Raw genomic sequence first — 72,089 nt, 5'->3', positions numbered from 1 at the left:
ACAAACTATTTCTTAAACCTTTTCACGTAAACGATTTTCAAAAACATTAGGTTTTCAACAAATTCGAATTTTTAACAAAATCCTGTACCCAAACAAAATTATTAGACTGCTAAAATGAATGAGTTGAACAAAGAAACTGGAAATACGAATAAAGGGAGAGGTAATAGAGAGTTGAGAGAGCCGATGGCCACATGATCTACAACATCGTACTTGCAATGTGAATTAAAGACGTTCATATCCTGTCTGTGACCTTAGCACTTTTAATCAGTACCATCGACCTTGTACAGTATCGCCTCTCTCCCTTCTTCTGTTCGACAAGATCCTGGCACAGGCCAATGACCCATGAGGGCAGGCTGAATAAAGCTTAAAAAATAATCGGCCTCTCCTTAAAAAAAGTTTACAGGCCTCCCATTTTAGGGCGTTCTACCAGAGAACACTGAATTTTAAAAACATCAAACTAAAAATAACAGCATTGAACGTACCAATACAAATGCCATTAATGTTTACATCAGTAGGACACAGTTCCTAAATATTGCCAGTACTAACATGGTGACAACACCAAAATAACTAATTGTAATGTATCTGTGCAACTTCCACTTGAGGGACTAAATGAAAATGTTTTTAGAGTTGGTTACAATAAACATACTGGTACAAATTAAACTAAAAGCTGAAACGAATAACAGCTGATAAGTGACATAAGTGAAATGGTTTATTTCGGCCGCGCATTTTTATTTCATGCTTTATACTGGCACGTATCATCCGTATTTTAGTTTCTTCATTCACCTCATGGCTGTAGTTATGTGCTTTTATGTGGAATAAATTTACGCAAGACGCAAATCAGTCACTTTATTTTTGCATTCACAATATTGTACGCGAATAAAAAGTTATTGTACATTCAATGAGTTTTATTTTTAACACAAAAATACTTCCCTTTATTAAAAACCACAACTATTATACATTCATGATAATATTCCCTCAAAAACAAGTAGAGATAATACGTTTATCTGCCATTTATAGCCAAAGTTTGGCTATGCGCGTATAATTTGGACTGCTTTAACACTTATTAATTTCAAAATTAGCCTGTAGTACAGGCATATAGCCTAATAAGACTACTACAGTTATTTTGCGGTCTCTTAGGACAAGAAGCTTATAAATTGCACTTAGTCCTGTAAGAACCTTTGCGCTGCTTCCGGAGTGACAGGATATTCAGGATGGGTAAGGGTAGGGAGTAGGGGCCGCCTCCTATCGAGATCCATGAGGAAGAATTAGAGCACTATATCTAAAAGTAATGTTTCCCCGGAAGAAGGGAAGGCCAGTTCTGAACCAGCCTCTCAAGTCAGAGTAGGCAGAGGGTGGCAGACCCTTGTTGAGGCCAGCAAGAACCTCTGAGGTTAGGGAACAAACCCCACCAACTCCAAACAGTAGACAGACCTATCGAATTTCCTCATGAACCCCAAAATCTCGACATTTGCGGTTAGTGATGTGCCGCTCCTAAACATCCATAAGGTTATTATATCCCAGATTTAAGTGACATCAGTTTTTGCTGTGCCCAGTGGTGGGTTCAACTGGAAAGGTATAAACCAGCCAGAAGTGATCCCTGCTGGGTATACTATTACAGTTGCTTTGTATATAAAAAAATTTATGCAATCTTTTTCGCAATGAAGTCTCGTTAGTAGACGTTTACGACGCGCTAAATGGCAGTAAGTATCCGAAAGAATCTTAAGTGAGTAGTGTGTGCCACGGGCAGTGTGTGTGGGGATGTATAGGGCTTACACATCTGACGACATGTGTGTACACCATATTGCCCTCGATCTGCCATTAATGCCAAGGCCTACACGAGCTGTTTGTTTATGACACACTGTTACTTTTGCAACCCTTGACCTTTGTTGTGTTTACATTATGCTAATCGCCTGTACTGATTTACATAAGAAGAATACTGTCTAGACAAAATCAGTCATTTATGTCACATAATGATGTACTTAAGGAATTAATTTTTCTCAACAGTAGTTAAAAAATCAAACCATGATTATTTTGGAAATATTCGAATTTTGTAGTCGATTAAAGGTAGGAGCAAGCCACAAAATGCGTATCTCAACTGTCTTCACTGTAGTTTCATACTTTCGTAGTTTACAACTCAATTTCTTTTTAAAATATGCTATCTTGCGGACACTTAAGTTTCGTTTCCGCTCAGCCAAACCCTATGAAGGACCTATACCATCACCAGAATCTATCTTTTCTATTTATAAATGACGTTTCATACAAATGTTAAACTATATAGCCAAATTCGTCCTCGGGATATCCTACTTCGTCCTGCACATTGTTTTTATCGTCATCGTTTTTTATAATATTAATGTTTTGCTTTTAAATTTGTATAAATGTTTATAACATTATTGGTCTAAGAAGCTTGGATCCAGATGAAAACAGACACAATTTTTACACAAATTTTCCATTTAATAAAATTCCATATTTTTGCATATTTATTTAGAGGATTCGATTTTTTTTTTCGAGAAATTTACATTAAATAAAAACTGGATTATTCGGACAATAACTCTATGAATATGTAATACAACATGTTTATATGTTAATATTTTTTCCGATAGAAAAAAATTAGTTTAAATTAATAATTTTGAATTAATATATAAGGATAACTCTAAAAATATATAAATTTTGAAAAAAGATTCAACACAAAACTACATATACGTAATATATTTATGACGTCTACATGATTCAAAGGGAGAGACAATTACTTAGGTCTAGACATAAGTATAAAAATAGTTTTATCTTTTTTTGTAATAAAATATAAGTGCTTGCCCAATAAATATATATGTGAGGGCTACAGTAGATTATGCTAAGGAGGTTTCAAAATAAAAATAAAATAAAATTACAGAATTATTGAGAACTACTGAACGGCATTCTACAAGGCTCGGCAGGTTTATAAGTACTTCAAACACGAATTACTTACTTCACTTTGAGCCTCATTATATCCTATATTTGCATACGTTCAATTCAAAAACCTCCAACAAGCGACATGAAGCAACAGGTCTAACAAACATGTCCATTTTGGATTTGCATGAAAAAATGGTGCCATTATTTATCACTCATTTGTACTTCGTACCAATTTGGTATGTTACTGGTCCGGTCACTGTGTTTTTGTTGCAAAATTTTTTACTGCGCTGGGTTTACATATTGCAAATTTGTACAAAATAAATATTACATGGTGACATTTTACACGAAATTTCGTCACGGCCGGGGCAGCTACACGGGCATTCACCAAAGTGAGATCTGGTTTGGTCCCTATCAATAAATTACTTCGCTTGAATAATAAACACATTCATGCCGATTTATTCAACACCTGTTGAATACTTGAATCTCTGAAGCAAGACATCTCCACACGATACAATCCACTGTGCTGGTTAAGTGTGAATGTTATATGTCACACATGGCGTGGCAGTTTCTATACCGCGTCACTAAATGTAAATGTCAGTCAATCAATATCCAATATCTGAATTTCCATGTTTAGGTCTTGAAAAATGTCTCATTTTACTTTAAATTTTTAAGAAAAAGCGTTGTTTTATACCTGTTATTTTGCCTATTATGGATCTAAATACAAAACCAATGTTTTGTTTTAATTATTATATTCTTATCTACGAAAGTTGTAGAATTGAATAAGACAATAGAACTTTTATATTCCTGAAGACTTATCAATCAATCCTACCTTTACTCATTTTCATGTATAGAGGATTTAAAACCAAAACATGTTTTACTACTTTATAACAAAAAGAAAATTTTTTTTTAATTGTTTAGAGATAAATTAGTTCAAATTATCTAATTAGAATGACTGCACATAACGGTGGGAAGTGTTGATTCAATGTGAATGTTGAGTTAAGCCCCACCATCCTCTTAGTGCAGCTTATGGGATCTGGTACTGTTACAGACTTGACTCCTCAAATCTGAAGTCATGTAGTTTGAAGAAATCCAAAACAAGCCAGCGACGAAGAAGCTCAAAATGAACCTGTTATATCGTTTCGACATCAAGGACACCTACCATAAAACCTAATCTAGATGAGGAGGCATTCTCATAGCCTCATCATGTGCACAATTGAGTGCACTACGATGTGACAGACACGATCTCTAAGCACAGTAGAGTAACCGAGTTTTCTATGTAGACTGGAACTTTAAACTTAACAAGAGAATTTATTATAAGGATATCCTAGATGTATTTTACAGGCGGTAATTTGAACAGAGCGCGTAGTGATTCGAACTGGCTTATGAATGACATTATTGAATAACCAACTATGAAAAATCCCAGCCAAAATTTTTGAAATTATTCTCCAAAAGCCGTTAAATAATCATTTTAAAAGCTTTCTAAATTCTAGCCAACATGGATTCGTCCCTGGTCGGTCGGTTAATACCAATTTATTATCTTTTACACATTACGTCTCCTCGGGTTTGGATTTGATGACTCAGACGGATGCTGTCTTCCTTGACCTGGCCAAGGCCTTTGATAGAGTAGATCATTTAATTTTGTTAAAGAAAATGCACTATTATGGGGTCTCTGATAGTCTAATACGCTTTTTTGTTTCTTACTTAATTAATAGAAATCAATATGTATTGTATAAAGGTCATGTATCGTCATCTTTTAAGGTTCAGTCAGGGATACCACAAGGGTCAAATTTAGGCCCATGTTTGTTCACTATTATGATTAATGATTTGTGTAATTGTGTGACTTTTTCCAAACCGTTATTGTTTGCTGATGATTTAAAATTACTAAAAACAATATCAAATCAATCTGATGCCAATGAACTACAAGGGGATTTGGATAATGTTTATCAGTGGGGAGTGGATAATAAAATGGAATTTAATATTTCTAAATGCCATGTTATGACATTCAGTAGGTCAAAAAATTATATTAATAAAGATTATTATTTAAATGGGAAATTGATTTCAAGGGTTGATTCAATAAAGGATTTGGGTGTTTACATTGATTGCAATTTGTCTTTTAGCGAACATGTTTTTAGATGTATTTCTTCTGCAAATCGAATGATGGGGTTTATAATTCGGCAAGGAATAAATTTTACTAATATTAGAACACTGATTGCATTGTATAGGGCCTTGGTCAGGTCCAGGTTGGAGGCGGCTTGTATTATATGGAATCCCATTCATGTTATACACAAAGATGCCATAGAAAGGGTTCAAAAAAGATTTTTACGCTACCTCTACTATAAATGTTTTAATATTTATACATATTTGATTTCTTATGAAGAGCTGATGAGTCTGTTTGGGTTTGAGAGTCTGAGCCTGAGGAGGGATGTGATGGAGCAGATGTTTTTGAGGGGCCTGGTTCAGGGACGGGTGGACAGCGCTGAGGGTCTGGGGGTTATAAGTTTTAGGGTCCCTAGCTTTAACAGTAGAGGCAGGCTACTGTTTGAACTGCCACACGTGCGGACGGTGGCGCGCGCGTCCTCGCCTCTGCTCCGGATGGTGAGATCACATAATATGATGCTTTCAGGTGGAGGTGATATAGATATATTTTTCGAAACGGATTCTACTTTTAAAAACAAGTGTCTAATGCTTCTTAAACTGAGATCTTAATAATTATGTATAACATTGTTATTTATTAATTTATTTATAAAATTGTTAAATTTTTAGAATAGATATATTACACAACATATTGTTTTGTTTTTTTTTTTCTGCATGTTGAAATGTACAACTTAAAATATGTTGCTTGTTTGTTGATTATTACTAAAGTACAATTAATTTATTTGTGAATTCCAAATGCATGTTATACACACATATTGTTGTTGTTTATATATTGTTATTGTTATTTTTTTGTTATTCTGGCCATTTATTTATTGTTGTTATTTACTTATTGTTGTTATTTATTTGTTGTTGTATTTATATATTATTTGAGTGAGTTATGTCTATTTACATAAAGGATATATATGCGTGTGTATTCCTTAAAATTAAGGTGTAGGTATAATTATTATTAAGTAATAGTTTCAATTATTATTGCTTTTAAAATTTATTGCTTGTTGCATGTGGTTGGGGACTTTAACCCACAATATATTGTATTGTAATAAGAGAACTGCCCCAATGTAATTGGGTTGTTACCTGTTTTGGAGCATGTAAAATAAAAATAAAATAAAATAAAAATAAAAATAAAATAAAATGAATTTTAATTAATCGACAGTCAATTATGCTTGACAATAAGAGAAGCCCTAGGGGCACACGAGAAAGTTAGTAGTCCAGTCATTGTTTTATCCTGACCCCTGTGATGATTCAACTCATGCTGGTCACTGAATTCAGTACCTCCAATGAATAAACAACGCATTGATCAACTTATTGTATTTACTATGCTTATGTAATCACCTGTTCCTGTTAATTAGATTTCTTCTAGACTCTGACTTCATATTCACACACTACTATGACTTTTTACTATGCGCACAGTGCATTGCGGTGATACAAAATTTGAATTTTTTCACAGTGGAAATATTTATATTTATACGGCCCGAATTCAAGTGTTTTTAGCGAATCCATGTATGATCAAATTTGGAATTCATATGTAATACTATAGTATAGTTTAATCTAAATGTAATCAAATTGAATTTTAGGTAGATTTCATAGAAATGTACCTATTGCAATCGCCTTCATGATGGAATTTCTGGGAAATTTTTAGACTTCCTCCTATCCAAAACAAAAATCCAATCTACAAAATATATCCTACACTTAGAATCCTAAACCACCTTAATCCAAAAATATCAAATATTTTTTTTATGTATGTATTGGATTATGCAATATATCGTTACCTCGAGAACACGATAACTGAAGTTATTTGAAAAATCCAATGACTCAAAAAGGCAGTTTTTGAATATAGTTTGGATGAGTCCTTTAACCATCTGAACCAATAAAACAATTCAAGATGGCGGTAATTCGCATGTGGGAATATTTTTATCTTGATTATGTCAGAAGATAAATTAAAATTGACTTTTCGTATAATTGTCCAGCAATTCCAGTCAAATTTATATATATATATATATATGTTTGTATAAATATATATATATATATATATTTGTTTTTATTTTTTTGAGGTTTCAAGATGGAGTTTGTTAAAATTGTAGAAGTATACAAGTGAACTGTTATAAATCATCTAAAACCATAATTTTGGATTAATTTGAACTAAATCAGTGGTTTTATTTTGAAATGTATATGGCTGTAATAATCTTCGTCTAGTAAGGTTTCAAGTTCATAGACTTACTAAATGTTTCAAAGATTATATTAAGATGCCAACATTATCAGTTATACTGAGACCATCAAAGTTGTGCGAATCAAAAATTTAAACAAATAATGCATCTGCAGTTTGAAATTTCAAAGTGAAAGCTTCATGTGAAATCTATAGGGGATATTTTAATTTGTCTTTCTTGTACGTTGAAGAAACCATAATCTGTTCCTAAATCTCTTTTTCCCATATGGATTTAATAATGTAGTGGAACCAAATAATACTCAACACTTCTCACAAACCTACATGCACTATTGGAATATTTTCTTTCGCCTGCTTATTTTACTATATTTAGCTAATTTCATGATTAGATAGAAAGTGTGTTTTGGCATCCTAATGATCAGGAATTCGATTCAGAACTCAAGGTATACTCCCTATTACAATTTTTGATACTTCAATTACACCAATACACGAAACATGTGCTCGGAACAGTTCTGCAAGTAAGAACTGCAATGAATTACAATCGAATTACTGAGCCAAATAATCATAAAACTAAGTTAAACTCGAGCTACGCATCTGGGTTTTACAGAGTAAAATTATAAGCCACGCTCAACAAAAATGGAAACGTAAATGAGTTTATTATGGGTGTAAGGAAATTGCTGATAATTTATTATTCTTTTTTTCAGTTGTTAAAATGGAGGAAATGATGCTGAGACGCTTTCACGATTACGGTTCTTACGTCAGACACAAACAAAAAACAGATTTTTTGCTTTCTTAGGGCCAAGAAAGCCTCTAGTCCTAAAAGGGTCTTTGCGCTGCTTCCGGAGTGACAGGATATTATAGATTGTTAAGGTTGGGGGTAGGTTTTGCTCCCTGTCGAGATCCATGAGGAAGGATTTTTGGTATTAATCTGCCATGTCTCCTTGGAAGAAGGGAAGGCCAGCTCTGAACAGCCTCTTCATATTTAGGCTAGCAACTGCCTTTAACACTTAGGGAACCCCACAATTTCCATCAGTTATCCACTGCAGTAGACTAGACCTATCGATCTATCCTTACACCTCAATATCTCGACATTTGCGTTTAGTGAAGTGCCGCTCCTGGACATCATTAGGGTTGCCCAGATTTAAATGACAAATATATTTTTCCTGTACCCAGTGTAGGTTCAACTGGAAGGTATGAACCAGCCAGAATTGAACCCTCCAAGAGAACAAGAAAGTACAATATTCTCCCAGTTGGCGTAATCAGTGCATTAGATATTTTTTTGTAAAATAAGTACAAGAATTGTATCAAATATATCAAAAGTATAAAGAAAGTGGTGCACAACCTAAGCAACTATCTAAACTCAGGCCTCAATATGCACGCTCGGCCTTCAACGAACTAAAGAAAATTATTACCCATGTGGGGCGTTCGAACATCGAACTAACAGGTGCAGATTTACAGATAGAGCTGTCACAGATATTTCAAGAAAGGCCATCTAGATAGTGTATGTTTACAGAGTAAGGTCGATCAAGAGGTAGATCAGCACTAGGCCGAACAAGTACACAGTGAGAATTAAGAAGGCATACGTGGCATAAATAAGTCGACAGGAAAAATGTAAGATCAGGTTTACACTAGAAGGAGAGTCAGCATCGATAGAGTTAGATGCCGGAGCGACATTGCGTGCAATTGTTCAAAAACATTATTTTAAAAGGCTAGCTAGTTGTGAAATTAAAAGTAACCAAACTAGAAGTTCTTCGTATGTGCAACTGGATCAGAATGATATAAAATCAGTATCCACTTTCTCCCTCAGAACTCGGTGGTACAGTTACATATTTTTAAATTGGCTTAATTCCAACCGAGTTTGGACATTTCAACTTATTTAAAATCTCAAACCGAGACAAGCCATTACTCTATTAGACAAGTCATATTTCACGGAGCCAAGGCACGTTCATTACTCTATAAATACATATACTGAAATACATACAAGTAGTAAAACCAAGAGTAATGACTTTTGTTAACTAAACGTGTAAGACCAAGGTTCGCTTTAAATACTATTCAAATCTCTAATCACACATGAAGTGGATCCAATATTTTTAGTAAAGACTTAGTTTGTAAGTGTCAAACTGAAGTGGTATAGTGAAACATCAAATCAGTGTCCGCTCTCCCCTCAGAACTTGATTGTATAAAGTATAATGACGACTTTATGAAGATTGTAGGTCTATTTCTACAATATTTGGCATTTAAAATTATCAAAAGAGTCAAATCAATTTTCACCAAGCTAAAAAAAATGTTCATTACTCTATAAATTAATATATTGATTAGGTAACAAAGTTGATAGGAATAACTTTTGTAGAATTTTCATATCAAAACCAGTAGTTCATTACAAAATTGTTGTAGTCCAACAAGAAATGAATGCAATATTTGATGGAGACTTGGGCTTATAGAAGTACAACAGGTGAAACATAAAATCTGAATCTACTTACTTGAATACACTTTCTAACTCAATGGTATGAAGTACAGTGGCACTTTGTTGGACAGATAATGGAGTGTCAAACCAAATTTTACCAAGCCCATTTACTTACTCCATGGAGTAAAAAAAAGAAATTGCTAGTTATTTGAATCCTATTGATACTAAAATTTCAAATTCAGATTTTGCCATACTAATTGTACCAAATGTTAAATCTTACTAAGTGAATAATGTGCAATAAAAATTAATTATTGACAAGGCGAGACTTTAATGAGCGGCCTACACTCGGTATTCGATCGTCATTATCGAACGATTTGGTATATTACCCAACTTCGATATTATATAATAATCGTACAAGAATCATTATACATTAACAACATGAATAAAACATTACAATAAAAAATAATCTAAAAATAACTATTAAAATATCAAAATCAACTTTAACCTGGACCACAAGTTAGAGATACTTTACAATACTTATAGCTTGCCTGGATAGCTGTGAGCAACCACTTTTGTGAAATGGAGGAAAGGATTCTTACCTGACAGGCGCGGGTTCTATATTTCTTCTCTGCGGTACAAATAATGACAAAGATAGTCTGCCAGACAGTCTGCCGGTATTCCACTCCTCAACTTCTATGACCGCTGACCAAGAATTTTCAATCTCATATTTATCGCCATTTTCGAAATCACAAAAAATAGATATTACTTATTGTTTATTGTTTATGTTAGACATTATTATAATTGATCAATACGTTGAAGTAATATGTTAAGTTAAATAAATTGTAATATCGAATTATTAATTTGATAGAAACAATCGATAAATTAGATAAAAACAACTGAATAACGACTGTAGGCCGCTTATAAAGTCTATCCATTGACAGTTCCTAGAATTATGATCTAGCTTCCTAAATAAGTGTAGGTAAATTCTTCACATCACTAAATATAACACATAATTTTATTTAAATTCAATTGTGCAAAGTTCTATGACACAATAGCCTCTACATTCCAGGCGCTAGAGCCAATTTGTACTTTATTAGCAAACAACCTGTTTTTATTGTAACAGGTAGAGAAATATTTCTAAGAATGAAGTCAATCCGATCTTTTACATATTGGCACAGTGATATTCATAATCCTTTGTTTTATTGAATATTGTTGTGTTTTTTGCTTGAGATTATATTTCTCAAGTTTTTAACGTTCACGCTTTTATTTATAGTTTTAATCATATGTCGATCGAAACATAAAATGTATAAAAACACAAATTCGGGACTACTTGGCTGCTATCCTAAATCAACACATTATATCCTTTTCAGATAAATAAGAATGCGGTAAAAGTTTAACTAAAATTTTTTGGAAATATATTTCCTTTGATATTTCTATTGATTCAAATGACCTAAATTGATTTATTGGTTAAAATTCGACCTACTTGGTTACTTCTAGTTTTTTAAATGGTTAATATACTTGCCTGACCAGTCGTACGTAGGTGGTTGCTCGGCAAATGCAGACCTATTGTGACCTGTATTCTGTAGTTCATTTAAGTGCATGTTTTAGAGTTGGTTAAGTTGACAGACAACATGGTGGTTGTGACTCCTGACTTACGCGTGTCACAACACTCTGGTATGATTTGTTTATTTTAACCTAGTTTGTAATTATGTGTTAGATTAGTTATTTACCTGAAGAAGAGATCAGATTGCAGATCTTGAAACGTAGTGTTACTGATTTTTTTGTATTACTGAACGATGGCAAATGTCCGGAAAATCCTGTTTCCTTCACATCAATGTGTACAGTTCACATAAAACATATAAGTTAAATATTAATGTATACAACTATAGCAATAACTTTACTAACCATATCTTGTTGTTTAATTTACTAATACATTATTGAATGTCCTAATAACGGTTTCGGAAATACATAATTAGACCATTCATTCGTTGATCATTGTTTTCAACGCCAACGATTCTTTTATTATTTAAATACATTTTATAGGGTGATTTTGAAACTTCTGAGCTCTGGTTTTTATGTTTGAACAAACTGAAACTCACCATTGGAATTTAATATTTAATGTATAGTTTTTCGAAGGAATATTTCAAAATTAAATAGAAAACAATCCTAAGAAACTAAACTATGTACTTTCTAAATTGTATTGGCGAAACTGGCAACTGTCCGAATTTCCTTGCAGATGATTCACAAATTCGTACCCGGTTTTGACAGCTGGAGGAAAGTTTTCTCAGAAGTGATCGGTAACAAGCGTACGTAACACGCGTGCCAACATGTGTTTAGCGCCAATTTGAGTGTAACTAGCTTATGATTTATTGCCAACATCACAGACCCAAAATTAAACTAGTTTTTCCAACGTCCACTATTATCTGATGTCAATATATTACTTTCTATGTCGGCATGCACCTGTCTGTCGGCATGTTGACATGCGATGATTTGGAAGTTCATATAACTGTAAACGTTGAACTGTTAAATAAAAAAGGAAAAATTATATTTTATTGCTTATTTTCGATTCAGAGAAGTAGTTACACAGGCAAATAGCCGCGGTGTAACTTTGTATTACCCATTATAATGTGTTTAACACACTTCATTGTTAGAAATTGTTACAAACGTTATAAACAAAGCTATGATTGGGAATCATTATTGACTGTTTACATAATCTGATGCCAACAAAAATTTCATTTTGCGTTCTCTTCATAAGTTATTATATTTACCTTCTTATATAATCAATTATTCCGGCACCTTCGATCAAATAATAATCAATAAAAATTATGCTCATTTATAAATAATTTAGTTTTAAACCTTTGCAAAATTAATTTGTTTCTAATTGTTTTAGGAAATTCTGTAGTTACATATTACTATTATCTATTACCTATTTTAATATGACCTTTATTATTCATATAATATGTATTGCTCATACTGTGTGGTAGGGCAGTAAGGCACATATTTCAGCTTCTCACAGACGTGCTGTGAAAGTGACAATGATAGGCCTATCATTAAATATTTATTTATTTATTTAAAATGTTAAAATACATATTCCAAAATCCAACTGCATTGTAAAATATTAATATATTATCCATTTATGATAATATATTATCAGGAAAATCACTTTAAAAATACACTTTTAAATCCCAGTCCATGCTCTTCATGCCTTCTTATATTTAACAAAAAATAATAAATAAATAGACCCTATTATAGTACAAATAAATCATCAATAATAATAAATTACACAATGACATTCAGTAAAATAATAGAAAACTAACACTAACAGTACCGTACATATTTTATTTTATATTTTACATTCCTTACAACTTAACCCAATCGTTTGATAACATTTATACAGCTAGAATTCAAAGCAGTGTCTGAACGATGCGGTGAATGAAATGAAAAATGTCTTTATTGAATACAACGTAAAACATACTCAATTGGCGAGGTTAGGACTATTAAGTCCTCTCTTACACCTAACCATAAATTAATAAACTATACTATTATTGTAAAACAAGAGCCACAATACAGTTTACATTACTATTTTAAATTCAAAAATCATAATCTATATTTATATAAAGTAATAAAATGAAATAAAGGTTCTCTATGAAACTAAAAAAAAATAAATAGAATAAAACTTACAAGGAAATTAACAGACATTCACCCATCACCATTCATACAAAGCCGTCGTCCCATGTTACCCTATGTTACGATATCGTCAACCCGACGAGGCCCAAAACAGATGGTCCCTAAGCACCCCCCAAAACCCTTCCTGACTACGAATACCTTTGATATGATCCGGGAGATTATTCCAGAGTCGACAAGCAGAGACTGTGAATGATTTACTGTAAATAGAGGATCTATGAACAGGAATATATAACAGAGAGGCTCCACGTCGGGTATTCCAATTGCTTGTTTCAGAAATGAATGAAAAGCGTTCAGACAGATAAGAAGGGGAATAATCGTTATACAAAATAGAATGTAACATGCTAAGAATGTGGAACTGACGGAGTAGATTCAACTGTAACAGATGTAACTGATTGATGAAGGGTGTTATATGGTCATATCGTCTAAGGTTGAAGATAAAGCGAACACAATAATTTTGAGCACGTTGTAATCTGTCTCAAAGCTCAACCGTCATGTCATTTATAACTGAGGTTTATGTCAGTGATTATATGAGGTTTAATTTACATACAAATAGGTTTTAAATACTCAATTTAATATAGTATTGCTTTAAAATTCCAAACGTAATTACAACAAAGCAATTTTTAATTATAAATTAATTAACGAAAACTGTTAATAATCTTCAATTTAGTAATTTTCAATTACAGCAAACGTAAAACGTACATTTGTTACAAAAATGCTGACTTTGATAAACGTGAATTAACATAATGATCTCTTGTTTACACCTTTAAATCGACCAATCCCTTTTAACGAAACAGAAGGGCAACAGATGACTTGGAAGGCAGAATGTGAACGGCAGGCGATGCGTAGAAAGATCTCTAGGCAAACTAGAAACTTGAATAACAGTGTACCCTCATAACAGGTGCGATCACGTGTCCCTACTGCAGTAATTGTTCAGGAACTATTACGTAATATCTACATGTGGCTGAGATGCCGTGAAAGGACACATGTCAAGGTCTAGCGGGTAATATTAAGTTGTTCCGACATGCTCCGGCACGAGAATTCATGTCAAAACCATCCGTAAACGGTACGAGTACTAAACACGTCCAATTTGTTAGGCTGCATGTACCGAAATTATCACGATTAAGTTAATGTTAGGCATATTTTACAATTTTAGAGGACAATAAATTATTGGGTTGGGTTGAAGAAGTAGTCTTGGGTTCTTTTCCACCAGAATCTCGATAAATCAGTGTTCATACCGTAAGCATGAAGCATATGCTACCTGCATTCCAACAACGCGACTGCCTTTTTATCTGGACATATACTTATTAGATTTACTTGAACAAATAAGACACTTGTACGTGGAATTCTCGAACCTAGCGTTAGGTAACCATGGTTTTAATGTAATTCCGCTCTGGCGTGTCATTTTATTTTTTATGACCTAGCAATAATTGTGTTTTAAGGACCTAATTAAACAAATTAATACTTAAACATTTTCAGATTTTTACGTAAAAAGAATTTAAAACAACGTTGTTTTATTTTTATATTTTTTATTTGGTATAAAGAATTCACTGGCACAGTTTTAATAGTTTTGTGCCAAGTTAAAGGCATTACAATCCTTTCAATATTGTTTTATTCCCATAATCATAGCTTTAATGTCAGCAATTTAAACATTTATATCTTTATTTCGCTAAACAATGCCGTTTTTTAACAATGGTGCAAAAAGCCAAAGGGAGCAACCGAGTTTTCTACACATAACGTAACTATGGTATAAAGGGTTCATTCAATTGAATTTTTGTTTTGCTTCAGTCCACCTTCCTTTTATTGCAGCGTCTGGTATCTGACGCTGTCTCAGACTTGACTCCTAGAATCTGGAGTGTATAACTGTGTATCTGATGAGACAATGAGACTACCACTTCACCTATCTATAGGTATCTCTGATGTCGAAACGATGTAAATGTTTCGTTTTAAGCTTCTTCGTCCTCGACTTTTTTGGGATCTCTTCAGACGAACATGACTCCAGATTTCAGGAGTCAAGTTTGAGACAGCGTCACATACCATAAAAGAAAGGTGGACTGGAGTTAAACTCAAAATTCAAGCCAAATAGGTTCAAAATACAAAAATAATGAGCTATTAGTGTCCTGATGACCAATAAACTGCCATTAACTTCTTATTTTGCCTCGTTCCTTAAATATATCCCAGTTTTAGCTAACTGGTGATAACATTTTAAGGATGGTTTTGAGGATGGGATGTATTTTGAATCTGGTTTCTCGATGACTGATCTACGATGATATGGAGCTTTTAAACTTGCCTAAATTACCTTTGGTTTGATGGATGCATGATATTTGGCAATCAATCAATGCAACAATTAAGGCCGAATCTTCATGATCTGAAATTTACTTATGGTCCACAAATTTCTGACCCAAAATTGAGCTTTTGCTGGTGAAACATCCCTATTAGACTATAAGGCCGGCTGGATGTATGCTGTGCCGACTACGCTAGCTAACCACGGGCCATTCCACACAGCTGCACAGGTATCATAGCGGCCTCTTGTTTTACGGTCAGCATTCTCAAAAATGTCAGCCTCTAAAGTCACGTGGTGTTCATGTGGATTTTCGATTCGCTTAGAATGATTTTACCCTCAAGAACAGTTTACCACCAATAGAAAAAGAAACAGTTGTGGCCCTTGAGGGTGACATTGAAAGATTCAGTACATACTTTAGGGATAACCATAGACAGTTTAAAGAGGTCTTGTAAACACAAAACACAAACTCAGATGTACAACAGAGAACAGTGCTGGGTATTAATAGCTGTGGTAAGTAGCATATGGTCGGCTGGCTCGATCTGCGCATGCGCAATCTGAAACATCCGCCACGTTTCCTTAAGGTATTATCGAACAAATGGTAGCCTCGTGTGACCAATTTAGCAGTTTTTGCAAGTGCTCCGGTTTGAAAAGCAGGGTCCCTGTATTTGAAACATACCCAGCGTACATCAAGCCATGTTTAGTGTGAAATGGTCTTAAAGTACGAATATTTGGGTAAACCGGTATCTAAAGCTGATCATACCTCTTCAAAGAGTGTATAAACTTCGGGGATTACTGCAAACTCTAAATACTTCTGCAATTTTGAATTGACTGGAAGACAATTGCTATTGTTTTTAGAAGACTCTTACGTCCAGAATAAGAGTTTTGACATTTTTACTCTTTAATTTACCATACTTTCGTCATTGCATCACAGTTGTCAGCATACAAAGGCAAATAAACAAGGCTGTACCAGTTGCCTGCACCATTCGATATTCTACCGTAATGACGGTAGCAGCTGGCAGCAGCAGGTCTGCTACCGGCAAAGACTACTCCGATTACCCGAGAGCTATTTTGATTGCACCGCAACTACGTTCACGTTTGTCCATTTATGCTTGGACGCATTTTGTACATCTAGACCAAGGCTAACCTGGACAGCATGAATATAAAGTGTTGCAACTCGTCTGCTGTGCAATGTGGTGGATTGATGATCGAGATTGTTCCTCACTCTGCAAGAATATTCCTGTTGGCTCGTGTGCGATTGGTATCGGGCTGAATTCGACGGCACACTAACATTCTATGAATCTAATGTCCTATAAATGCAAATCATACAGTAAATTTTCTGCTTTCCACATAATATTGTCCAAAAATGTAACCTTGCTTACTTTACTCCTTTGAGAGCCAAGAACCGATAAGATCGGCCCGCCGCACCGGTATTTTCGAAAGGTGCCGAGGGCCGATGTTGACATATGGCATTGGACTTGGTTTCATTTTATACATAATAAATCAAATAAAAACAAATCATGTATCATTATTTGATCTAATACAGCTGGTAAAAGCTAGTTGCCAAATATTGGAGACAACTGTTATGCGAGTGCAGATTTTCAACATTTTGCTCTAAATTTATATGAAAAGTCAAAAATCTGTATACCGACATTTACTTTTTTGAAACTTTTTACATTTTATTTGTTCCTATTTACATAAATAACAACAAAAATGTTTTATTAAGATCAAAACATTACAATTTTTCTATATTAAAATTTAAAATAAATTAAAAACCTATTATTTTTTAGTTAAAAATGTTTGATGGTTTATACTTCAAATAAATATTTATAGGTTGCACCCTACTTTTTCACCTATATAATAAATCAAAAGCCATCTAAATATGTTTATTTTTTTATAAACTATTTAGCGGAACACCATAAAAACGCCAACAGAGTGCTTGGCACTGGAAGAGGTGACCTGTCGTAAATGTGCTGAGCACTCAAATGTTTAACAATCACATATGTATACATACTTTGATTTAGCTTCTCCATTTGTAAAAACGCCTTAATCAAGGCTTTACTATCTAATAAAAAAACTTCAAAGTCTCTAAAAGCCATTAAAATATTAGACTATTAATATCCCTAAGATTTTTGTGTTTAAAATTCCGAGTTAAAATCTAAAAAATGCCAAGAAAATTACAAAAGATTTGGACAGTTTTCCTGAAATATATTTGGATTTAAAAGCAAAATTTTCCAACGTGATTTTTCTATCTCCAAGGTCTACCATTATTTGGCTTTATTGGACTATTCTAGAACTTTTCAGACTTCCATGTAGACAGAGGATGAAACATATTGAGCAATACTTATTCACTCATATCTTCAGTGCCAGGATATGACCTAAAAAACCTCCTTTGAAACTATTAGATGTTTAAATTATCTGTGTATTTTCTGTGCTATATTGAAGTTCAACTAATTAATGACCAAATTTTAATTAGTTTTTATAACGAACCATCTGGCATGACAAAATTATCAATCTTTGGACTACTAATTATAATTTCACTATGAATTGGATTCTTCTATTTTTGTTCATACTGACCCAAATAAATCGATAAATTTATTAGGGTTTAAGTTAATTAATTACCTAATGTTCTCTACGTTATAAACTAACTATGGTCGTGCAGATTGCCGCAGTTGATAGATTGGGTAATAAGCTGTGTAAATTAGACTATGTAACAAGTCTAATCGGAACCAAGTCTTCAAGGCCAAGTCTCTGTATACGTTAATGATCACTATCGCAAGAGCGGAAATGTAGAGTAGAATGGCACAGTGGTAAACAAGATATAATGGCTAAGGTAGTAAACAATTCCACTATGCGGAGTCAAGTCTTTATAAACAAACTCTTTCGATCTTGATGATCACTACCGTAACAACGGACGGTAGTGTAGAGAGCTACAGGTATTGGCTAAGATAGTAAACAATTCTACTATGCGGAATCGTCTTTATAAACAAACTCTTTAGATCTTGATGATCACTACCGTAACAACGGACGGTAGTGTAGAGAGCTACAGGTATTGGCTAAGATAGTAAACAATTCTACTATGCGGAATCGTCCTTTATAAACAAACTCTTTAGATCTTGATGATCACTACTGTAACAACGGACGGTAGTGTAGAGAGCTACAGGTATTGGCTAAGATAGTAAACAATTCTACTATGCGGAATCGTCCTTTATAAACAAACTCTTTAGATCTTGATGATCACTACCGTAACAACGGACGGTAGTGTAGAGAGCTACAGGTATTGGCTAAGATAGTAAACAATTCTACTATGCGGAATCGTCTTTATAAACAAACTCTTTAGATCTTGATGATCACTACTGTAACAACGGACGGTAGTGTAGAGAGCTACAGGTATTGGCTAAGATAGTAAACAATTCTACTATGCGGAATCGTCTTTATAAACAAACTCTTTAGATCTTGATGATCACTACCGTAACAACGGACGGTAGTGTAGAGAGCTACAGGTATTGGCTAAGATAGTAAACAATTCTACTATGCGGAATCGTCTTTATAAACAAACTCTTTAGCTCTTGATGATCACTACTGTAACAACGGACGGTAGTGTAGAGAGCTACAGGTATTGGCTAAGATAGTAAACAATTCTACTATGCGGAATCGTCTTTATAAACAAACTCTTTAGCTCTTGATGATCACTACCGTAACAACGGACGGTAGTGTAGAGAGCTACAGGTATTGGCTAAGATAGTAAACAATTCTACTATGCGGAATCGTCTTTATAAACAAACTCTTTAGCTCTTGATGATCACTACCGTAACAACGGACGGTAGTGTAGAGAGCTACAGGTATTGGCTAAGATAGTAAACAATTCCACTATGCGGAGTCGTGTTTATAAACAAACTCTTTAGCTCTTGATGATCACTACTGTAACAACGGACGGTAGTGTAGAATTCCACAGGTATTGGCTAAGATAGTAAACAATTCTACTAAGCGGAATCAAGTCTTTATAATCGAACTCTTTAGATATTAAATATCACTACCGTAAGAACGGACGGTAGTGTAGAGAGCCACAGGTATTGGCTAAGATAGTAAACAATTCCACTATGCGGAATCAAGTGTTTATAAACAAACTCTTTAGATCTTGATGATCACTACCGTAAGAACGGACGGTAGTGTAGAATTCCACAGGATATTGGCTGATAGTAAAAGTTTCCACTAAGCGGAATCAAGTCCTTATAACTAAACTATTTAGATATTGATGATCACTACCGTAAGAAAGGACGGTAGTGTAGAATTCCACAGGATATCGGCTAAGATAGTAAAAAGTTAAACTAAGCGGAATCGAGTCTTCAGAACCAAACTCTTTAGATCTTGATGATCATTACCGTACGAACGGACGGTAGTGTGGAATGCCATTGTATATCGGCTAAGATAGTAAAAAGTTAAGCTAAGCAGAATCAAGTCTTCAGAACCAAACTTTTTAGACCCTGAAGATAACTACCGTAAGAACGGACGGTAGTGTGGAATGCCACAGGGTATCAGCTCAGATTGTAGCAAATCCCACTAAGTGGAATGGAAACAAGTCTTCAAGGCCGGACTCACTAGAACTTGATGATGACTCTCGCAAGAACGGTACTGTAAAGTCTCGCGGATGAGGTCTAAGCAGCCTCGACACCTGCATACCGACGGTGCCTTCTACGGTACTACCATTAGCTCTGTATGCGCCAACTGCCATCCAATTACGCGTGGTGCTTTATTACTACTACTGGCATAGATAGTAGCCATTCATAATTGGCATTTCGTAAACACTCATTCATAGATTTAAATTACTTCTTTGTCGAGAAACTGAAGGATTTGTGATGGTTCCAATAATGACTTAATCCTTAATCGTCATTGCCTATTGCGATTATGCTTATACTTTATATTAATCATGCAAATCAGGTGTTTTCGGGTAAATCATCATATCTGATCTTGTATTATACATTTTTGACATTCAATTTGAATGAGTAATACGGTTCAACCCCTATTGGGTCGATTCATCAAATAAGGTACAGTTGTATCAAACACGAAGTAGGTCATACAACTTCTAATCCCTACTTTACCACGATGGGAAAGTAATCTTATCACTATCGTTCTTACTTGTCTTATACTGTGCGTACTAGAGCTTTGAGACATACACAATGACATTACTCTCGTGAACCTAGCTGCTTGGATGGGTGAGAAAATCACTCGCAAACACGAGAACAGTAGCTTGTACAGGGCGTTTCAAAAAGGACTTTAAAACTTTGAAAATTCATATAAATTTTATTAAACAAGGTACAGAGCTCGTTTTGGTGTTATTTTAAATGAAAAAACTTCAAGTTTTTTTACCTTAAACTAAATATGTTGTATATGGCTTCCGTTGGTTATTCTGCAGACATCCCATCGGTAGTCGATTTCTTCCCAGACTCGCACTAGCATTTCAGGTGTAACTTGCTCAGCAGCAGCGTAAATTCTTGCTCTAAGTTCAGGTAGAGTGGCCGGCAAAGGAGGTACGTACACCATATCTTTTATGAAACCCCAGAAGAAAAAATCTAGCAGTGTCAGGTCTGGGGAACGGGGGGCCATGCAATTGGCGCATCACGGCCAATCCATTGACCTGGGAAGCGGTCATTTAGAAAATCCCGGACGTCAGTCAGATAGTGTGGTGGTGCGCCATCTTGCATAATGAAAACATTTCGTTCATGGTCATCCTCATCGATCTGTGGTATTAAAAATTGTTGCAACATATCAAGGTACACTATCCCATTGATGGTTCTCTCTTGAAAAAAAAGGGGCCGTACACTTTCCTCTTGCTCAACACACAAAAAAACGTTCACTTTAGGGCTATCACGAACATGTTGTAATGTTTCATGTGGATTTTCGCTGCCCCAAATCCTACAGTTATGTGTGTTTACCTTGCCACTTAAGTGAAAAGTGGACTCGTCAGAAAAGATTATGTTGTCCAAGAAATGTTCATCATCATCCACTCGATTTAACATATCCACACAGAAGTTCCTACGGGAAATCTTATCAGTGTCTTTAGTTGCTTGTATTATAAGCGAATATCGGTATGGTTTCAAGTGCAAACGTTTTTTTAACAAACGCCAAACCGTCGTATGTGGTACTTGCAGCTCACGAGATGCACGCCGGGTCGATTTTGTAGGGCTATTTACAAAACATTGCCTCACTTGCTCAACGACTTCGTCAGATGTGCTTGGACGACCTGACGATATTTTATGTTTCACTGGGCACCCTGTTTCTACAAAACAACTATGCCACTCATAAATTGTAGGCCTACTAGGAGGATCTTTAGCGTACTTGGTACGAAAATTACGCTGAACTGTTGTCGCAGACTTCGATTCTTCAAACCAAAACAAACAACTAGCACGCTCCAGTCCAGTGAAGGCAGCCATGCTTAACGTAACTGTCACTAGCCCTTGTGCGGCGCGATTAGGCACTAGCGGACTACGCGAGTCAAAACTTGAACTGTTTCCCTTTAAAACAACACCAAAACCAGCTCTGTACCTTGTTTAATAAATTTTATATGAATTTTCAAAGTTGTAAAGTCCTTTTTGAAACGCCCGGTATATTTACCAGTAAGAAGCCTCTATTCGAAGAGCAGCGCTCCTTAGCACTGACAAACTCCTTTGTATGCAGCCTTCCAGCAGCACCGTACTTATCTATCTGTCGTACCTATCTTGCTCATCACTGGTTCACCAAAATGTTTCACTAAACGGCTTAATGATGTAGTGATTCTCACAACCTAATCTCCATCACCAAAAATGCTCTTCCCAAAAATTGATCTTCGTTAAAAATTTTATGTTAAGATACTTCGCGGTGCACTTTGTCTTAATATAACAACCAGATAACCAGATCAAGCAACGCCGAGCGTGGCTGCTGCTTGGACAGGTGACCGCTGAGCGATCCTGTCCTTGCAAGCGGCCCGCTTGCCCGGCCATTGGTGGTGGTTCGGAAGTCACCTTTAAGCCGTTGGTCCCCAGGTTAAGTGTTAGAGAGGGCTTCTTAGCCCTAACTTCGCCTGGTAAAATAAGACATTCTTTACTTTTTTTTTAATATATATCTTTTATAGTAGAACTTGGATCACGGCGTTCTTCCTTGGTCCAGTGAGAAGAATTACTTATGTCTTCTTCGTCGATAGGTTTTGTCAATTCCCACCATCGCAAATCTGAAAGCTCATAATTACTAGATCGAGCAACCTGTTTGATTCTCCGACAGTCCTCCCTGTAATATCTGCGGCAATGTCCATTGCGTATCTTCCAGGACGTTTCTTTCAGCCATTTCCATTCGAAGGATCCGTCCGTAAGCGGCATTCCACGGATCAGGTCTCTAGATTGAGCCCTGAGCTGCACCTACAGTGATTACATTCCGGTCCGTTTCTTCAGGCGCCACACTCACAGGTACCTATGCCTCAGGTAATCGTGAAGAATCGTCAATATGTAGGTAGGAACGCGGTAGTGGCTCCGTGAGTGGCAGTGAAGGCAAGTCAATGACATTCTACCTGCAAAGATCAGGCTTCTTGCATGACATTTTTTAATATTTTTAAGACTTCTGAATTGGAGACTGATCTAATACAGGCACGGACGAATATGTATGGTTTCGAATAAGACCCTCGAGAAATATCCATAGTCCTCATTCAAACCGTATTTACGATAAGCAGAGATCAATTTTAGAGTGTTCTGAAATACCTGCGTCCAGATTAGCACGGAAGTGGATTTTTATAACCGCAACTAACTGGATAACCGGTTTAAGCAATATACATTTATATCACAGTCAGATTTAAACGTCTAAACCCAATTCAAGCATGTTTGAATCGTTTTAAAGCAGTTTGTTGGGATTAGACAGTCACGATAAGGATGTGAGAGAAAAATTAGTTAATTAACTTTCACAAAACATGTTTAGTTGGTATAAGTTCAGTTCCAAATTGGTTTAATAAGGTTACTCTCGCGAGTTACAGTGTAACTATAAATTAACTCCAACAATAGTCTATATCTGAAAATACTAACTGTTTTATGCCATTCATTTTTACAACTTTTAAATAAATAGCAACCAGGATATTTTGAAAATTAAGATTTTTAGTCCTGAGTTTGGTAAAAAAATAAGGTAAGATCGTTGGGAAATTTTATTTTGTCGCAAGAAATGGCAAAAATACTCCCTGTGTATAAAGAAACTATAATAATTGGTAGACGAAATGCATGGTGAATGCACCGTTCCACTCCATTCACAAGAGATATCCTGCTGCACTTGTTTTATGAAGGCAAAAAATGGAACAAACGAATTCAATCAACAGTTTTGTTTCGAAATCGTTTAATTAACGCCTGTTAATTATGATAATTATCGTGTTAATTCTAGCAGAGAACATGCTGTGTCTTTTATTACTTCAATTACTGGTGCTAATTATTGCAGTTTAGAAAACAATTCATTGGCCTCTACAAATGGTAACGGTGCAGTTTGGAAAACATTATTCTACTGAACGAGTATGTTGCTGACACAAGAAAACAGACCTACGCAGCTGATATAGTGACAGTTGATTTTCAATATACTACTTTCGCAACGACGATATGCTTGCTCTCAATGTTCCTCTGGGAAGTCGATAAGGAGTAGAATGTGTAGTAAGAGAAATGTTTTTTTTTATCTACTATTATAAATGAGATCTCGGTATAGGTCTGAAACAATATGATATAAGTATTTTGGGAGCTTGAACATTTGAGTAATGATTAGTATTTTATGGTATTGCTGATACCCAGCAAGGACCACTTCTGGCTGGTTTATACCTTTCAGTTTGAACCCACCACTGGGCACAGCAAAAACCGATGTGTCACTTAAATCTGGGCAACCTCATGGATGTCCAGGAGCGGCACATCACTAACCGCAAATGTCGAGATTCTGGGGTTCATGGGCAATTCGATAGGTCTAGTCTACTTTGGGAGATGAAGAAGGAAAGTCCCTCTTCCGGGGAGACATGACTTTGAGATGTAGTGCCCTAATTCTTCCTCGTGGATAGGAGGCGGCCAATACTCCCTAACCTTTCCCATCCTGAATATCCTGTCACTCCGGAAGCAGCGCAAAGGTTCTTACAGGACTAAGTGCAATTTATAAGCTTCTTGTCCTAGGGGAACAAAAAAGAATGGTATTGAAGAAAATTTCGCTTTTACCATTTTTATTGGTGTTATTAGTAGTCATCCTAAAAATTAACAGTTTTCATTAAAGGCATTTTTCGGGTGCAATGATCTAGTTCTCAGCGTCTACTACAGAAACCTTATAGCCGACATAACATCAGTTGACTGCTTAAATCAGTCCCATAAGTTTTACTACCCGCATGGCATCAATTGGTTCAACTTGTCTCTTTAATTTTTACTTCACAAAACCTGATTTCCTTGATGATTTTTCTTCAGGAGATTATACACAAGTATTCTTTCCACAACCGCGAGTCAAATGTTTCAAGTGATTAATATGAACTACCGTACAACTTATAATTATTTATTTCCGGTTATATCTATTTTTAAAACTATCAACCATTAATTTTCGGATGTAATTTAAATCGCCTCACGAATACATGCCAGTATTTTATGCGTCTGCTTTGGCACTAACCACCAGTCATTAAAACAAAGGAAATGTCTACAAAGAAGAAATATTTAGTTGTGGTTAATTCCTTGAACGTGAACTTATTTTGTGGCCGCGTGTTACATAACCTTGTATCAGCTGGGTTGTCACGGTTGTGTTGGCGCGAATGTCTTGGACAATGCGATATTGCAAGAGTGGAAGAACTGTGGTTGGTGAAGCGGATATCCGGTGGTCAGCAGAAACCATCCGGTGGTCCTTCATGGTGGTCACTCACTCATAGACCACAGCAATTATCTTCTGCTGAATTCTTTGTTCTTATTTCTTCCAACCAATTTATCTCAGAAGATATACATCCACTGATATTAAACTGTATTGATGGTTCTACAACATATTTCATTGGGAAGCACTAGTGATAGGAGAAACGAATGCTTAACAGATCGAATTCGGTACTTTCAAAACACCCTTGTATTCGAATATGTATTCGAATACTTTATCTGCGTTAAGTATTTCTAAATGTCAAGTCTAGACTTGTCTTACTTCTTTCCCGCAGTCTATTGTTTCCCGGTTATTTGAATTGTCCATGCCAAAAAAAGTTGGGGAAATCCTTTGCCTATTTTTGCTTCCTACAAACATGTCATAAACATGATTTATGAACTTCAAAACATATTGGTGTACCTGCTACTTCAGTCCCGTCTGAAAGATTCTTTTCTACCACAGGCCTTATCACCAATGGTCGTAAAAATACATTGAATCCAAAACTAATTATATTTTGTTTTTACACAAAAATATGAAATAGACAACCAATTTTATCTTTATTGTTTACAAATGTATTTATTAGTTTAGTATGTATACAGTTAGACATGTTGTAAAGTTTAAAATTGTCTAATTATTTACTCCAAATTATGAATCTTCCCTTAATTATTCATTGAATATTCTGATTGATTGGATATCTGATTCCAGACGCTGCATAAGAGAAAGGTGAACTGGAGCTTAACTCAATATTTATATTAAATCAACCTTCCCAAGATGGCTACGTTGTGAGCATGATTCTGCAAGGATTGCTAAGGATTCTGGCAAAATGCGTTTCGGTCTGTCTGTCTGCCTACATGTCTGTTTTTCGCTGGATATTCCAAGAACGAATTGGTGACTTGAGTTTTGCACGTTACGTCATTTCTAGATATGCAACGCCATGTTTGAAGAAGATACATATCTCTCTATGGGATTTGGCTGAGCCTTTACGTAGATTAACCATCCGCACAATATCAGATCTCTAGACGATTTCATCTGTAGATAAACTTTAGCGTACAGCTTCAGTGGAGCCTGTTACGTGACTAATGGTATAGCGTACGTACTCCCTTAATAAAAAAACAATGTTTTATTCAATTGATTTTTTCATTCGACATCTACGTGACGCAAAGCTGCTGAAAAAGTCCCTGAACAGAGACTCCAACTTCCCTTTACAAATTACAAAATAAAAACTCAAAGTATGTCAAACTGCCAAATAAATTGTCATGTGGACGCAGACCGGTACCGCAGTGCTGTCTGATGTTGCCACTAACGAATAATAGACCGGCGACCGACATGATCATTGTCCGGTCAGCTGACGCAATTATGACTTCAGGTTTACCAACCTAATGCAACGAAACTGACCTGCGCAATGTCACTTATTTTCCTGTATGCCTGATGAAAGAACACAGCGCAAAACGTATCATTGCCCGCTAACGTGCCTACTAACCGGACGTTACTGGTTGTACCTAGTTATTTGTGTCTTATGCGGACATTTACGTATAAAATTACAGTTATATCGTTACTTACTCCCCAAAAATGTTTAATGACACTGAGGATACTTGAGGGGTTCTAATTTACTGTGGTAAGGATTACAGTTGGATGAGGTCAAATTCCTCCTTTCTATGCACAGAAATTAAATAAAATGAAAATCTGTTACTTTTTACTTTTCTATTAATTACAACTTATCATTACAGTGTTGTTCATAGCATTCACATACGAATTTTATACTTGCATGTATTTAACTTCATTACATGGGCTGCCATTTTATACACTAAAATAGTGGTGCGCGTATTGGTCTAAAGGGATCTTTTCCATAATTCGAAGATTTATTTTATAGACTTTCGAGTTATATAATAAAATAGTAAACAACACTGCTGCACTAAATATACAATCAGTATTTCATTTCGAAATTGTATTCATAATTTAATTCTGGTGTGTATACATTATATAGTGTTTTAATTTGGAAATTTTTCATTTTTATATTACGAGTCATTAATTAATTATAATTATGTTTTGTAAACTAAATCTAGACTTGCAAGGATTAACTGAAATAGGTATTAGTGCTTAAGAATATACATATACTACATAAGACAATATTTTTTTTTATTTTTAAGGAGAGGCCGATCCCTTTTTAAGCCTTATTCTATCCGTCCTCATGGACCACTGGCCTGTGCGAGGATCTTATCAAACAGAACAAGGGGGAGAGTCGATACAGTACAAGGTCGAAGGTACAGATAAAAAGTGCAAACGGCCACAGACAGGATTTGAACCTGCGCTATCTCTAACTCAGACCCAAAGTCCAACGTTTTAGACCACTTGGACATCGGCACTCCCAAATATTAAGAACATTCCAAATCGTTACGATAGCTTTATTGTTTATTCTGGCATTTTTATGGTCTAATGAAAAATGCTGTGGATCGTGAAGTATGATCACATAATAATTTAATAAGCGCACGCTAATTTTTCTGAGGCCAGTGTATATTAACACTACAACAGAATTAAAGAAACTGTAGGATGTATGCTATCTTTTAGAAAGGACTTCTAGCTACTGTTTTCAATTCGCTGCCTTCAAACTTGATGGAATTGCCGAGGTCAAAAAATAATTTACCAATGCAGGAAGACAATCAGTCCTTTGGGGTTTAATTTCTCGGTGGTCAATCAAAAGCCTTAGCTCAACCTTGACATAGACGGAGAACAGCTTACACAAGCTCAATGGATTATCCACGGTGTAAAGAGCAGAGGTGCCAGTGCAGAGCCCTGCGGCACTCCAGTTAATGTCGCTTGGCAATGACATGTTTACAATGACACAGATTCTAGCATCCCTGCCCTCGGGTACAAATGTGTGTACTGCCCGCGGACCAGACTGGATACAATGTGCCCAGAAAGGTCGCCACGGTTCACAAATGACTCGGTGAAAGGACTATCTGGGTCGGGACGCCCACCCATCCTATCGTGTGTAGTTTTCATTCAATCACCTTTGTCCCAAGTGATTTCACTTGGATTGTTGGTTTTTCGTAATCGGTTTCCTACACGCGATTTATTGATGGGCGGCACCGATACGGTCTTTCCAGACAGACCTTTTATTTACTCACTGGCCGACAAAGAAATCTTAGTTAAAATTGGTTTAAACAAGTACTATCACTCTTTTCTTTGGTGATATCTTGGAGCGCATCTTTGTTTTCAAAGTACAGCTTTAACTATTGTTTCTCCTTGCACTTTTATTCGGTTAAATTCATTATTAGTGCAGTGGACAGATATATATATATATATATATATATATATATATATATATATATATATATATATATATATATATATATAAAGCTAAAAATATCTGTATATATGTAGACGATATCACAAGGAGTTTGATTTAATTTATCTTCTACCTGCTTATGTTAAGTGTATGAATGTGGCGGTAAAGAGGAAGTTTTTATGTATTTTTGTACTTATTTTACAGCAATAAGATGCCAGATTTAAGGCGAATTAACAAATGATTGATTAAATAAAATATATGCAGAATATGTGGCGCTCAGAGCTTTTCCAATCTATCGTCGACTGAATTTTAAAGTAACGACACTAATTAAAACTTAAATGAAAAGATACCCTACGGATTACAGCGGATTCTGAAAGAACTAGATAGATTAACGATTAACCTAATCGTTTCAAAATAGAATGGAGATTTCGTAACATTTTGGGTGGTAATGTTTAAAAATTGTTTTGAATAGTTTTAGGTTTTTAAGTGAAATATTTTAAGTAAAAATAGTAAAAATATCTATCCGGGATCGGGATACATTTTTTTGCAGGGAGTGTTTCAGTAGCTCCGCATCACGTTTAAACTTCGAGCTAAGCAAATTTTCACAAACCTTCACGCAGTATAGTAATAGTATCAGTAATAGATTTTTAATTGCGTGATTTCGTGCAAGTGTGTATTGTATAACCCAACTAAGATACAGGAACACGATCTATAACACTATACCTAAACGTTCCAGAACGCTATTTTGAAAACGATGAAAAAAATCTCTCGAGTGTAAAGGAAGGGCTTTCCAATTTTTTTATACTTCTCACAACCACTTACTTGTCACCACAATATTTCTTCGCCCTCCACCTCTATGTTCACCTTACGGTACTTGAGTTTCCTGTAAGGGAGGCCATCCATATTCCAGAAAAGTAAACAAAGAAGGACAATGCCTTAAAACTGTCGAGACACCCAGTATAGCTAGACCATAAAAACCTCAAAAGGGTGTCAACAAGCTGATAAGATCTTTCTGTCGACTCTTTTGGGAATAAACGTAACGTCAGGCCATATGGCGTTGCCCTGTTGGGTTAACACACAACGCAGCTTTTGACCTATCAAGCGAAAGTTTTACGAATTCGAGATAAACAAACGAGCCAGTCTTAGGAGTAATCTAAATTCGGAGAGCTGCGAGGTTGGCGTATCAGATTATCGAGGGCATGAGTCCAAATTCTAATTGAGGTTAGACATATTCATTTGCAGTGGATTGTGATAACCTCGAGTCAGCATGAAAGGCTTTGCGTTCATCCATAGATTTCCTCTAGTTACTTTTTTCCTCTAGACCTTCAGTACAATTTCCATAACTGCCACCGATTCGTCATTTGACCGTTTTACCTCAAAATTAATAGGCTTTTTCTAGGACTAAATGGAACTTATACACCAAGTTTCAAGTCTATATGACCTTTCTATCAAGAGTTACTGCAAAGACGGGCAGACAGGTGGACGAACCGTCATTGGACCATTTTGCCTCAAAATCAATAGGCTTTTTTCTTGGACTAAGTGGAACTTATACACAAAGTTTCAAGCCTCTATGACCTTTCTATCAAGAGTTACTGCAAAGATGGGTAGACAAGTGGACGAACCGTCATTATACATTTTTACCTCAAAATCAATATTCTTCTTTCTTTTGGATTAAGAGGAACTTATACACCAAGTTTCAAGTCTATATGACCTTTCTATCAAGAGATACTGCAAAGATGGGCAGACAGGTGGACGAACCGTCATTTTACAATTTTACCTCAAAATCAATAGGCTTCTTTCTTGGACTAAGTGGAACTTATACACCAAGTTTCAAGTCTATATGACCTTTCTATCAAGAGATACTGCAAAGATGGGCAGACAGGTGGACGAACCGTCATTTTACAATTTTACCTCAAAATCAATGGGCTTCTTTCTTGGACTAAGTGGAACTTATACACCAAGTGTCAAGTCTATATGGCCTATCGATCAAGAGTTACAGCAAAGACGGGTAGACAAGTGGACGGACAGTGATTATAATTTTTATCTCAAAATCAATATTCTCTTCTTTTGGATTAAGAGGAACTTATACACCAAGTTTCAAGTCTATATGGCCTATCGATCAAGAGTTACTGCAAAGACGGGTAGACAAGTGGAGTATCAAGTACATATCTATCAAGAGGTATCGTTCATACGAGAAGGCGACTGGTAATTGAGTAAAGGATTTTAAGGGATTGCAAATATTTTTAAGATAAATATTTGATATCTTGGAGGTACTAATCAGACAGGGAGTGCTTAGTTCTAGGAAAGCAAGACTGTAAATATTCCCTCCTGTTCACGTAACACCAGATAACTTCTGTCCTCTCAGGTCAAGATACTTGTTGGAATGTCAAGATAATAGTTCGTTACAGGAGACAGCTTGATCTGATAACGTCAATCCAGTACTGCGGGGCACACCCGATGTTGCAGTCACTTACACGCCGCGCTCACTTGCTCGCACGCACACCAAACTCTGCGGGATTTCGTAGAATCGTTTATCTGAGAATGGGACGAATCACTGCGTACAGCAATGTTTTAGAACTATTATTTTCATTCAAAGGTGTGTACTTCCGGAAGAAAATCAACCTTAGTTTTCTCGTTTTGTTCTTGTAGACTTTCACCATTGAATTGCAATGTTCTTACAAAACCGAAGCCTTTCAATTCTGTAACATTTTCTAAAATCTGATCTAAGCATTGTATTGGCTTCGGAGGAAATAATGATGGATGAAAGTAAACTGCTATCCTTGAAGTGCAGTTGACCAACAACGCCCGTTTCAGCAAGTCCCACTTCCCAGGCTTTCCCAATCCTCTATGCACTTTTCCCATCTGAGTGTTTACTGAATAGATAGGCTTTCAACATTTCGGACGCTTAAATCTTTAACCAGCATTGCAATTTATAGGTTTTGGCCACAAAAAATCAATAAATTGGATAAAGTGAAATATTCCGTTAAGTTCACGTGACGCTTGTTCAGTAAGTATATGTCATGTACACGTAGTAATGCTAATTTTATGTTGTGCAGCTCATGAACTATTGTATGTAAAGTTTAAACTCGATTGTTTTAAATTTCTAAGTAATAATTGTTTCTTTTAAAATAAATGAAATTATTATAGAGCATGAATCATGGAACAACCATGGACCCAGTTAACTAAACTTGAAAATTTGGAAACGTTTGATTATATAAGTTTTATATATGCAAGATCTAAATTGTGAATTCAATTGTTTTGGAAGATCAACATAAACTAAAAAATATTATCAGCCTATTTACTCCACACTCACTGTCCTTAAGTTGCATATCATTGTTCTACCTTTTGGCATTTGACGTCACGTATCCTTTTTAGGAGTGAACGGCTTGATTTATTTTCTAATCCTCCAGTAGATTTTAACTTTTTTGTAGTATACGTTCTTCACATAATTTTAGCATAGCAATAACAAAAATGTTTTCATTTTTTCAATCCCAGCTGCTTGATAATCTTGCATTTACTTGAATAACCAAAATATCCCACGCGATAATATATTGTGGGTGAACATCGACCTCTTTTATAACACTGAAATCGCCTGGTTTAATTCAACTAATCAATTACGGTTTTTAAATAAAAAATGACTTTTCTGCCTTTGTAATAACTTCAAACCACTTCGAGATAAATTAACGATACTTTACATATGTAACAGTTATTCTTAGTAATTTTAATCACATTATTCTCAGAAATACTAACTCCCTTAGGGCAATAATGATTTTAGCCGGTGGTCAATAATCAAGAGAGGTGTGCAGGAGTTCGCCGTGTGCCATCAACCCTGACACCTAGTTTCCAATATTCCAATAAATAGAACGCAAACTTTATTTTCAGTTCCTTTCCTCAGGATGTACCTCAAAACTGTGATGTTATACTGTGCTGTGGACTGTACCCAAACTTTTTTTCTACTGAACTACTGCATAGAAACCATTTTACCCTTACTTTATTTAAACGAATTATTGCAATTTAGATATGTCGATATATTTATGAAATTACTGACCAAATTGTTTTTTTTCTCACCGCATGCAATATTTACACAACATGAAAAAACACAGGCTATGAAAAAACTTGAACTGACGAATAACATGTTCTGTCCACCACACCTGTCACTGTTTAAGTAGAAAAGAAGTGAATATGAAAGATGTTATGACAAAACTTTTTCTCTTTGAACATCTGTTGGAAATACAATTTAGGACCACTTTTGAACTCGCAAGAAGTTTGCTGGTGAAACCCCTGTGCCTTTGTCATCGCATCATACAGTTGATAACATGGTTAAACTAAAGGAGGCATTTCAAACTCACTATGATGCATAACAGGCAAAACACAACTAAATTCTGAAAGGTTATATGCTAAGTTTAAATTGAAAGTGTACCTTCAACTTACCCGATTGACCTTGCTGTAAATGAGGACTTGAAAAAGTACTACAAGGAATTCTGTAAGAATACAGATCTTCTTTAATTTGACATATAGATTTGTCATAGCCTTGCATTGATTGGTAATCTATTAATAGTCAATCATCACATTATTACACATCTACGTTTTTGTGTGGCGCAGGTTTTTCAGTGATAACTTCAAGAGAACAAAACAGTTTGGAAATAGTTATTATCAGATTTTGGATAAACATATTATAACTGAGAACCAACTTTTATAACATGACTGATGCGAATGCAATAAATCCATCCCTTTAATGAACACTGAAAATCTATTTGGGTCATAAAGGTGTCAAAGTTAGAGGCAAGATGGAGTGGCATTGTTGGCCAAGAACAGTTGTACAAACCTCTCATATACGCAAGACTCATGGGATGGCTCAATATAAAATGTTGACTATTTTTTAATAACTGTTAAAAATATTAACTTTCGTAAGTAAATGAATGTATTTTAAAAACTCTCCTTAGAACCCTACTACATTGATTTACTTACTGGACCACCTCAATTCGTGGTAGGTAGTTTGCCTGACTAACGAATCGTTTTTCAATAGTATACAAGTGATATTGATTGGCTTCCTAAAATCTTTCAATTTGCCCCTCGAACGAAAAAGTTTGGAGAACCCTGTATTATTGTATACCATTATACCTGTTATATTCTATTATTATATACTATAGTGGAACGAGTTTAATGGCTGAACCACAAAAATCGCTTGGAAATAACAGAGTTGGGAACTACTATGGCTAAAATTGGAATGGAATTATACAAGGAACTATAAACTCGTATATCACGTAAAGAAAACTGACACGGCGCTCATAAACGCAATATAGTACCATCTAGGTATGTTGTTTGCATCAACTAATTGAAGGCGCATAACAGAATTCAAATGTCCAATATTATTATGAATTTAATTATTTTAATTTGTTAACAGTTAACACATCCCTCAATGCACCATTTGAGTGTGTCATCTTCAATATTTTATGAAAAAGATCTGATATTTCAGAACATATAAATATGGTTAAATGAAATTACATTTATAGACTATAAGATCAATCGGTCGTATTTGGCAAGATATAACAAATCAGTTCCATCATTTAAGATTTATGTATAAGTACATTTTGACACGTATTTTATCAAATTTGAGTTTCTCTGCTTAAAACTTTTATGAAACTGACTTCTTAGCTTAATCAATAATATTCTAACGAACTCAATAATATAGGTTATAATCTGTAATTTGGTCTACGATTTGTAAAATACCAATTATTACAATGTGCATGTCACCAATTTACAGAACAAATCAGAGATTCCACTTTAGTGTTCAATATACGTTACAATGTTCAATCGTTACTACAGTTTAAAAATGTTCGTCATTGCTCCATTTATGATAACAACAAATTTAATAAAGAAATGAAATGTTTATTTTTAGCACAATAAATTCAGGGATATGTGATTAATTTTCAATTAACAAAGCTAACCATAGTATGAATCCCAATATTATTCATTTGACTGAAAGTAAGTAATTACACACATAAATGTAAATGACCCATATTAATTTTACAGTATGCTTCTTATTATTTCGCAGTGTCTTGGACGTAGTGTGGTTATCCTTCGTCATTATAAAAAAGTCCAGTTACTGGATTTAAAATTAATGATTCAATATTTATTGTTAATATATTAAATAATGATGGTGTTTATAGTATTATACGTTGTAACATTGTTAACAATTATGGCATTTATAAATCTAAATGCAATATAAAATGCCGAAATGACCAATTAAACGTCTACGTTGTTTGAAATGTAGTAAAAAGGATTAAACTTCTTGTTAGTATATATAAGTATATATATATATGTTCTTTTTTAACACACAGCGCCTCACTCAGTTCTGTTTAAACCTATGACCACCCCCACTTACCCACAACCACAAAAATATATTTTTTTAGCAATTAAAAATGCCATTTCTGTATTTAAAATTCAAGCTTGGTATCCATACAATTCCTTTATTCATCCTCAGTCATATACACTTCAGTTAATTAAAATGTAGCCTATTTTAAGCTGCACGAGTAATTTTCTATCAAACGATATTATGTAATAATTTTGAGAGGGTGAATAACTATGAGCAAATTATTGTTTGAAATCTTCACTGGATATGTATAAAAACACAACAGAATGTACTAAAGGAATCAAGCGTTATGAATAAAAGCTTTCACAATAGTCCATTTTATGACCCTGAGAGTAAAAACGGCTCTTAGGAATGCTAGTAGTTAACTTTTAGCTTGCAACTACAAAAGTAATAGTTTTTTTCACTTCCTATAATTTTTTACTTCGTGTAAGGTGTTCTATGATAACGCAACTTTCAGCGTATGCGTTAGTTATGCCGTTGGTCCGCCGATATAATGTGGTTCCTAGTTCTGACCTTGTCCACCAGAGTGTGTTATTCTCTGCTTAATCTAGTGCATCGTTGTAGTCATTACTTTCTATGATATACGAAGGTGTTGTTTAGTATTTAAAATAATTTTAAAACTTTAATATATAATTTAAGACATGCATGTATTTCTAATTTGTAATTGGAATAGAACGGTTTGCAAACGAATAAATGTAAATAATTATTGAACTATATTGTTGCATTTTTTAATATGCACTCTCGGGGATAGAATAAAATATAGCAGGCTAATCTTAAAAAAAGCATTAAAACACGATTGCGAATTTGAAAGAAGACTTCACATATATGTATGATATAATATTATGTAAGCCACATTCCAGTCATTTTTACCTGAATGTTGATATGTGGATAATCTCATATGGTGTAACATATTGAAATTATATGTAAATTAGATTAATCCGTTTCATTGCGAGAATACAATCAAGATAACTGCCAGTACAGCCAACTCCTTATCGCCACAAATAAGCAACAGAAATGTTTAATTTTATTGAGAAATTGTTAAATTTATCCTAATAGTAGTAATAATACACGTTGACTAAACGCCGGATTATTTTAATAGGAAGAAAGTAGAGTTCAGACTAACTTAAATAACTATATATTTACAAATACTGACACAATTAATTACAAAACCAAAAATATCTTTTTACAGACCAAATTTGAAAACTTAGTTTGTAATTTTATAACAGCTATCGCAATACAAGTGTGTTGCTATCTAAATTGAGGAAACGGCGTAGATCAATCTTTGCATTATGGTTTGGCACTTCATAGCGATCTTATCTCAGGGAAATGTAAAGCTGTAGACCGGGCTATCTTTTGAGAGCCTTCGTTTCTTCAGATACACCTTACTGTCGTCATCTGAAACTGGAGGAAAAGGTTCAAGATGAGTATATCAAACATTTATTCATTACTCATTTACGCTTACCTTCTGCATTTACAAACGGTTGGTGGTTGATCTTAATGTTTTTTTTTTACATTAAATGTTATTTACCACGTCAATTCATCTAGACCATCACTGTAAAAAATATAGAGGATGGCCCCATTTATGGCTCTTGAAGTTAAACAACACAAATAATAACGTTTCCAAGAAATAAAGAGTATGAATGTAAAATATTTTAACACCCATGATCAGCACGGTATTTACTAGAGTAGCCTGCACCAAAAGAGTCCAATGACATCTAAGACGGTGTTGCCATACCCGCTACCAATCACCAGCTGTTTCATTTTCATATTCACTGCCAAACAGATGAATGAAAACAAATGCACATAGTTGGAGTATCCCAATTCTCCTTCCGTACCATATTGGAAGCCTGCCATCTATTCATTTATCTATTCCTCTGGTGCGTAAACCATTCACTTCCCCTAGTGTCCTTAGCGCAGACGATCAGCGGTTCTTCACAGTCTCTTTGCATCAGTTTTTGTCCTTAGCGCACGTTCACTTTAGGGCTATCACGAATCGATTTTGTAGGGCTATTTACAAAACACTGTCTCACTTGCTCAACGACTTCGTCAGATGTGCTTGGACGACCTGAGGATTTTTTTATGTTTCACTGAGCACCCTGTTTCTACAAAACAACTATGCCACTCATAAATTGTAGGCCTACTAGGAGGATCTTTAGCGTACTTGGTACGAAAATTACGCTGAACTGTTCTCGCAGACTTCGATTCTTCAAACCAAAACACACAACTAGCACGCTCTAGTCCAGTGAAGGCAGCCATGCTTAACGCAACTGTCACTAGCCCTTGTGCGGCGCGATTAGGCACTAGCGGACTACGCGAGTCAAAACTTGAACTGTTTCCCTTTAAAACAACACCAAAACCAGCTCTGTACCTTGTTTAATAAATTTTATATGAATTTTCAAAGTTGAAAAGTCCTGTTTGAAACGCCCGGTATATTTACCAGTAAGAAGCCTCTATTCGAAGAGCAGCGCTCCTTAGCACTGACAAACTCCTTTGTATGCAGCCTTCCAGCAGCACCGTACTTATCTATCTGTCGTACCTATCTTGCTCATCACTGGTTCACCAAAATGTTTCACTAAACGGCTTAATGATGTAGTGATTCTCACAACCTAATCTCCATCACCAGAAATGCTCTTCCCAAAAATTGATCTTCGTTAAAAATTTTATGTTAAGATTCTTCGCGGTGCACTTAATATATATCTTTTATAGTAGAACTTGGATCACGGCGTTCTTCCTTGGTCCAGTGAGAAGAATTACTTATGTCTTCTTCGTCGATAGGTTTTGTCAATTCCCACCATCGCAAATCTGAAAGCTCATAATGACTAGATCGAGCAACCTGTTTGATTCTCCAACAGTCCTCCCTGTAATATCTGCGGCAATGTCCATTGCGTATCTTCCAGGACGTTTCTTTCAGCCATTTCCATTCGAAGGATCCGTCCGTAAGCGGCATTCCACGGATCAGGTCTCTAGATTGAGCCCTGAGCTGCACCTACAGTGATTACATTCCGGTCCGTTTCTCCAGGCGCCACACTCACAGGTACCTATGCCTCAGGTAATCGTGAAGAATCGTCAATATGTAGGTAGGAACGCGGTAGTGGCTCCGAGAGTGGCAGTGAAGGCAAGTCAATTACATTCTACCTGCAAAGATCAGGCTTCTTGCATGACATTTTTTTATATTTTTAAGACTTCTGAATTGGAGACTGATCTAATACAGGCACAGACGAATATGTATGGTTTCGAATAAGACCCTCGAGAAATATCCATAGTCCTCATTCAAACCGTATTTACGATAAGCAGAGATCAATTTTAGAGTGTTCTGAAATACCTGCGTCCAGATTAGCACGGAAGTGGATTTTTATAACCGCAACTAACTGGATAACCGGTTTAAGCGATGTACATTTATATCACAGTCAGATTTAAACGTCTAAACCCAATTCAAGCATGTTTGAATCGTTTTAAAGCAGTTTGTTGGGATTAGACAGTCACGATAAAGATGTGAGAGAAAAATTAGTTAATTAACTTTGACAAAACATGTTTAGTTGGTATAAGTTCAGTTCCAAATTGGTTTAATAAGGTTACTCTCGCGAGTTACAGTGTAACTATAAACTAACTCCAACAATAGTCTATATCTGAAAATACTAACCGTTTTATGCCATTCATTTTTAGAACTTTTAAATAAATAGCAACCAGAATATTTAGAAAATTAAGATTTTTAGTCCTGAGTTTGGTAAAAAAAATAAGGTAAGATCGTTGTGAAATTTTATTTTGTCGCAAGAAATGGCAAAAATACTCCCTGTGTATAAAGAAACTATAATAATTGGTAGACGAATGCATGGTGAATGCACCGTTCCACTCCATTCACAAGAGATATCCTGCTGCACTTTTTTTATGAAGGCAAAAAATGGAACAAAACGAATTCAATCAACAGTTTTGTTTCGAAATCGTTTAATTAACGCCTATTAGTTATGATAACTATCGTGTTAATTCTAGCAGAGAACATGCTGTGTCTTTTATTACTTCAATTACTGGTGCTAATTATTGTAGTTTAGAAAACAATTCATTGGCCTCTACAAATGGTAACGGTGCAGTTTGGAAAACATTATTCTACTGAACGAGTATGTTGCTGACACAAGAAAAGAGATCTACGCAGCTGATATAGTGACAGTTGATTATCAATATACTACTTTTGCAGCAACGTTATGCTCTCAATGTTCCTCTGGGAAGTCGATAAGGAGTAGAATTTGTAGTAAGAGAAATGCTTTTTTTATCTACCATTATAAATGAGATCTCGGTATAGGTCTGAAACAATATGATATAAGTATTTTGGGAGCTTGGACATTTGGGTAACGATTAGTATTTTATGATACTGCTGATACCCAGCAAGGACCATTTCTGGCTGGTTTATACCTTTCAGTTTGAACCCACCACTGGGCACAGCAAAAACCGATGTGTCACTTAAATCTGGGCAACCTCATGGATGTCCAGGAGCGGCACATCACTAACCGCAAATGTCGAGATTCTGGGGTTCATGGGCAATTCGATAGGTCTAGTCTACTTTGGGAGATGAAGAAGGAAAGTCCCTCTTCCGGGGAGACATGACTTTGAGATGTAGTGCCCTAATTCTTCCTCGTGGATAGGAGGCGGCCAATACTCCCTAACCTTTCTGTCACTCCGGAAGCAGCGCAAAGGTTCTTACAGGACTAAGTGCAATTTATAAGCTTCTTGTCCTAGGGGAACAAAAAAGAATGGTATTGAAGAAAATTTCGTTTTTTACCATTTTTATTGGTGTTATTAGTAGTCATCCTAAAAATTAACAGTTTTCATTAAAGGCATTTTTCGGGTGCAATGATCTAGTTCTCAGCGTCTACTACAGAAACCTTATAGCCGACATAACATCATTTGACTGCTTAAATCAGTCCCATAAGTTTTACTACCCGCATGGCATCAATTGGTTCAACTTGTCTCTTTAATTTTTACTTCACAAAACCTGATTTCCTTGATGATTTTTCTTCAGGAGATTATACACAAGTATTCTTTCCACAACCGCGAGTCAAATGTTTCAAGTGATTAATATGAACTACCGTACAACTTATAATTATTTATTTCCGGTTATATCTATTTTTAAAACTATCAACCATTAATTTTCGGATGTAATTTAAATCGTCTCACGAATACTTGCCAGTATTTTATACGTCTGCTTTGGCACTAACCACCAGTCATTAAAACAAAGGAAATGTCTACAAACAAGAAATATTTAGTTGTGGTTAATTCCTTGAACGTGAACTTATTTTGTGGCCGCGTGTTACATAACCTTGTATCAGCTGGGTAGTCACGGTTGTGTTGGCGCGAATGTCTTGGACAATGCAATATTGCAAGAGGGGAAGAACTGTGGTTGGTGAAGCGGATATCCGGTGGTCCTTCATGGTGGTCACTCACTCATAGACCACAGCAATTATCTTCTACCTGATCCTTTGTTCTTATTTCGTCCAACCAATTTATCTCGAAAGATATACATCCACTGATATTAAACTGTATTGATAATGAGTAGCACTAGTGATGGACGAATCGAATACTTTAAAAGAATCGAATTCGCTGCATTCAAAAACACCCTTGTAGTCGAATACTTGTATTATAGGATCTCTGATATATTATTAGATAAAAATATTAAATAAGCATTCGATTTGTCTTTATTGTTTACAAATGTATTTATTAATTGAATATTTATACAGCTATACATTTTGTAAAATTTAAAAATTTCTAATTGTTTACTCTAAATTATGAATCTTTTCTCAACTATTATTTTCAGAGTAAATGGACTCTGTTATATATATATATATATATATATATATATATATATATATATAACCCCCCAACGAATACTTGTGTGTAAATACAAATACAGCTCTTGAATATTGTTTTAACACTACGTATTTGTCCGAATTAACGAATACTGCGGGTTTTAATTCAATTCATTCAGATTTCAAAAGTATTCTAATTCATTTTGAGAAATTCGATTACTCTTCGATTCTGTATTCGATCCTCCCATCACCAGGTAGCACAAACACATAAGGGATCTGTATTTTCTTCATTGAGATCTAGATTCCAGAAGTCATATCTAACAGCATCAGATTCCAGATGCTGCATTGAGAGAAAGGTGAACTGGAGCTTAACTCAATATTTATATTAAATCAACCTTCCCAAGATGGCTACGTTGTGAGCATGATTCTGCAAGGATTGCTAAGGATTCTGGCAAAATGCGTTTCGGTCTGTCTGTCTGCCTACATGTCTGTTTTTCGCTGGATATTCCAAGAACGAATTGGTGACTTGAGTTTTGCACGTTACGTCATTTCTAGATATGCAACGCCATGTTTGAAGAAGATGCATATCTCTCTATGGGATTTGGCTGAGCCTTTACGTAGATTAACCATCCGCACAATAACAGATCTCTAGACGATTTCATCTGTGGATAAACTTTAGCGTACAGCTTCAGTGGAGCCTGTTACGTGACTAATGGTATAGCGTACGTACTCCCTTAATAAAATAACAATGTTTTATTCAATTGATTTTTTGTTCGACATCTACGTGACGCGAAGCTACTGAAAGTCCCTGAACAAAGACCCCAACTTCCCTTTAAAATTACAAAATTAAAACTCAAAGTATGTCAAACTGCCAAATAAATTGTCATGTGGACGCAGACCGGTACCGCAGTGCTGTCTGATGTTGCCACTAACGAATAATAGACCGGCGACCGACATGATCATTGTCCGGTCAGCTGACGCAATTATGACTTCAGGTTGACCAACCTAATGCAACGAAACTGACCTGCGCAATGTCACTTATTTTCCTGTATGCCTGATGAAAGAACACAGCGCAAAAACGTATCATTGCCCGCTAACGTGCCTACTAACCGGACGTTACTGGTTGTACCTAGTTATTTGTGTCTTATGCGGACATTTACGTATAAAATTACAGTTATATCGGTACTTACTCCCCAAAAATGTTTAATGACACTGAGGATACTTGAGGGGTTCTAATTTACTGTGGTAAGCTTTACAGTTGGATGAGGTCAAATTCCTCCTTTCTATGCACAGAAATTAAATAAAATGAAAATCTGTTACTTTTTACTTTTTTAAACGCAACTTATCATTACAGTGTTGTTCATAGCATTCACATACGAATTTTATACTTGCATGTATTTAACTTCATTACATTGGCTGTCATTTTACACACTAACATAGTGGTGCACGTATTGGTCTAAAAGGATCTTTTCCATAATTCGCAGATTTATTTTATAGACTTTCGAGTTAGTAAGCAACATTGCTGCACTAACTATACAATCAGTGTTTTATTTCGAAATTGTATTCATAATTTAATTCTGGTGTGTATACATTATATTATAATTTTTTAATTTGAAAATTTTTCATTTTTATATTACGAGTCATTAATTGATTATAATGATGTTTTGTAAACTAAATCTAGACTTGCAAGGATTAACTGAATTAAGTATTAGTGCTTAAGAATATACATATACTACATAAGAAAAAATGTTTTTTCTTTTTTTTTTTAAGGAGAGGCCGATCCCTTTTTAAGCCTTATTCTATCCGTCCTCATGGACCACTGGCCTGTGCGAGGATCTTATCAAACAGAACAAGGGGGAGAGTCGATACAGTACAAGGTCGAAGGTACAGATAAAAAGTGCAACGGCCACAGACAGGATTTGAACCTGCGCTATCTCTAACTCAGACCCAAAGTCCAACGTCTTAGACCACTTGGACATCGGCACTCCCAAATATTAAGAACATTCCAAATCGTTACGATAGCTTTATTGTTTATTCTGGCATTTTTATGGTCTAATGAAAAATGCTGTGGATCGTGAAGTATGATCACATAATAATTTAATAAGCGCACGCTATTTTTTCTGAGGCCAGTGTATATTAAAACTACAACAGAATTAAAGAAACTGTAGGATGTATGCTATCTTTTAGAAAGGACTTCTAGCTACTGTTTTCAATTCGCTGCCTTCAAACTTGATGGAATTGCCGAGGTCAAAAAATAATTTACCAATGCAGGAAGACAATCAGTCCTTTGGGGTTTAATTTCTCGGTGGTCAATCAAAAGCCTTAGCTCAACCTTGACATAGACGGAGAACAGCTTACACAAGCTCAATGGATTATCCACGGTGTAAAGAGCAGAGGTGCCAGTGCAGAGCCCTGCGGCACTCCAGTTAATGTCGCTTGGCAATGACATGTTTACAATGACACAGATTCTAGCATCCCTGCCCTCGGGTACAAATGTGTGTACTGCCCGCGGACCAGACTGGATACAATGTGCCCAGAAAGGTCGCCACGGTTCACAAATGACTCGGTGAAAGGACTATCTGGGTCGGGACGCCCACCCATCCTATCGTGTGTAGTTTTCATTCAATCACCTTTGTCCCAAGTGATTTCACTTGGATTGTTGGTTTTTCGTAATCGGTTTCCTACACGCGATTTATTGATGGGCGGCACCGATACAGTCTTTCCAGACAGTCCTTTTATTTACTCTCTGGCCGACAATGAAATCTTAGTTAAAATTGGTTAAACAAGTACTATCACTCTTATCTTTGGTGATATCTTAGAGCGCATCTTTGTTTTCAAAGTATAGCTTTAACTATTGTTTATCCTTGCACTTTTATTCGGTTAAATTCATTATTAGTGCAGTGAACAGATATTTTTAGCTATATATATATATAGACGATATCACGTGGAGTTTGATTTAATTTACCTTCTACCTGCTTATGTTAAGTGTATGAATGTGGCGGTAAAGAGGAAATTTTTATGTATTTTTTACTTATTTTACAGCATCAGATGCCATATTTAAGGCGAATTAACGAATGATTGATTACATAAAATATAAGCAGAGTAGGTGGCGCTCAGAGCTTTTCCAATCTATCGTCGACTCAATTTTAAAGTAACGACACTAAATAAAACTTAAATGAAAAGATACCCTACGGATTACAGCGGATTCTGAAATAACTAGATAGATTAACGATTAACCTAATCGTTTCAAAATAGAATGGAGATTTCGTAACATTTTGGGTGGTAATGTTTAAAAATTGTTTTTAATAGTTTAAGTTTTTTAAGTGAAATATTTTAAGTAAAAATATCCATCCGGGATCGGGATACATTTTTTTGCAGGGAGTGTTTCAGTAGCTCCGCATCACGTTTAAACTTCGAGCTAAGCAAATTTTCACAAACCTTCACGCAGTATAGTAATAGTATCAATAATAGATTTTTAATTGCGTGATTTCGTGCAAGTGTGTATTGTATAACCCAACTAAGCTACAGGAACACGATCTATAACACTATACCTAAACGTTACAGAACGCTACTTTGAAAACGATGAAAAAATTCTCTCGAGTGTAAAGGAAGGGCTTTCCAATTTTTTTATACTTCTCACAACCACTTACTTGTCACCACAATATTTCTTCGCTCTCCACCTCTATGTTCACCTTACGGTACTTGAGTTTCCTGTAAGCGAGGCCATCCATATTCCAGAAAAGTAAACAAAGTAGGACAATGCCTTAAAACTGTCGAGACACTCAGTATAGCTAGACCATAAAACCTCAAAAGGGTGTCAACAAGCTGATAAGATCTTTCTGTCGACTCTTTTGGGAATAAACGTAACGTCAGGCCATATGGCGTTGACTTGTTGGGTTAACACACAACGCAGCTTTTGACCTATCAAGCGAAAGTTTTACGAATTCCAGATAAACAAACGAGCCAGTCTTAGGAGTAATCTAAATTCGGAGAGCTGCGAGGTTGGCGTATCAGATTATCGAGGGCATGAGTCCAAATTCTAATTGAGGTTAGACATATTCATTTGCAGTGGATTGTGATAACCTCGAGTCAGCATGAAAGGCTTTGCGTTCATCCATAGATTTCCTCTAGTTACTTTTTCCTCTAGACCTTCAGTACAATTTCCATAACTGCCACCGCTTCGTCATTTGACCGTTTTACCTCAAAATTAATAGGCTTTTTCTAGGACTAAATGGAACTTGTACACCAAGTTTCAAGTCTATATGACCTTTCTATCAAGAGTTACTGTAAAGACGGGCAGACAGGTGGACGAACCGTCATTGGACCATTTTGCCTCAAAATCAATAGGCTTTTTTCTTGGACTAAGTGGAACTTATACACAAAGTTTCAAGCCTCTATGACCTTTCTATCAAGAGTTACAGCAAAGACGGGTAGACAAGTGGACGGACAGTGATTACATTTTTTATCTCAAAATCAATATTCTCTTCTCTTGGATTAAGAGGAACTTATATACCAAGTTTCAAGTCTATATGGCCTATCGATCAAGAGTTACTGCAAAGACGGGTAGACAAGTGGAGTATCTAGTACATATCTATCAAGAGGTATCGTTTATACGAGAAGGCGACTGGTAATTGAGTAAAGGATTTTAAGGGATTGCAAATATTTTTAAGATAAATATTTGATATCTTGGAGGTACTAATCAGACAGGGAGTGCTTAGTTCTAGGAAAGCAAGACTGTAAATGTTCCCTCCTGTTCACGTAACACCAGATAACTTCTGTGCTCTCAGGTCAAGATACTGGGTGGAATGTCAAGATAATAGTTCGTTACAGGAGACAGCTTGATCTGATAACGTCAATCCTGTACTCCGGGGCACACCCGATGTTGCAGTCACTTACACGCCGCGCTCACTTGCTCGCACGCACACCAAACTCTGCGGGATTTCGTAGAATCGTTTATCTGAGAATGAGACGAATCACTGCGTACAGCAATGTTTTAGAACTATTATTTTCATTCAAAGGTGTGTACTTCCGGAAGAAAATCAACCTTAGTTTTCTCGTTTTGTTCTTGTAGACTTTCACCATTGAATTGCAATGTTCTTACAAAACCGAAGCCTTTCAATTCTGTAACATTCACTAAAATCTGATCTAAGCATTGTATTGGCTTCGGAGGAAATAATGATGGATGAAAGTAAACTGCTATCCTTGAAGTGCAGTTGACCAACAACGCCTGTTTCAGCAAGTCCCACTTCCCAGGCTTTCCCAATCCTCTAGCACTTTTCCCATCTGAGTGTTTACTGAATAGATAGGCTTTCAATATTTCAGACGCTTAAATTTTTAACCAGCATTGCAATTTATAGGTTCTGTATATCACGTTTCGGCCACAAAATAATCAATAAATTGGATCAAGTAAAATATACCGTTAGTTCATGTGACGCTTATTTAGTAAGTATACACCATTAACCCACTTCTGGTTTTGTTCTCTTTAACTTAAAGAGAACAAAACAGTTTGGAAATAGTTAGTATCAGTTTTTGGATTAACATATTATAACTGAGAACCAACTTTTATAAAATGACTGCGAATGCAATAAATCCATCCCTTTAATGAACATTGAAGATCTATTTAGGTCATAAAGGTGTCAAAGTTAGAGGCAAGATGGAGTGGCACTGTTGGCCAAAAACAGTTGTACAAACCTCTCATATACACAAAAAACAGGGGATCAATAGAAAAATTTGACAATTTTTTTTAATAACTGTTAAAAATAAATGAATTTACTTTCGTAAGTAAATGAATGTATTTTGTATAAAGATGTTTAATAATGCTCTTTAGGCCCTACTTACTACATTGGCTTAGTTACTGGAGAACCTTCAATTCCTGGTAGTTAGCATGCCTGAATAACAAACTGTCTTTCAATAATACACAAGTGAAATTGATAGGCCCGTCTGCCTCCTAAAATCTTTTAACTTGCCCCTCGAACGAAAAAGTTTGGAGAACCCTGTTATATATTGTATACCATTATACCTGTAAATATTCTATTATTATATACTATAGTGGAACGATTTCAATGGCTGAACCACAGAAAACGCTTGGAAATAACAGAGTTGGGAACTACTATGGCTAAAATTGGAATGGGATTATACTAGAAACTATAAATACATCAAGCAAAGAAAACTGGCACGGCGCTCATAAACGCAATATAGTACCATCTAGGTATGTTGTTGCATCAACTAATTGAAGGCGCCATAACAGAATTCCAATGCCCAATATTAGTATGAATTTAATTATTTTAATTTGTTAACAGTTAACACATCCCTCAATGCACCATTTGAGTGTGTCATCTTCAATATTTTATGAAAAAGATCTGATATTTCAGAACATATAAATATGGTTAAATTAAATTATATTTATAAACTATAAGATCAATCGGTCGTATTTGGCAAGATATAACAAATCAGTTTCATCATTTAAGATTTATGTATAAGTACATTTTGACACGTATTTTATCAAATTTGAGTTTCTCTGCTTAAGATTTTTATGAAACTGACTTCTTAGCTTAATCAATAATATTCTAACGAACTCAATAATATAGGTTATAATCTGTAATTTGGTCTAAGATTTGTAAAATACCAATAACAATGTTCATGTCACCAATTTACAGAACAAATCAGAGATTCCACTTTAGTATTCAATATACGTTACAATGCTCAATCGTTACTACAGTTTAAAATTTTTCATCAGCCACTGCTCCATTTATGATAGCAACAAATTTAATAAAGAAATGAAATGTTATTTTAGTACAATAAATTCTAGACTATACGATTCATTTTTAATTATCGAGGCTAACCATCGTATAAATCCCAATATTCTTCATTTGACTGAGAGTAAGTTTTTACACATGTTAATGTAAATAATCCAGATTAATTTTATACTTTATGCTTCTTATCAATTCGCAGTTCTTGGACATAGTGTGAAGTTATATTTGTCATTAGTTACTAGATTTCAAGTTAATTGTTCAATATTTATTGTTAGTGTATTAAATAATGATGGGTATATATTATATGTAGTAATATTGTTAACAATTATGGCATTTATAAATCTAAATGCAATGTACAATGTGACCAATTAAACGTTTACATTGTTTGAAATGTAGTAAAAAGGTTTGAACTTCATGTTAGTATATATGTACTTTTTAACGCACAGCGCCTGTTTAAATCGATGACCACCCCTACTGACCCACAACCACAAAAATATATTTTTTTAGCAATTAAAAATGCCATTTCTGTATTTAAAATTCAAGCTTGGTATCCATACAATTCCTTTATTCATCCACAGTCATATACACTTAAGTTAATTAAAATGTAGCCTATTTTAAGCTGCACGAGTAATTTTCTATCAAACGATATTATGTAATAATTTTGAGAGGGTGAATAACTATGAGCAAATTATTGTTTGAAATCTTCACTGGATATGTATAAAAACACAACAGAGTGTTCTAAAGGAATCAAGCGTTATGAATAAAAGCTTTCACAATAGTCCATTTTATGACCCTGAGAGTAAAAACCGCTCTTAGGAATGCTAGTAGTTAACTGTTAGCTTGCAACTACAAAAGTAATAGTTTTTTTCACTTCCTATACTTTTTACTAACTCTAAGGTGTTCTATGACAATGCAACTTTCAGCAAATGCGTTAGTTATCTGCCGTTGGTCCGCCGATATAATGTGGTTCCTAGTTCTGACCTTGTCCACCAGAGTGTGTTATTCTCTGCTAAATCTAGTGCATCGTTGTAGTCATTACTTTCTATGATATACGAAGGTGTTGTTTGGTATTTAAAATAATTTTAAAACTTTAATATATAATTTAAGACATGCATGTATTTCTAATTTATAATTTTAATAGAACAGTTTGAAAACTACCAACTGCAAATAATTAGTGAGCTATACAGGGTGATTCATAAAAGGTGTGCAATATTTCAGGACTTGATACAGTTCAACAACACAAGGAAAAAACTCCATTGCACATGGGTCCGGAAACGTACCGTTTTACTGTCTGTCTGTCTGTTTGTGTTTTTTGGGAAAAAAAATTACTACTCAAAAACCACTTAAGATACAGAATTCAAACTTAACAGTTATGTTAACCTAGTGTTGGTCCTTTTCAGTAAAAAAAAAATAAAACAAATACCTCATTGCATTTCAAAATGGGCGGCCGTTCCAAATTTTCAAATTGTATTAGCTTTGAAACGGTTACTTTGAAAACAAATTCACCAGGATAACTTTTTTTAGCGTATTTTATTACCAATTCAACAATTTTTGTTTCAAAAAGATTGAATAACAAATAACTGGGTTACAGCACCAAACGTAAAATACAGGTTAAATCCATGCATTGCAAGTACATTATAACAATGTAGTGGATTTTTACGAATAAACTTTTTAAGGTTCTTTATTAAAATACCTGAACAATTATTATAACCTAAAAAATATTACTATCATTTTTGTTCCATTTTACAGTAATCAATGTGTTACACACACACAAATAAAAAAGAAAACAAACTATTCACAATGCTAAAAAACAATAGCATAATATTACATGAAAACAGCTGACCAACAATCAGCAAACCAAATCAGGTGTTTTAAATGAAGAAAAAACTAATAAACAAACTATCAAGACATTGTTGAGCAAGTCTATGTTTTGAAACGTGATTGTCACTGTTTGAATGTTCTGTTCTTCTTTGTAATTCTGTTAGTTTTTCCTGTTAATTTAAATTTCTTTTATTACTTTGTTTCTTGTACGATATGAACCGTTTTACTTTTGAAGAGTATGCTGATATTCACTTTGTGTATGGACTTGCTGGGGGCAATGCCAGATTAGCTAGCAGATTGTACAGAGAGCTTTTTCCAGATAGGCGTCTTCAGTGCCGTTCATATTCGTCTTAGGGAAACTGGACATTTGAAAAATAATGTTGTAGAACGGGTAAAATCCGTACGGACTGTTGATTTTGAAGAAGAGGTTTTATTATTCGTAGAAGAAAACCCTTCCACCAGCGTTCGCGCTATTGCTCATAATTTGGATGTATGCAAAAGTTCTGTGTGGAAAGTGTTAAATGAAGAACGTTTGTGCCCTTACAGACATCAGAAAGTACAAGCCTTAGAACCTGCAGATTATCCTCTCAGGGTAGACTGCTCTCGTTGGTTCCTTCACAAATTAGTTGATGAACCCGATTTTTTAAGGTATGTTCTCTTTACTGACGAAGCGTCATTTACTCGAGATGGCGTATTTAATAGCCGAAACAGCCATTTATGGGCTGAAGAGAGAACCCTCATGAAATTGTGCAACGTAAGTTTCAGCACAAATTGTCTGTCAATATCTGGGCTGGAATAGTAGACGCATATTTGATTGGGCCACACATTATACCAAACAGACTGAACTTATGAAGTTTTTTTTTTTTTGAGGGAAATCTTACTGAGCTGTTAGAAAATGTTCCTATTGAAACTAGACAAAGAATGTGGTTCCAACACGATGGAGCACCGGCCCACTTTTCCCTGATTGCTAGACAACATTTGAATGAAGTGTATGTAGATCGTTGGATTGGACGTGGAGGTCCCGTCCCTTGGCCTCCACGGTCACACCTGACCTCACACCCATTTTTTTACTTGTGGGGACACATGAAGCAATTAGTGTATACCACTCCCATACAGAATAAAATGGATCTAGTAGCTAGAGTTGTTGAGGCTGCTGCAGTTATTCAAGACAGTTAATCCTTTTTGAAGGGGTGAGAGAATCGTGCTTACGACGCTTCAGAATCTGCAACGAGTTACAAGGACGCCACTTTGAGCAACGATTATGAAAGTTTTACAGTAATTTAATCATTGATTTCTTAATAAAAAATATCATGTTCAATAAAATTTTTTCAAAACACATTGAATTAATTACGCTGTTTCACACAATTGCCATGTAAGAAAACCCTATACCCAACCATAACGTAGCGCTATTAACATTTTTATTAAAGATTTAAAAACCAGGATTCACAATTGGTTAAGACTTTTTTTAAAATTTATCTCTTAAAACAAATTAAAAAAATAAATATTAAATTTCAGGTTATAATATTGTTCACTATTTTAATAAAGAACCTTAAAAAGTTTATTCGTAAAAATCCACTACATTGTTGTATGTACTTGGCAATGCATGGATTTAACCTGTTTTTACGTTTGGTGCTGTAACTCAGTTATTTGTTATTCAATCTTTTTGAAACAAAAATTGTTGAATTGGTAATAAAATACGCTAAAAAAAGTTATCCTGGTGAATTTGTTTTTCAAAGTAACCGTTTCAAAGCTAATACAATTTGAAAATTTGGAACGGCCGCCATTTTGAAATGCAATGAGGTATTTGTTTTATTTTTTTTTTACTGAAAAGGACCAACACTAGGTTAACATAACTGTTAAGTTTGAATTCTGTATCTTAAGTGGTTTTTGAGTAGTAATTTTTTTCCCAAAAAAACACAAACAGACAGACAGACAGTAAACGGTACGTTTCCGGACCCATGTGCAATGGAGTTTTTTCCTTGTGTTGTTGAACTGTATCAAGTCCTGAAATATTGCACACCTTTTATGAATCACCCTGTATTGTTGCATTTTTTAATATGCACTCTCGGGGATAGAATAAAACGTAGCAGGCTAATGTTAAAAAAATGATTAAAACTTGTTAAAAGAACAAAGATATTCTGCTTCTGGACGTGGACCCGACAACATCTCCTCCTCTGCTAGAGCGAAAAATCGACCACTCCAGATCTTCATGGCGAGCATCGAGGGAAGTGCTCCGGCACCCCCTGATGAAGAATCAAGCCTTCCGGGGCCACTGGCGGCTGCCAAAGTGAGTCCCGGTTTTGGCGCCCCAAAAGGCCTTTTTAAAGGCTACATTTGGACTTACTGCGGAAAGTCTTCCAGAGGCTCGGATTGCGGCTCCTGCTGCCCCAGCGACCTCCCACGGCCTGATGGAGACCTCCGACGGCCCATTGGAGACCACCCAAGGCTTGCTGACCACATTTCGACCCAGCAACGCCGTGCCACCCGGGACAGGAGAACAGGGCCCGGGTGAAGTCGGGATTACCCCCGAGAGCTGCCAGGGTGCGGCCACCAAGTGCCAGGGGAACCCACGACGGTTGGAAAGCCTAAAAAATGCCTTTCCAAAGGCCACCCAACACCACCGGGGACTTCTGCTCCAGTTTGCCCAGCTGATGGAGCCAGCTACTTCTGGGGCCAACTCTGGAACTTCAGGCCGTCCCGCCGCGGGTTTGCGGAAACGACAAGCGGCTCCTGCTCCGACTCTTCCGCCGAAAAGCCGACGGACGGACACCAACGCAGGCGAAGACATGGACGTCGAGCGAGGGCCCCCACATTCCTCCCACCATTCTGGACGTCCCCAAAGGATGGGCCAGCCATGCTGTTACCCTCAAACAGCTGGTTGGGGGCGACCTGGAGGCGATCTGCACCGCACGGACACTGAGGCTGAAGACCAGCACCATGGCCCACTTCCGACAACTCCAGCGATACTTACAGGAACAGGGGCTTAAGTTTCACACTTTCGCCATGACCACCGAGCGCCTCCTCAAGGTGGTGATAAAAGGCCTTCCCGCCACTCTATCGCCGGAAGAGGTCGTCGAGGCTTTCCAAGGAGATGGCTATGGCATATTGGAGGCCAAACTCCTGAAGACAAGGCGTGGTCAACCGACCATCCTGTGGCTCATCAACGCTCCGTGGAGGCGATGGGCTCTAGCCTCCTACTGATGTCTACACTGCCCGGACTCTGTTCTTCTGCAGACTGGAGGTCAGGAAATACACCAGGCCTAATGAACCAGTCCAGTGTCACCGCTGCCAGGGGTTTGGACATGGCTCCAGCCACTGCCACCGTGAGCTCCGCTGCGTACGATATGGTGATAGTCCATCCGTCCAGCCTCTGCCCGAAGGAAGCTTCACTCCCGGCTAGATGCTGCAATTGCGGAGAGGCTCACGTCGGCAAACTACCCGCGGGTGTGTCACCTTCAAAAACGAGAAGCAGCTCTCGTAATGCTGGCCCGCTGCCAGGAAGGTTTTCAGGAGGCCTGCACCCTCCAGGATTGAGCCTCCTAAGCCTCGAGAAGCTCCTGCTCCTGCCCCTCCTGCCACTGTAGATGACACCGCTGAGCCCTCCACTGAGAACCGAGAGGAAGACGACTTCGAGGTGGTGAGACGTCGCCGTCATTGCCCAGCTCGGAAGGCGGAAAATCGGGGAGTTCGTTCTCGCTCAACTCCGAAGAACCTCAACCTCCAAGACACGCCAACCCCCTGCCCTCTCAACAACTAGAGAAACCCAACAATCGAGTACACTCCAAGCCCCTGCAAGACCTGCCAGACCAGCACTATCCAGGCCCACACCGAGACCTCGTGCTGAGCCACCTAAGTCTGCTTCCAGCCCTGAACTACAAGCCCAGCCGCCCACACAAAACATCACGCCGACTTCTCAGCCTGCTGCCCTCCTGCCTCAGGATCTCAAGGTAGGACTAAATCAGATTCTTTCCCAGCTGACCAACATAATGGCGTTGATGTCACGCCTCATGGACATGTTGTCCGCCACCGTACATGGGTAAGCTGAGAGTTGTCAGCTGGAACGCCGACGGGCTGCAAACAAGCGGCTGGAACTCGGTCAGCTACTAACCGAAATGGATGTGGACGTCGCTCTTCTTAAGGAGACTCACTTCAGGGCGACAGATCGCTTCAGCATCCACAACTACCAGGTATACCGCACCGATAGGCAGCTGCAGAACAACCAACCCGGCGGAGGCTCGGCGATCATGGTGCATCGGCGAGTGACCCATCGTCTCCTGGCAGCAGTCCCCTGCCCCAGGAGCCGAGATCACCCGGATTGCCATCCACTACAGCGGAGCCGAACAGGAGATCGCCTCTGTCTACAATCCACCTAGAAACACTCTGCAAACTCGCTGCCTTGATGCCCTGCTGCGACCTGGTTCCCCTACCACTTGTTGCTGGGGACTTCAATGCAAAGCATCTAGACTGGGGATGCCGGAACATCAACTCCAACGGCAGAAGTCTCCACCGTCTCCTGGACAACCGACTCCACATCCAACTACTGACACCTGAGGAGCCCACGCACTACAACCACAATGGACGGCACCTCCCGGACATACTGGGACATCGGTCTAGCTGGCTCGCTGGACGGACACATCGAGGTGTTTGCAGTGTCTGATCTCTCGTCAGACCACGTGCCAGTTGTCTTCGACCTCCCGGACGACGGAGCGTCATCATATCCTACTCGTCCCACCAAGGATCAACTGGCACCAATTTGCAAACCACCTCGCTGACAGACATCGACCACCACACCAACTCCTGCTGAATCACCGGACCAGCTAGACCGACAAGTACACGAATGACTTCCACCCTCCAGGAAGCTATGACGGCCTCGTCATCCCCTCTCTCCCGGACTGACATCACTCCACCTCTACCCGAGGAGTTTGAGAGAGGAGATTCGCCTTCGTCGCAGACTGCGAAGGGAGTATCAGCTGTCGCCGATGTCCCCACGCCAAGCAGACCTTCAACAGCCAGGCCAAGAAGTGCTCTCGTCTCCTGGCGGAACACAGGGCAGCGTGGGATGATTTCGTGGAACATCAAGCTGATGGTGGTGTCGGCGGCATCTGGAAAATCTCCAGGGCACTTCGAGGGGAGAAGAAGGCCAACCGACCACTTCATGGACATCTTGGCATTGTCTACTTCTCTGGAGATCGAGCGGAGGCCTTCGCCGACACCATGGAAGACCAATTCTCCCCACACGCGGATGTCTACGACGAGGACACGTGCGAAACGATCGAAAACTTTCTGGAGGGTTACCAACCAGACGAAAACGACCCACTGCCCACTGTAACTAACACTTGAAGTGCAAGACCACATTCGCCGCCTTCGCCCGAAGAAGCCCCTGGCCCGGACTCCTTAGGAACTCCAGCATTGAAGAACCTGCCGGCTTGGTGATCGTCACGAGCACCTGCATCTTCAACTCATGCCTACGCCTGGCTCACTTCCCGACCACCTGAAGGATGCCAAGGTGATCATGATACCCAAGCCCGGCAAGGACCCTCTCTTCCCGGAGAACCACAGACCGATCTCCCTCCTGCCTGTGCTCCTCCAAGATTCTGGAGAAGATCGTCTTGGCGAGATTCCCTGAGGAGTTCTTCACGTCTATCAGGACAGACCAATTCAGCTTCCGCACCGGCCACTCCACCACCCTTCATCTTCGCAGAGTCCCTGAACAACATCACCGGAGCTGTAGGAAGGAAGCACCACTCCACTTCGGTCCTGATAGACGTGAGCAAAGTCTTCGACAAGGTGTGGCACGAGGGACTGCTCTTCAAGCTGACATCTTCTCCGTTGCCTGGCAGGATTTTCAGGCTGCTCCGCAGCTAATCTCCACCTCCGGACCTTCTCCGTCAGCGTTGCCCGATCCACTTCCACGACCCGCCCAGTGACATCTGGTGTGCCACAGGGATCAGTCCTTGGCCCGATCCTGTACCTGTGGTACACCAACGACTTCCCGGTGGCTCCGAGAATGCAGCTGTCTCTGTACGCCGACGACGCGCTGCTCACCAGAGAACTCTGCCAACCTGAGGATGGCCAGTCACTACATCCAACGGCAGGCTGCATCTACTTGAGCACTGGTTGACCAAGTGGCGGATCAAGGTCAACGTTGACAAGTGTGAAGCCATCAACTTCACAAGGAGGCAAGCGGACGGTCGTCACCTGTCACTCAACGGCGACGACATACCATGGAAAAACGTCAGTCAAGTACCTGGGGGTACTCCTGGACTCCAAGCTGACCTTCACACCCCACGTCAAGAGGATCTGTGGTCAAGCGAGGAAGGGCCTCGGCAGCATCGGCCCCCTGCTCAACTCCACGAAGCTACCGACCAGGACGAAGGTCCTGCTCTACACGGCTCTGATACGACCAGTGCTTACTTATGCGGCCCCCAGCATGGTACCACCTCACCTGCAAGACCGCAAGGAGGCAGTTGCTCGCTGTCCAGAGCGTGTGTCTCCGGCGGGCCACTGAGTCGCCCTGGTTCGTGAGGAACTCCGTAGTCAGGGCTTCGTCCAACGTCCCTACCATCAGGAGCTTCGTGAAGGCCTGACATCGAGCCTTGAGGAAAGCTGCAGTGGGATCACATCCGTGAGCTTCGCGCCCAGGAGGTCCCCCAACTGCGTCTTCCCATGGATGACTGATGACATCGACTACAACTTCGACTGCACCACGACACTTCACCCCACTGACAGGTAGCGAAAGCTACTAGGCTTAGGGCTTTGACCCTCGAGACACAAGGCAAAAGCCTAACCGGCAGAGGCCTTGAAAAATGTGGGGGATCCACACCCCCACAGTCACAGCGACTTGGACTTGGACTTGGTTAAAAGAAGATTGCGAATTTGAAAAAAGACTTCACATATATTTGATTAATATTATGTAAGCCACATTCCAGTCATTTTTACCTGAATGTTGATATGTGGATAATCTCATATGGTGTAACATATGAAATTATATGTAAATTAGATTAATCCGTTTCATTGCGAGATTACAATCAAGATAACTGCCAGTACAGCCAACTCCTTATCGCCACAAATAAGCAACAGAAATGTTTAATTTTATTGAGAAATTGTTAAATTTATCCTAATAGTAGTAATAATAAAACGTTGACTAAACGCCGGATTATTTTAATAGGAAGAAAGTAGAGTTCAGACTAACTTAAATAACTATATATTTACAAATACTGACACAATTAATTACAAAACAAAAAAAACACCTTTTTACAGACCAAATTTGAAAACTTAGTTTGTAATTTTATAACAGCTATCGCAATACAAGTGTGTTGCTATCTAAATTGAGGAAACGGCGTAGATCAAACCTTGCATTATAGTTTGGCACTTCATTGTGATCTCATCTCACGGGAATGTGAAGCTGTAGACCGGGCTATCTTTTGAGAGCCTTCGTTTCTTCAGATACACCTTACTGTCGTCATCTGAAACTGGAGGAAAAGGTTCAAGATGAGTATATCAAACATTTATTCATTACTCATTTACGCTTACCTTCTGCATTTACAAACGGTTGGTGGTTGATCTTAATGTTTTTTTTTACATTAAATGTTATTTACCACGTCAATTCATCTAGACCATCACTGTAAAAAATATAGAGGATGGCCCCATTTATGGCTCTTGAAGTTAAACAACACAAATAATAACGTGTCCAAGAAATAAAGAGTATGAATGTAAAATATTTTAACACCCATGATCTGCACGGTATTTACTAGAGTAGCCTGCACCAAAAGAGTCCAATGACATCTAAGATGGTGTTGTCATACCCGCTACCAATCACCAGCTGTTTCATTTTCATATTCACTGCCAAACAGATGAATGAAAACAAATGCACATAGTTGGAGTATCCCAATTCTCCTTCCGTACCATATTGTAAGCCTTCCATCTATTCATTTATGTGTTCCTCTGGTGCGTAAACCATTCACTTCCCCTAGTGTCCTTAGCGCAGACGATCAGCGGTTCTTCACAGTCTCTTTGCATCAGTCTTTGTCCTTAGCGCAGATTTGATCATCGGTTCTTCGCAGTCTCTTTGCATCAGTCTTCTTCGAATACGTTGGAGAATTATAGGGTGCCAGTGGTAACTTTATCATAAAGAAGGCAAAAAAGACCAACAATATTTAAGAAAACAATCCTTCTATCAGGATATTACTTCATTTAATTAATTCTTCATGTATGGCAGAGAATTTGGTGCATAGATCACTTCAGCGACTTATGATGATTTGATTACTTTCAGAAACAATACAGCACCGTGAATTTTGACTGGAATATCACCGGTATGAACCAAGAGTGTTGAACCCTGGACAGTTGAGACCAGTTCTGCGTCGGCATCTTCTTTAGATGTGCAAAACTATACAATTCTTAGGCTTAAGCGACCAGTTTTATAAACTATCATCAAGATTTCCTTGTTCAAATCACCTCTAAAACTGCTAACACAATTTAAGTCTTGAAATACTTTGAATTTCAAACTAAAGAGCCATATTCAATGAAGAGATGTTACACTAAAACTGGCAGTACCAGTAATACATTTCCGCAAGTAAGTGAAGAGTTCGAAGATTTACCATAATTGGCAATCAATAAGGCTGTCAATCTTTCGATTACCTACTGCTATATTCTGTATTGAAGTTATTTTCATTCTTAATTATTTCCAAGGGTTCTTTTATTATTCTTGGAAAATTTTTGAAGTACTTTTGTTTTTTTTTTTTTCAGTCTATTGCAAGATTTGTTTTTGTCGTATTCTGATGTGTCATGTTCCTGTCCCTAATGTGTTTACCAACTCGTGCAGATATCAAATGTTTTGTTTCTCTAATGTAGACTGATCCACAACAACAGTTTGTTTTTCTAAAGAAGATCCTTGACGGACCAGGGTTCCCGTCGATCTTTTTCATATCGAACACATGGTTAGATACTACACAAGTAGTAAAAAATTGTTTCCGAGGTAATATAGATGTATATTTTAATATGGTAAACATCATAATATGGGACCCGGCTCCGTCAGAGATATTTCTTTAAACCAATACAAAAAAAAAAACCATTGTTTGTGTTTTTTTACATCGGATACAATAGACTCCAGGCTTACAAAATGTAATCGTGTAGTTTACTGGTCTCAAACAGCTCTTCAATTTTCGAACCGGCTTCAATACAGTGTTGGTATCGGTCTCTGTAATATCCTGTTAATTATTATTAGTGGCTACTTTGATGTGAGAAAGATGGGCCAGTTTTAGATCGGCTTAATGTTGGATTGTATAATAAATGTCACATTTAAGATTTGTATCAGATATAACGTTTTTGTTGAAAACTTTACATTCAAACTCAATAAGAGTTTCGTTAAATAAAAGTAGGACAGCCCCACCACTGATCATAACTAATGGCTTTCAGACTCTTGCAAGAATAATGTTCTGAATTTTAAACTACGTGGAAATTTTACATAAAACAAAAACAATAAACCTACTATTGAGAGAAAAATGGCAGTGTCGCAGTGAGGCTTAGAATGGCTCCTTTCAAAAGAGATGAAAGGTTTAGTCTCAAGGAAGATCAAATATAGAAATCTCGGTGGAACATTGACCACAGCCCCATCCGGCAGTTAGATCTACTAGCCAAACTTCTTTTTTTGGGACACTTCACGACACTAGCGAATTCTGTTGACTGATCCTAACTACTAATACTTCTGTAAGACGTTTTAGTTTGGTTGTTGGTTATTTTAGATTGTTGAACTAAACATCGCCTAGTCTGAAAGGTCTTTAGTATAATTTTATCCATTCTAGACAAATTGATGTTGATTTTCTTGTAGCACATGTTATTGAAGTAAATTCTACCTAATTGCTTTCCAATAGTAATCTCAAGTGCACCAACAGTTCCTTCAAACATAACATAATAATAATAATAATCATAATAATAATATCATTGGTCATTGTATAGTATCTTAATGGTTTAGTCGTCGGATCACTTCAAGTTTTCTCATATTCCAATGTAAAAGTTTCCCTCTTCAATGGAAATCCTAAGTGTTTTAGTTATGGCTATAATAGTTGTTTACAATTAGTATAGCAAAAGTAATGGGTTGAATATTAAAATGTTCTAAGTTTAAATTAGGGTTTTTCCCGAGTAAGGTATTGTGAAGGAAACAAGAATTTTTCCGTACATTCCATTTCCACATCAAAATGTTCTAAATTTGGGTCGCTTAAATTACCTCTTCTATTAAATCAAAAACAGAACAAATATAAACATAACTGAAAATAATGCTGTTAACTACATAGCATAAAGGACATTAGTAATTGCTATACCAGTCTGTAGCATCATAAATTATGTCTTTTACATTTCAATTTTAAGTAAAGTAAATACAAGATTTATCTAACTTTTAACATTACATTAAAATGAAAGGTATATTCAAAGAGTGTTAAAGTCATATTTTTATTAAAAGATAAAAATGTGATATAAACTTATCTGTTCATATTGCGTCAAAAAATAGTTAATGCAATTGAACTATGATATGTATGCCTTGCTGTGAAGAGCTATCTTCATTCAACGAATTTTAAGCAAATACTGGTAGGACCAGTAACACGTACATCCGCTTTCAAAGTGGAGAGAATTATATCATGATCGGTTAGATAAGGAGGACATCTCAAAATTGCAATTTGTTGTTTAGTAATTTTTCGAACCTGTTGAAACCTTACTAAGCTTTAAATAAAAACGGCCGTAGAAGCCTGATAGCTAAGAATTTGTTGGAAGTCCAACCAAAGTAAAGGATATTCAACGTGAACTGACCTGCTAACACGAAGGGCGTCTCTTCAATGTCGTCCTGGTTCCTAAGGCACGAAAGGATGGCCCTACAGAGAATCCAGAGGATGAGGGTGATCAAGACCATGTAGAAGACAGCTACTAGTGCAGGAACTCTGGGAAGTAGTGTCTGAGGGGAGGAATCGGCTAGAGGCGATCCTCTGCATCAGGAATAACGAAATTTAAACTCCACTAATTGTTAAATAAAATAGATAAAATAGAAGCACAAAATTATTCTTTTAAAAATTAAAACTGTGCCAAATTATTTAAACCAGGAAGCCTATATCCGACTTGTCTCCCAATTAACAATCCTACCCTTACCCCCCCTTACTCCCCCCTCATTTTCCCCTTACCCATTATTCCCTTTTCCCCTTATTCCCTTTTCCCTTTATCCTTACCCTTATTCTGCCCATTTCGAATACCTTTAAGTGTACGTACGTATCGAACAGAATAATGGAAAGACAGTACGTGGAATTGTTCAAACAAAATAATATTACATATTAAAAGTTATAAGTTTGATACTGAGATGAACTAAAAAATTATTGTTTTCTATTTCCCCTCTAAAGGTATAAAAGACAAGAAAGAAGTCTCCTGTACTGTCACTCTGTCAGTGTCTATGTAGTGAAGCATCACGCTTGTTACTACAGTTAAATTAGTTTAATTCAGCTTAATAATTAGGTCGGTTATCAAGGAAGCAGTGAAGAACATGAACAAGAGGTTGATTTTAAAAGGTACCAAAATAAAACAATGATTTTAATGTTCTTCCTGAAACACAAATACGGTAACAATATAGGTACACTTTCATGTTGTAATATTAGGCCCAACAATAAATCTAGAACATTTTTTCTTACCTCAACGTACAGATACAGAACTCAATTTAAATGTAATTGTTTAACTATTTACCTTAGGTTTAACTATTACTGAAGTTCAAAATCCGAATTCTTAAAAATCAACCTTGATTACAGTTTTAGTTTGATCTAGGCCACACGGTTTCTTGTAACGTAGAAAACAATGATTGTGTATGAAAATTGGTAATTTTAATGCATACATACCTGTAAATAACAACGTTATTACAATAAATATGTCACAATCGCTACATGCGTTTTAGTAAATTATTTCCTGGTGTCCTATCAAATGGTGAAATTTTTAAAAGGAACTATTTATTCTATTCAAAATTTACAATTATTGTTCTATACGTCTTACGTTCTTTTTTATCATTTGTCGAAGGTTTTAATGATTTAAAGCATTCTTTGTAGTAGGCCCTATCAGAATGAAAAAGCCAATTGCTTCGTCTACTGTTCTTAAATGAACATCACAACAGAAGTTCTGCATTAGTGTTAGTACTGCCCTTGCCCACCGGACCCAGTGCTGTTCTTAGTTCTGACCTTGTCCACCAGAATGAGTTACTTTCTACTAAATCTGTTTGATGCGAGGTTGTTGTAGTTATTACTTTCTACGCTGTTCTTTAATATTATTTTGTATGAAAAATAATACTTGTTACTTTGACAGATAATTTAAGATATGTGTATGTTTATAATTTGTAATTAGAATAAAAGAGTATGCGTACAACTAACTGTAAATAATTAGCTATATTATTACATTTCTTATTATGCACTCTCGGGTATAGAATAATATGTAGTGTTGTCCAAAAAAAGCATGATTCAAAGATCATTACGCTTTCATAAAGGAAGGGTCTAAAACGGCGTGAAAAATAAAACAATATTTTGAAAGCTACTCTCCAGTCAATCTTACCTGATTGTTGGTATGTAGCTGATCTCTGATAATATGGAAAATATTGAAACAATAAGAATTGTTTGTAATATTGTGTTAAATGTAATACGTTAGTGGAATAAGGTTATCTTTATAGAGAGTGACGTAGACATAAGTGCGGTATAGACTAACTTTTTCAATTTTCTTTCTCATTTCCCCCCTAATGTTACCACACTGAATTCACAAGAAATTATTTTCAACTTTTAAAAAACTGTCCCAAAATGGCTTAGTTAGGAGGTAGGCATGCTTTTTGAGAAATGTTAAAATGTAAACATCAATTTAACAGTCTGTTTATTTACACTGAACATGTTGGCGTTAAGAAAAGGTAATCTTAGCCGTATTTACGGAGTGTACTGAAAAGTGTTAAAAAGGGCTTTACAATTTAGTATTGTGTTAGCCTAACTAGAATTAGAACAGCACAATCATTTTCTGTAGATTAATATTATTAAACTAGTTTTAAAGAAAAGATGTAACAAGGGCACTTTTCATTGTTTTCTCCAAATTTCAAAAATGCACTAACTTAAAGAATACAAAAAAACTTAAAACTCAACATTTTTAAATAGTAATATACAATAAATTGTATGCTAAATAAAAGGTATTTTTAAAAGAAACCTTTTTCGTTTTAAACTTTTTTTGTCTATCTCTTACTATTTAAACATGGTAGCCGAAAAAATATTAATACATAGCTCGCATTTCGAAATTTCTTAAATTCTTTTTATTAATACCAACAGGTTTTTATGACTAAATAAACGGAGTTTATTACGAAGGCATAACACAATTCGACAAATTTAATTTTGCAATATAGTTTAATTCTTTACGACCATCTGTGAAAGAGTGTTGCGAGCTGTAGATAACTTCAGTTCCAAAAAAGAATTGCGTTCAAGAAGTAAAATTAGAGCACCTGTAAACTATTCAATTCAGTAAAAGGTTAGATTTTGAGTAGTTTAGAGGTCATTCATAACTTTAAAACTTAATAAATGTTTTAGGAAATATTCCAATTTAATTCAATTTAAATAGAGTATAAGTTAGTGCGGTAGCTATATATATCGCAATGGTGGCTGCCTAACCTTGGATAATCTGCTACTGGATTGCTCCAATACTGTCTGTTCAGCTCCAAACTAGATAATCGAAATCGCCTCTTATCGTTATCGTTTATTGTTATCTACTGTGTACAATGTTTGTTTCCCTTCTCTGGTGATAAAGGAATATCGTGAACTTTTAATTTTGCTAAGTTAAACACTTAGAAAGCATGTCAAGAAAGTTCTTATAGGAAAATCTTTTACCAAAATCTGTAGTATATTATATACTACAATTATTATTTTCACCGACATTAGTTTTCAATATTCGTCTAATCGTCTGTTAGTCGATTGTTTGGTAGACCTCTATGTAGCTTTATCATTCTTCCTCTATGCAACAAAGTGTTTTTATAATACCGTTTTGCTTTTTTTTTTTTATAATACTTGGTTCATATTTCAATAAATGAATCTGACTTTAGGAGTTGACTAAGAGAAATCGGTCACGTGCAAGTATGCAAATTTTCAATTAGATTTAAAAAAGATATTGGTATTAAAATATTTTCAAATATTTCTGCAATCTTTCAAAAATGTACTATTTGACCATCCTTTATCGTACAACCCCGATTGCCCTGAGAACTACCAGTGGCTCACAAAGGACAGCACTGTATGTTGTCCAGGCCGCAGCATCTCAGGTTCCCCCTACATATGACATCTGGTGGTGCGTCATCCAGGAAGTCTTGTTCGGATTTCCAACAAGGCTCGTCACCTAAAAGATACACTCAATAAGTGTAATTTATTTATCAGCTAACACTTATCAAGAAAATCACTCTATGCTCTTGTTCTACAAATCGAAAAATAAATATTTTTGTCTGTTCCTTCTTTATGTTTAACTAATATATTATACTTTTTTTCTTACCAATTGTAGTTAATTTTATCGCATACTTTTTATCACAATATATAAGTGGCTAAATTCCTTGCATTTTCAATTTTATTTTTCAGCTCCTAAACAATAAGTTTTATAAAAAATGCATTGACTACCAAGTTTATATACGTACAGTCAAACTTGAATAATCAATTCCAAAATTTTTAATTCGAACTTTAGATAGAACTACTCCCGGTCTGTTGACACTCTATTGACATTAATTATAATTAAATAATGTTAATAATTATTAAATTAAAAATAATTAAATATAAATAAATTAATTATGAATATTAAACAGGTGTTAAACTTATCGGATTTACGTTAAATGAACTGAAAATTGAATAAAATACGTCCCAGACCTGTAAGACCACCCATATCTGAGATATTAGACAAAGTATGCAAAATTCGTTCTTGAAAAACATGATTTGTAAAGATTTGAAGTCCATTAACTTCATTAAATGGGTAATAAACAGGCAAGCTTTTTAACCAAAACTTGTAGAGGATTTAATTTTGAAGAGTATGATGTAAATAGGCCAATAATAAACAAACACAAACATAATTTATAAAATTAATGTTTAATTCAATAAAAAAATACGAAAAATAAGATAGAAAATGTAATGTATATTTATGAAATGAACGTTCTTCATAAAAACAATACATTGTAATTGCTGAATTAAATTTCCATGCCTTATAAATGGTGTTCAAAATTATTTCCTGGGTATATTGCACAATTTAGTGCGTTTAATGAAACCATGTGTAGCATTTCTGATAGCATCTCAGTCGTTCTTAAGTAGTTCACTGTCGTTTAAAATTCAGTTCAATAATTCTTCTTTGGAATTAACTGGTTTTGCGTGTACAAGTTGCTTTAAATAACCCTAAAGGTTTAAAGGGTACAAGGGATTTAAATCAGGGAACCTAGGAGGCCAATTAATTGGTCCATCTCGACCAATCCATCTGCATGGAACACTTATCTGAAAGTGCTCTCTAACATTTTGTACATAATGTGCCGGTGTCCTTTCAAGTACATCTTTAAGTAGAACTGGAAGTCTCTAAAGTCTTTGTACACATGACCAGTAAGGCGTTTTCAAAAACAAAGAGACCAATTAACTGGTCCCCAACTATACCACACCATAAATTTATCGAAAGTCGAATTTCAAAATTCGACTCTACAACTGATTTTGGATTTTTAGTTGACCACCGGTGACTATTTTTCAAATTATGCCAACTGAAGGTATCTTTGAAACTACAAGAGATACATCTATATATATAAAAGAAAGTCGTGTTAGTTACACTATTTATAACTCAAGAACGGCGGAACCGATTTGGCTGAAAATTGGTAGGGAGGTAGCTAAGAACTGGGAGAAGGACATAGGATACTTTTTATCCCGTTCCCGATTCAGGATTCCGCCCCACTGGTCTCTAAAAGTTACAAAAATACCCGTAAGAAATGCATTGCAGCAAACATATGTTATTAAGTGAAAGAGCCTGTTCAAATTTAATCAGCTGTTCTTTGTAAACATATATAATGCGAGAAAAGAAATATATGTTTATATAATTTAATTACTATTTTTTAATTTCTTTACACCTATAGTTTGAAATCATAGAATAAAAAAACTGTATCAAAAAAAAAACAATTCCAAAATGTAAACAAACAACTGTAAATTTGATTGACACTTTGACAGCTGCCTGTGTCATTTTTCTGGGTTACTCAGTCAAACAAAATGAAATCATGGCTACTGACATATAGATTGTCCTTGTGTACAAATGTACCCCTGTTGAACCCCCAACAAAAGGAAGTTTATAGTACATTAATAAAGGCAATTAGTGATGGAAATGGTGGGTTATTATTCTTAGATGCCCCCGGTGGAACTGGAAAGACATTCCTAATGTCATTGATTTTGGCTACTGTTCGTGCAAGATCTGATATTGCAGTAGCAGTTGCTTCTTCTGGGATAGCAGCTACATTATTGGAAGGATGTCGTACGGTTCATTCAGCGCTGAAACTGCCTTTGAATCTTCAAACCATTGAGCAACCAACGTGCAACATATCAAAGAACTCAGCAATGGCAAAAGTTTTAGTAGCGTCAAAAATCATTATCTGGGACGAATGCACAATGGCCCATAAACGTGCATTGGAAGCACTTGAGAGAACATTGAAAGATCTGCGCAATGACACAAGATGTTTTGGAGGCGCATTAATTTTACTGTCTGGTGATTTCCGCCAAACACTGCCAGTTATTCCTAGATCGACTGCTGCTGATGAAATAAACGCTTGCCTAATATCATCAAATTTGCGGCGTTATGTAAAAAAATTACAGTTGACTGCAAACATGAGAGTTGAATTATTAAACGATCCATCTGCTCAAAATCTTTCTAATCAGTTGTTGACTATTGGTAATGGTTGTGTTCCTGTAGACCAAGAAAGTGGATTGATTTCATTTCCATCCAATTTTTGCACCTTTATCTCAACAAAAGATGAACTAATCAGCAAAGTATTCTCAAATATCAATACTAATCACAAAAATAACAATTGGTTGAGTGAGCAAGCAATCTTGGCAGCTAAGAACAAGGATGTGGATGACTTGAACTTTTAATTCAGAGTCAAATTGATGGTACTCTGCAAACATTCAAATCTATTGATTGCGTAACAAATGAAGATGAGGCCACTAACTATCCAACTGAATTTTTAAACTCTTTGGATATGCCCGGCTTACCACCCCATAATTTACTTTTGAAGGTTGGTGCAGTAGTCATAATGCTTAGCAATCTAAATCAACCAAAATTATGCAATGGAACGCGTTTGGTTGTAAAAAAATTGATGATAAATGTGATTCACGCGACGATTCTTAAAGGAAAATTTAAAGGTGAGGAAGTTCTTAATCCAAGGATTCCGATGATTCCTACCGATATGCCTTTTGAATGTAAACGAACTCAGTTTCCGATTCGTCTTGCATTTGCCATGACGATCAATAAATCACAAGGCCAATCTTTGAGCGTTTGTGGACTAAATTTAGAAAATCCATGTTTTTCTCATGGACAACTATATGTGGCATGTTCACGTGTCGGCAAACCATCTGCTTTATTCATTCTTGCACCTAATAACAAGACAAAAAATGTTGCATATCACAAGGTACTCGACTGAAGAAAGAGAATCAATATTAATAAATTAATGTATCTGTGGCTTTGCTGCTTATATCGATTTAAAACAGGTTGACTGCCATTCCCGTTTTGGATGTCTTTGCCCTGAGGCCACAATTTTGGTACCAATGTAATTTGTATAAACTGGTTTTTTCATACATTATTAACTGCAAGAAAGTAAATTTAGTGACAATTTTTAAAAAATAACAATTTTTTAAGTGAGTACCATATTTGGTACTCATGGTCTGTGGCTGAACACGAGTACCAGAAATGGTACTCATGGCCTGCGGGTGAAGAAAATATTTGTATCTCCTGTGTTGTATTAGAAGCAAAAATAACGAAAAAATGAGAATATCCAATAATTGTTTACAATAAAAGTGTTGGGCTAAATAAATATTTACTCAAAATTCATTTAAGAAAATCTAATATCAACATTTTACTATACAACGTTGAACCATACATCAGTATAGGTGTAGATAAGTACACAAACTCATGAGACAGAATGAAATATTACAATTGTCTGTTGTTAGCCTAGAAATGACCCATTTTTAAGTTGCACTAGTGCATTGTCAACAAATACACATAACCAACAAATCCCTTCAGCTGAAAAATAAACAAAGCAAAGTGCTGGCAACTGTCACATAACTGAAACATAAAATTACTTGCTAAAGTCATAAAAAGCTTAAACATGTGTTTTTATAAGAAACGCCATTCTAAAAAAAACACTTAATCTATTTATTGCTTAAAAACACAAATAAATATCAGCCAGATTTTTCAGTGTGGTGAGTACCAAATATGGTACTCACGGCCCCAGGGTGTAAACTACTGAGTACCAAATATGGTACTCATGGCAGTCAACCTGTTAAATTATTTTAGATAACTTACGAATTGTGTTTTTTATTTTGTTTTTCTATTTAAATTTCAGATTAGTTGTGAAGGAAAAAAATCACATAGGACCTAATTTGATTTATTTTTTACTTTGTCTTTTATTCTGCACATTTCAAGCATCAATTTGGATGCTGTGGACTCTTTAAGGCGGTACGAAGTTCGCCGGGTTAGCTAGTTAAAGACTAAATGGAAAAGTTGTTGTGCGTAATAACAAGACCAACCAAACAATGTGGTGAAGTTAATTATTGGTTGCGTCATTCACTCGCTAAGCTCAAAAACTGTTTTTGGTCACAATTTTCAAATTGTCACAACTCTCTTATTAGTACTATAATGAAACGTTTTTTACATGAAATCTGCACGAAACCTTTTCCTAGTTTTTAAATATCACAATGAAAAATATATAAAAATGTTTCTTTACTATTCGCATAGTTGGTAAACCTGGCTGATGTTTTACTGCATATGCTGTTGGAATCAGCTGTTTATTGATAGGCTACACAGAGATAGAAACACGTCTTGAAATTTCTAACAGGTACAAAAATAAAGATAGGAAATTACAAATATATAGAAGCATACATGGTCTGAAAATGGAACTTTACTTAACAAACTATTTAAATAAAAGTTAAAGTGAAAAATTAAGCAATTTGCTGAAATCAATGAGTAAATTTTGAAGATATAATACGCATGGCTTATTGTATAAACACCAAGCCAAGAAAAAAGAAATATATAACAAGTTCAGTCTAAAAATGACTGTGACTGACAATTTTGTGACTGATTAGCACAATAATATGTTATTTTCAAATTGTACTATATGTTTTAATCAACTTGTCCATTTAATCTTAGCTGCATCGCTTATAATTTCACAATATCCTTCAGTGTGAATAAAAATTGGAATACACTGTATATGTTGTGTATATGTATGAGCTTATGCAATATAAGGTGATAATTGCCGTAGTTCTTTATAAAGATAGTATAGATACCAACTAGACCGTACAAATACAGTATTTGTATACTGCTTGGATGAGATCGTTAGCCAGTCTTAACCAATAAAACTTTTTAAAATGGTGGTCATTCACATTTGGACATTTTCATCTTGAGTATTTCGGAAGGAAATTTAATTTGAAACTTTTTATTAAACTGTTAAGCAATTCCAAGCAATATTCATGTCTACTTATTTTTCGATAATTTACTGGTTTCAAGATGGTAGCCATTAAAATTGTAGACGTACACAAGTGAAAGGATAACAGGATTTCGGACATATAAAAGAGAACCGTCATAAATGAATAATATGTTTACAAACATTATTTTGGATTAATTGTAACTAAATCAAGTCGACGTTTTTACAAAGAAGTTTATATAGCGGTAACAATCTTCGTCTAGTAAGGTTTCAAGATAATTGACTTTCTAAATGTTCGTTACGATTGCATTAAGTTACCGACATTGAGTGTTATTGTTTCATCAGTGTTGTGCGAATCGAACATCTAAACTAACAATGCGTCTACAGTTTGACATTTCGAGTGACAGCCTCATGTGAAATTTACATTTCATCCGACTGAGCTGGAAGGGATATCTTCGATTAACCTCAACACACATGTATTAATTGCTTTTATTTTAATGTTAAGGTTGTTCTACCGGTTTTCGATTGGATCAATACATTTTCATATTTATCGTAACAGGTCCTTAAATATACCTTCCCTACTTACAGGGACAATAGACAAAAATGTTACATAAAGTAACAATGTTCTATGCGTTTTTGTAACAAAATGATAACCATTTAGGTTGAAGAGAATGATAAGAATACTCTTCAATACTTATATGAACTAATAATATGTTTCAAGATAAATTATATGTTTTAATAATATAATACTAATGAAAATTAAATGTATATATCATTCTATTCTGTAATCTTTCTTGTACATAATCTAAAAAATTAGTTCTTGTCTTAAGTAATTTCTTATTACGGACAGTGCAAATGTTTTCTATGGACTTGCATGTTTTTATTTTGTGAACGGTTTTGGTTAAGACACATAGTATGTTGAAAGCAAGGTTTGCATTCAAACTAATGTTTAAGTAAAGAAACAGGCATTTCTTTTATGAGAGGAATCAAGTTCTCTCCTGCAAAATTAACATTTGCTTATTCATATTGGTTTTACTGCAAAAATGCATTAAAACGAAATACTACAGTTTATTTAGAGAATTTATTTGTTAGTATCTGTCGGTTGGTATACCTGACTGAAAATAAAAATATGGTAAGGTGATGCAATCAGCTTTAGGGTTGGTCAATTAAATAAAACTGGTACCTATCTTAAAGACAGTAAAATTTGGACTTTTTGGGTAAATAGTAAGAAATTTAGCTTGGTAAAAGAGGCCACCTTAAATTAGACCCACAGGAAATTACTTAAGTAGAAATGATTAATGTTTTAAATAAAAGCCAATCTTAATTTACTGTTCATTTCATGTCAACGATTAATTTCCAGTTAATTTAAATATAACTATTTACTGTTTCTGCATAAAGATACGTTTTGCGATCGAATCTAACTATTAATTTGGTATTCCTGTTTATAAAACAATGAAATGTGGCTTACATGCAACTGTAACATACTGGTATGAATCTCTTTGGAACTAAGCAAAACCTTCGTGTCATATTACAATAATGTCCAGAATACTAACCTAGAACATTTGACGAAGACGCCAAGAGCACAATGGACGAAAACGTAAACAACACTGACATGCCGTAGCAATTGTTCACTCATCCAGCACAGTACACACACTGTGTTGCATTGGCGACACGCCTACGACTTCCTTGCCGACTGTAGTTCCCCGGGCTGAGTCATCGACACTGTGGAGGAATTAGTTATCAAACTGCAATACAGTGAAGTTGCCCTGTACTTTATCGCCGGATAGCCAACTTTAATCTTTCGATAACGAAACAACCTTATCACTTCCTACTGTCACTGGCTTTCTAACCTAACTTTCTTAAAGAGTTGTAGATTTATTTATTACACACAGTACATCTTTGATTTGACTAACAGACCTACTACGAAATGAGGTACGGTACAGTTTTGTTGTGATGTTAATTTTTGTGTTGTGTTGTAAATAGGTAATTCCTCTCCATTAATTTGCATACATGAGACTACAGGGTCGTATTTGATCAAATTAATAATTAACACTAAACCGCAAAATTTTGCCAGTTATTTGTTTCAACTTTTATTTATCTCTACTAACTGTTTCAAAAACATTTTCATCAAGTCTGTTCAGGTGTAGTACAACGGTTGTTCAGAAACATATTATGTGTTCTCAAGGTATGAAGAAACATACTAATCATTTAACATTAACAGCCAACTCCATAAATGTTGATTAAGAGTAAAGATGCCAACATTTTGAAGTTATATTCTCTAAACAGTTGGGTTGTTTTCTCCCCAATTGGACCCTACTAAGATTTAATGGTTTGTTTCTCATTGCTATGTTTTTAAGTATTGAGTACAAATAGATCGACATTACTATTACAAGTGAACATTGATACTACAGACGGTCCAATATACAGTACACAAGGCCTCATTAGTAGTGAAAATAATGTTCTTAGTTGGTAAGATAAGTTAGGTTATGATTGATTAGATCAGGTTAGGAATGAAGTTAGGTTAGGTTTGGTGAGATAGGTTAGGTAGTTGAAATTAGGTTACGTTAGATATGGTCAGGTTTATTACTTTAATTTAGATTTGCTGAGGGTAGGTTAGTGTGAATAAATAGTTTAGGTTAAATTACGTTAGAGTATGTTTAGTGAGGTTAGGTTATATTAGGTAGGATAGATTGGGTTAGGCTATAATAAAGTTTGTGAAGTCAAGTTATGTTAGGATAGTTTCATTTAGATTAGGTCGTTAGGTCATTTATGGTTAGGTGAGGTGAGCTAATATTAGGTTGGATTAGTTACGATTGGTTAGGTTAGGTTACGTTAGGATGGATTTTATTAAGTCAACTTAGGTATGGTTGAAAAATTACTAAACCTATTTCTAAAGTTAATGTGATTATTCTTCAGAGTTTAATTTTTAGGATGTTTCTTGACTATTTTTAATAAATTGTTTTACCTTTTAATTTGACTACAG

The 72,089-nt window shown here is 36.0% G+C and overlaps 1 protein-coding gene across 2 annotated transcripts; it reads right to left on the bottom strand.

Annotated features, from left to right (window-relative positions):
• Nucleotides 1-36,199: 36,199 nt before the first annotated feature.
• Nucleotides 36,200-70,868, bottom strand: LOC124367792. Of its 2 annotated transcripts, none has more exons than XM_046824907.1 (4): nucleotides 70,660-70,868; nucleotides 63,696-63,810; nucleotides 60,247-60,419; nucleotides 36,200-36,482 (listed from the first exon to the last, which is right to left on the bottom strand). In XM_046824907.1, exons 1-4 carry the CDS (start codon nucleotides 70,718-70,720, stop codon nucleotides 36,400-36,402), a joined length of 432 nt encoding a protein of 143 aa, XP_046680863.1. In that variant the 5' UTR covers nucleotides 70,721-70,868; the 3' UTR covers nucleotides 36,200-36,399. The 2 variants fall into 2 exon arrangements, with proteins under 2 accessions (XP_046680863.1, XP_046680862.1); XM_046824906.1 differs by lacking the exon at nucleotides 36,200-36,482 and adding an exon at nucleotides 56,711-56,921 and having other exon boundaries at nucleotides 70,660-70,842.
• Between the last annotated feature and the right edge of the window lie 1,221 nt (nucleotides 70,869-72,089).

This window comes from Homalodisca vitripennis, chromosome 8 (assembly GCF_021130785.1).
Source record: "Homalodisca vitripennis isolate AUS2020 chromosome 8, UT_GWSS_2.1, whole genome shotgun sequence".
NCBI lineage: Eukaryota > Metazoa > Arthropoda > Insecta > Hemiptera > Cicadellidae > Homalodisca > Homalodisca vitripennis.
This window is presented reverse-complemented; position numbering and strand designations above follow the sequence as displayed.

What these genes read in the sequence shown, in the direction of transcription:
- LOC124367792 (XM_046824907.1), bottom strand. Translation starts at nt 70,720, where the DNA reads ATGTCAGTGTTGTTTACGTTTTCGTCCATTGTGCTCTTGGCGTCTTCG. An exon ending in GTCTTCGTCAAATGTTCTAG is followed by an intron (nt 63,811 to 70,659) that starts GTTAGTATTCTG and finishes TGTATCTTTTAG; the next exon opens with GTGACGAGCCTTGTTGGAAA. An exon ending in AACATACAGTGCTGTCCTTT is followed by an intron (nt 60,420 to 63,695) that starts GTGAGCCACTGG and finishes TTCCTGATGCAG; the next exon opens with AGGATCGCCTCTAGCCGATT.